The following is a 59,340-nucleotide window of genomic DNA, read 5'->3' as shown; positions in this document are numbered from 1 at the left end:
GGGGAAGGGGGGAAAACACGGTAGGGGTGTTGTGCACATGGCATATGGCATGCCTAGGAATGGCAGGGGAAAGCCATGCTCGCTTCTTCCCCCTCTGCAATTGTCCAAACTCAGTCAAATAAGAAAGGTTGTGATGCATTCATCTTGCCATATATGAGCAGCTCACAACTAAATTTAAACAATACAGAGAGCATCCATGGTAAAAACACTAGGTTAAATCTAAAGATCTGTGAGCATCATTCTACTCCAGGAAACCTCCCACTCATGAAATAGGAGGCAATTTTCACCAATTCCCCCTGAAGCCCATTGAGTCTTTCCAAAATCTTCACCAGAGGGTTGGAGAAACCTCTGGAGCAAAATGGGAGGGTGGAGCAAGAATCTCCAGTGGATCACAGGCCTTTTTGCGAACAGAAGAGGCCCTTCCATGAAATGGGAGAAATCCTTCTAAAAACGGAAGAAGAGTCATGCTGGATCAGATCACGGGACCATCCAGTCCAGCACTCGGTTCACGCAGTGGCCAACCAGCTGCCCACAGGAAACCCACAAGCAGGACATGAATGCAACAGCACTCTCCTGCCCATGTTCACCAACAACTGGTGTATATAGGCTTACAGCCTCTGAAACTGGAGGTAACACATAGCCATCAGGACTAGTAGCCACTGATAGCCTTCTCCTCCAGGAATTTGTCTAACCCCCCTTTAAAGCCATCCACATTGGTGGCCGTCTATTCACAGTGGGACTGTGTTGGATTCAACCCATTATCGATCAATTAATTATTCATTTTTTAATCTCTTTTAGAACTATTTTTAGCTTCCATTTTGCTCATGTCATGAAAAAACTCCAATAAAATCAAATGAAAATACAGTACAAGCATTACAGCATATCTGATATATAATGTTCTTTCAGTCTAAATATACAGCCCTAATAATTAAATCTGTTCATAGTAAGCATGCAGTTCCCTCAAGAATTCTTCATCAGAAATAACATTTAGCTGTAAAACATCTAATGGGTTCTTTTCAAATCTACCCAGTGATGCTCATTTCAATTGAAATACTACTTCCAAAGGTATGTTCTAACTAAACCATCTATTCTTATAGGTTATAAACCTAGCTTGGTAGTTTAGTTAATAAAGACATAGGACATCTAGTACTTGGTGAAAGTTGCACAGGTGTTGTTGAAGAATTTGAGGGTCTTCAGCACAGAATTTGGGTTTCTTTTTGGCACTGCATAAAAACTACACTGATCATCAAGGCCAATCTGCTAATGGGATACTTAGCTGAGTTAGCTCAATATAATCCAAGGAATACCTACTCCATGACGTGTTATGGCACTTTCAGCTGTTATACTACCAAGCTCTCCAGTAGGTATCCATGTTATGAGCTAAAAGTCTGCACTGCTCAACAGATTAGCATAGTAGAAAATGTTCTAAGCATTTTACTATAGACCAGTAAACAAAATAGATTTAATGTACATCTGTAATGAACCATTTTCATAGAGCCCAACATCTGTGAAGACCAGCCTTCTCCAATCTGATGCTCTCCAGATGCGTTGGGTGATAGAATTTATCGTCCAACACATCTGGAAGGTACCAGGTTGGGGAAGGTGGTGCAGACAATGCAGGTATGGAACGAAATGCAAATGTTCAACTCATCACAACACAAAGCTCTTCACAATGGCTGTGTTCACGTCTCCATAAGCCAGAAATGCTGGGAAATCTGGCTTACTGTGAAAGAGCGAGTATGCCAGTGATCACTGCTCAATTGTTCTCACTTAACTTCTCTTGCCAGGTGGAGCAGCTAAACGAACCAGGGAACTTCTATCCACTATCTCTTCTGTTTACCATTTTGTCCAAACTGGGATCATAAGCCAGGTGTTTGAGCTAACAGAAAGGTTACCAACATATAAGACTTCATGCTTTTGAATAATACAGTCTATGACCTTCTGGCTAAGTATTTACGCCACTGCATCTGTCTGAAATAATGCCATTCTTCTGAAAGCAAATCAATGCAGCATTTGCTCACTCAAAAGTCTGATTTATAAATACTGATTTATAAATTATGGTGCCAATTGTTATTATTTTGTTTAGATTATTGGTATATGCTATTAAGTGGAACAGCATTTGGTCATGTAAACCAGGTTTACTCATTGGGCTGCTCCACATAAAGCTGTTTCAGGAACTGGACACACTTATTCAGCATGGAGATCAGCCTCTGCAAGTGCCCACCCCTGCCCCCAGACTTCATTGCCAGGTCTTGATTTTATATATAATCTGGCTGAGTTCCTTACAAGGAAAGGAGACTCAAGAACTAGTTTGAGGTTCATGTATTTTGAACTCAGTGGACTTGATGGCATCCAAGGATGTTCCTTTAAAACTAGAACACCTGTGGCTTGCTATATATCCTTATCTTGGCTTGTATAGTTGTAAATAAACAGTTTTATTGCAAAGATATCAAACGTCTCGAGGGCTCTCTCCTTCAAAGGAAATTCATCCTACAACAACTACCCAGATTATTGTGCAGCTCAGGGAAGAGTGACCAAAACAGTACCTTGGATTCTTTGCTTTTGAAATGACAACACTCTATTTGAAAGCCTTTGTTTTTAGATAGTTTCTCTTGAACAATAATGCAGATGTTGAAAGAGAAGTTGCATACACATCAATATCTTTCTTCCTTTGCATTAAAAAATTGAAAGGCTGTAGCATTTAAAGGTGGTCCTCAAAAGGTATCCTGGTATCTATTCTGCAATTTCCACTCGTTGGGACCAACATATCAATAAGATTCTATATCAAACCAGAGTTCTATCTAGCGTTCAAAATAGTGCTAAGCTGCATATTTTACCAGGCACACTGTCAATGCCATGCAAGGGGGGCTGGGAGAGGTGCTATGGATACACAGAGTTCATTTCTCCTTCCCTATAGAATTGCATTGCTGGCAGGAGGCATGCACCTTTTAGCCTTTGAGCCCCTGTGGCTACTAGTATGAATACATACCAAGCCCAGCCAAAATATGCAGACTTTGTATTTCTGCAACATTACACAGCACAGAAGCAGTTAATGTAGACGAGCATGACATGGATGGCATTGTTATGTAAATGTGTTCCAAAATTTATGCACCGTGCAAACCCCTGTGGATAGGAGTTGCAAAGTTTTGTTTTCAAGTTTAAACCACTACCCAAACGGGAAGAATTAAATAATACTGATTATGTAGCAAATATTTTTGTACAAAATGTTTGTGGTGACCTGACATAAAATATAACAAAGAAAACAAACAAACAAACAAAAAAACCCAGCAACAACAGGTGCTAACCTTAACCAAAACCAAAATGTAGATAGCAAAGAAGTTAAGGAAATAGGTAGCTAACTTGTGTTTCAAAACTGAGGCAGTTTTCAAACACTGATGCACTTTATTCTTCAACCAGGTCAGCCCCCTTTTTTTTAAAAAAAACTGCTCTGAAGTACATAAAACCCTAACTGTTTGGCCCCTGAAGAAGACAAGCTGTCGAAACGTGTTTGGCCTATGCTTTTTGTGATGATTGAGCACGATTTTTATTGTGTTATTGACTTTGAATGTGTATAATAAGTGCTCTTGGAAACTTATATTGAGTGTTAATTTTTATAATTACACTTTGTATTAAATTTTATATATTTTTGTATTACCTATTTCCTTAACTTCTTTGCAATCTATAACAAGCCAGTGTGAGCTGAACCCCCCCCAAAAATAATGCTTTCCCAAGTCTAAACCTGACAATTATAGACAATTTGCATAACTATTTTTATCTTTTATTTTATTATTGATTTGAATTATTTTTATTTATTATTAATATTTCGCTACCATCTTATCTCCTAAAAAGCCATCAAGGTGTACAATGATTTAAAACGAAATAAAAAGAACAATACAAACAGTAAAAACATTAAACATTTATATATACATGCTGTTTCTCAGCCACAAAGGCTCCTAGAGTGGCTTATAGATAATGAATTAAACAACACAGGCTTACAATCTAAAAAGACATGACACACAACGAAAAAGGGATGGGAAGGGAAGAGGGAAATATATGCTTTCATCAAAGCTGGTGGAATGGCCCTGTTTCCCCCTCTCATCTCCCTGCTGGAACGGCTGGTAGTGGTGACAGCTGAGGGAGGAGGAACTTTCATGGAAGTGGTCTTCAGCAGGGCTGGGGAATAGCTCTGCTCTCCATCTGTACAGCCAGTTGGAATGTATTTTGTCAACCTAATGACCCAGTGTTAAAAATACTCTGACGGCTGGGTTCACACAACACGCTAACCCACCATGGATTATAGTGTTGTTTGAACCCTGCTTGTTTTCCACAGAGTGGGTTATTATGTTGTTTGAACGCAGCGCATTTTCTGCAGGGTGGCCTGTTAACTATGCAGTGTGGTTTATTTTACTTGAACAAGCCACCTTGAGAACCCATGCCTTGTTGTTTGGTTGTTCAGGGTAGTTAACAAGCCACACTGCACGGTTAACGAGCAACCCCATGGAAAATGTGTTGCGTACAAATAACGATAACCCACCCTGTTGAAAACATACTGCATTCAGACAATATGATAACCCACAGTTCAACAACAGCCCCCACTGGGTAGCTTAGCTTGTTGTGTGAACCCAGCAATTCAACATGTCACAGTCTATTGCTTTTTTTCAAAAGTTTCAGTTCATGGTAAATTGCAATCTGGTCACATGCCAGAGCCTTGGCAAGGCTTATTCACTACATTACACTGACCACAAGTCATCTTGGGGCTGTGTGAAAAGGCATGAAATTAACATACACCTGCCAAAATTGCAGCTGATCATCAGGTCTTCATCAAAATAAAAAGACACCAAGGCTAAGAATCTTGTGCTATTTGTGTTTCACCTCATAAGACTATGACATTTGTTGGGGCAGAAGCAAGCTACCTGCTTTGTTGTTTCTTCTTGGCTGATCTCCACAAAGGCAACAGCAAAGTGCTCTCACCATAACCCAAAGCAGCTAGCAATGGCTTCTTAGAGGGCTATGCTAGCCCTGAAAACCATTAAAGAAGGCAATGTGGATTTCTTGTCCACTACTCTTATCAGCGAGCCAGGTGGATAGAGAGAGAAACCGAAATTGTAGACTGATCAAGAGAAAGAAATTACAAGCTGCCTTTTATATACATGATACTGCTAGGGATGACACAATCATTCATTTTCATCTACTGTGGAATATTTTATCACCTCCCCAAAGTAGATAAAACCAAATATTCTTCTCTTGGGCATGAAGACTTTTTAACCTAAACTTTCACAATCTAGCCTAAATACCAAGGCTATTGGGTTGTCGTTATTTTCTTAAGTAAATTCTTCTAACCACTTCCCCAAAATGTTAGTTCACTTACAGAGTAGCAATTGTTATTGCTTTATAAGACTTCCTGTGTAAGAGTAGAGCATCTCCTTAAGTGAATATTAATACGAAAGAACTGCAGTGGTTAGGCACAATATTTTAGTTGAGAAATTCTACTGATTTTGTATGATAGAATGAGAACTTTTCACAATTTTTGTTCAAAAATTTGAGAGGAACTACTTTATCATCTCTATAAACAATTAATACAGCAAGATTGCTTCACTTCTTCAAACAGGTTTTCAAGATATTAATTAGACTTCTGAGGACTGAAAATAATCTTTTGCAGCTTTGCATTCCACAATAAAGTCCCGACAGCATTTTTTTTAAAAATTAAAAATTAAACACCTTCTTAAAACCCCACACACATTTCTACAAACTTACTGGTGGGGGGTGCGCCCCCATTTTTTTTTTTTTTTTTTAGAAAGTCTTCTCTCAGATCCATATTTACTGAAATACATGGCTATCCCAATGTGAGTTTTAGTGAAAAATCTGACAATATCATTCTGAAACTAGAAATGAAAATTTTCTCTTCTCAAAAATAAACACTTAAATGTCTGGGACGTTCTCCCCCCTCCTCGACTTCATTGCTACTTGCAGAACATCCATAAATACCCTGGGAGCTGCCTTGGTAGATTCTGGATTCATTTAGTGCCATAAAAAGCATTCTGTGGTTTGCTTGGGTTACAACTACCTTGCCTCACGCATGCACATATCCCTAAACTGTATTCACACATAAGCAAACACAGCTAGGTATTCCTTTATGGCTTGTTCATCAGGAAATAGCTTACTTCTATACTTCTATACTTTTGGCCACACCTGTTCTAAAAATGTTATATACTGCTCCAAGCAGCAGTTCATGGTCAGCAAAATGATGTAGAGATATCCCCGCATTCCTGGATTGTGCTTTTACAGCACAAGTAGTCAAATTATTTGGCTACACATATGACTTTAAGCAGAAATGTTTTGCATTCATAGTAGCACTAAGTAAAATATTAAAATTCTTATTGCACAGTGTGTTTCAGAATACAGAGTTCTCTTCCCCCGCCCCAAATTCTAGCAGGTTTTCCCATAGAGATGTAAATTTTCCAGAGATTTTGAAGCCATGGGGGGAAAACCCATTTTTTTCCCAGGGGGTTTCAGAAAAAAACAGAAATATTCAGAAAAATTGAAATAATGCAATATTAGCACTTTTTACAGATTGAAGGTCACTTTGTTACTTTAGAAACATAAAATGTAATTATGTCCAAGTTGGTTTGACATAAAATTATTACATTTTGTATATTAAAAGCAGTTTATTCAAAAAATTATTACAAATTGAATTTACTTTTTTAAATTTTTACTTTTTCTGGTAACAAATGGAGCAACAAGGTCCTGAACTGTAAGGAACGCCTGAACTGTAAGGAACCTCTTTAGTTTTCCAGTTTATGAGGAGCAGGCAAAAAACAATTAAAAACACACACAGAGAAGAAACCATCAACATTAGTAACAGACAATTATTTATGTCTCCGCTAGTCTTCCACAGTAGCAAGCAGACATAAAGCACCCATTCCCATAAAAAGAACTGAAAAAAAGGGGGAAGCAAGATTCAATGAATATGCATGAAATTTAATCAGACTCATTTTGGCCCTTTCTACATCTAAGGATTATCCCAGGAAGATGAAGGAATCCCCTGTGTGTCATTTGCATACACAGGGATGTTCCCGGGACGATCCCAGAATAAATAGCTGGTGTAGACATGCCCTTTCTGAGCTATAGCTATCACTGTTTCAGTCTCTGCTTTAATGGCAATGCCCCCTAGAGGCAGAAATACACCTTGCTCTTGCATTTGAGAGTTGTAGTCTCAATTTGCAACCTTGGACTTGCTTTTCCTTGGTGCACAGACATTGTAATAATTTGATACTCTACATAGTTTTTAGAAATCATTCAGAGAAGTAAATATATGAACACCTTGTCTGAAACATTTTATTCATCATGCTAAAATAAAACATTCCATAATCCACTTTTTCTTCATTTTCCCCCCAATTTTTTTTTTTTTGGGGGGGGGAAACAAAAAAAAAAACGCTTTGGGAAAAAAATCAGGAAAAAACAGTGTTTTTCCCTATTTTTCCCCCCGGGCCTTCACATCTCTAGTTTCTCAGTGAGATTTACACCAGTGTTTGAGGATTTAATAACTATCTTAAGTATGAATCAAGTATAATGTCAATTAACTGCAGAGTTATGCATGACATGCCCCCATTACCCTCAATTTTCCTCAATTCACTTTATGGCTTTCCAGCTAAAAAACGGTCAACCCTACCTCATGCTACAGCAGTCCTATGTACCAAATTTTGTTCCACTCGGTCAACATTTTCTTGAGTTATTGTGGCTACACCACCTACCCCTAAATAATGATTTTTAATTGCTGAAAAAATAGACCTACATACAGTAAGTGCCAAACCCATTTATGCTCTTCAGAATAACCATTGAGCAAAATATCAGTTGCTTAAGAGTTAACATTCCATGTGCATGGAATTACACAACAATCTCCATTATTTGGTTGAGGAACTTGCTTCACAGTTCTAAGGTTGACACTAGCTATCTGATGGTATATGGCAGCCTTCCCCAATCTGGTCCTCTCCCATCAATCCCAGCAGTATGACTATTGATCAGGAATACTGGGAGTTGTAGTCTAAAACATGAGAAGGATAATATGTTGTTAAAGGCTGGCGTATGGCATCAACCGTATGAAGGTCAAACACAATTCTAGACTTGTTTTTCTCAGCCCATCTTTCTGCATGTGTATTACAAGTATCAAAAATTGAGTCTTAGAAGTCCATAGACCAAACATAAAAATGGTGGAGCCTTTTTTCAGAAAACCTATCTAAGCTTGCCACAAAACAGACAGCATTCATGAAAGTAAACTTTAGTTCTCAAGAATTATGGCTACAAGTACTAGCTATTTGGATTTTGCAATAATAAGTATTAGCAAATTTCCACCATGACTGAGACATCTATATTGCAGTACAGCAGACAATACCAATGGCCATACGATGTCACAATGTCTCCATGTTCTTGAAAGGCACACTTAAATCTCTGGCTGCCTTTTTCACGAGGAGTTACTGCCAAGTTTGTTTCAAGGAATAGCCCTCTATTCCATTTTCTCCAAGAAATAATAAACAAGTTTTAAGAAATGTTTGCTATGCAGCATGATTACAATTAGATCTTTAAAATTCTTTCTATCTGCTTTAGCACATTTTTATGTCTTGAAAGTTACTAACCAAATTACATACAATCTGTGCCACAGAAAAGCTACAATTATTTAAAAGTAACAAATGTATGTTGTTAATGCATGGCATAGTTGCCAAAGTTTGATAAGCTACATTAAAGTGGTAGCCATCTTAAATCATAATTTTGAAGTATTCCCCTGAATTTTGTTCGGTTCCTTTTGCAGTGCAACTCCAAGTCCCCATTCTAGTTTTGTGTGGTTTATAAATATTTACTTTTTGCCTCTAAAGATCACGTTCAACCGGTAGCAACTCCTAAGACCCAAACGGGGGTCACAATTTAATTCAATAGAACTAGTTTGTTTGTTTTTTAAAGCCCCCCCCCCCCAATCCTATGTATCAAGATACAAAAAAGTCTTACAACTCCCGGGTGGGGAGTGCTGAGTTATGGGACTTTTTCTGTATAAAAATGCACAGGATTGCGCCCTAAATCTGTTGTGAACAGGCTACAATTACGCAGTAGGGGCTGGAAAATAACTCAGCACATGCTTAGAGATATAGTCTTTACTCTTAGTTCACAACTTCAAGCTTGCCACTTGTCCACAGGACCTGAAACAAGCTTGAGAAGACAGAGAGACCACGTCGGCCTTTTGTTTCCCAATTATTTATTGCCTTCCCCTCCTTCGCCTCAACGAACACGTCGTTTTATGAGAGGAACGGAGGGCGGGAAACCGTTCTCTCCCCCTCCCCCTCCTGAGTTACATAATGGCTCGCGCGGCCTCTCGCGAGGTTGCCTCCCCTCCCCACCCCCCTCTCTGTCTGTCTCTCTCTCTCTCAACCTCCCCCTCCCCCCCGGCTCAGCCCCACGTCACCGGGAGACCAGACGGGGACAACATGGCGGAGCGGAGGAGACACAGGAAGCGGATTCAGGTACCGCACTCGCTTCTCTCCTCCCTCCTTCTCCCAGCCGCCTCTCTCTTTCTCGCTTCCCTCTTTCTCTCCCCACCCCCCGCTTTGACGCCATCCCCCTCTACCCTTCAGTATTGCTCCTGCTAGTTTCCCCGTCCTCCTCCCCCGGCCCCCTTATTCGGTCTCTCCCCCCTCCCCCGCCCCACATCGCCCTTTCGCTATAGGGCCAGCCACGTCAATGCGCACCCTCTCTTCAGTGCTTCGCCTCCCCCACCCCTTGTCGCTCTCCTTCAGTAGGAGCTCTCTGGGTACCCCAATTCTGCCCTCTCCCTTCTCATAGCCCCTTGTTGAGCACATCTCTCCCTCAGACGATGGTGCACATCCCTGCCCCCTCCTTTCCCAAAGCCGCCCATACGTGATACATAGACAAGACCGCACAGCACCCCTTCCCGGCAAACACCAGGACGAACAGTGCCTCCTTTTTCAGGCAAAATCTCTCTTAAGCCCTCTATAATCACCAGCACATCGTATCCCTCTCTCACCACCTCGCTCTCGCTGCCATACACATTGATTGGGGTGCATTTTGTGCATCACCGCACTTGCATTCCCATCGCAATACAAAGGCATTTCCCATTCTTCTGTTCTGCTTTCCAGCTGCTTTCCCTTTGAGCTGGTCCTCCACACAGAAGCCTCCCTTTCCAATCACTTGCTGCAAAAAACGAAGCCCGGTTTCCCCCAAGTGCCAGCCCTTATGACAGCTTAGCCCCCAAACAATGTCTTTTCAACATCTGCCTCCCCGTATAACATCTGTTTACACCTTTATCTACTGCTTGTTTTTTTTCTTTCAGAGCTAGATATCTTATTGCACCATGCTGTGACATGGAACCCTCCCCCCAGAACGCTTTATTGCTAAATGTTTCCACAAAACCCAGAGGGAATTCCCCAATAAACTGTCTTCTTTACATCCCTAGCATAGAAGAATGTCTATTTCACACAACTGGCATGCATGCATGTCACACTTAACAGACATTTTGACCTGTGAGAATGTCCTATTTGGGGAGCACAGTACATCTGTTATTTATTCACCTCTATATCTTGTGGGCCTTGCTTGTTGCACTCTAATACGTGGCATCTTGTTGAGTTAAAATTAACAGTTTATCACCTATTCTCAATCCTGCTAATCGTAGCACCCCTTCCCACATATACTATCATATGCATTCACAGGTCCTGTGTTGTTCTTACATTCACATACACCCTCACAGGCACTTAAGAGAATTTTCTTCTTGGATGTTCCAGTTGTAGTGACAATACATGAATGAGTCACTTTTTCTGCAGTCAACTGCAGTAATTATTTTTGGTTTTTCCTTATAAGAGGGAGGAAACAGAAGTTTTTCTCAGTTCAAAGCCAGTGCTGAAAAACCTGCTGCCATATGCTGTACATGTTACATCCTATGTGCTGTATGAGTGCAAATGTGTATGTGAACAAATTTTGTATCCTCAAAAGGGTCTTGGCCAATGAAGCTGTACTATATTTGCTTTTACTAAAGACCACTAAGTGGTCAAATTAACATTCTTCAAAAACAGTTTTTTCCCCAATTAAGGTTCAAATGGGAGGTGGTCCATATATTAACAATATTAATTAAATAATAGAGGTAATGCCTTATTTTGCAAATATAATACACAACATGCGACAGTATACAAAGACTGTAAAAAGCACTAACTGTTCCCCCCCCCACTTAGCAGTTGGCAACAGCTGAAGCATGGTATTAGATTGCTAATATTGATAGTTATAATTTTATGGGTTTAGTCACTATATTATAGTGTCTGTGTGTCACATGTATACATAGTTGTAATAGTTATACCAACAAATACATCTGAAATATACATTGTCAACCAACTTGCCTGCTATCATCCTATCTGAATATGACTTAGGCCATAGCTAGACCTAAAGTTTATCCCTGGATTGTCCAGGGGTCAAACCTGTTCATCTAGGTGACACACAGGGGATCCAGTGCTCAGGTAGGGGCGAACCCTGGATGATCCCAGGATAAACCTTAGGTCTAGCTGTGGCCACAGTTCAAGTAATTCTCCAAACCACATCTTGGAGGATTTTGAATGAGCTGCATGCATCTCACACTGTGCTCTTCTCTTTACAACACGTCTTTTTTACTGGCCTGATTTTGGCCAGTAAAAAAGGCCAAATTTGCTAAATTCGCTGTAATTTGCTAAACTGCCTGAATTAGCAAATGCTGGTTGGTGCTTGTCCTCCAAAACTAGCATAAATGTTTGGGGGTGTTTTCAGAACTTAAAAATGTAAACTTTTAAGTTCGAAGAATTTAGGTGAACACTTTGGGTGCTGGCACAACAATAGACAGATTTGGCTGTGCTAAAAAAAAATGTTGTCATTACATAAAAACGTTGCCCACAGGTACAGAAGAAGTGGTACAACTGTGGAAATTTCTTCACCATGTTGTGTAAAGGAGCGCACGTCACACATGGGAAAGAAACAGCAATTGTTTATTTCTGTTTCTTATGGGTCTCTGCCAGCATGTCTTTCTGGAAGAACCAGTAGCAGCTGCTACTGCACCAGATCCACTCAAGCCAGGAAGTTCTGGCTTGTGGTAGTTTGCTTATCTGGTGGACCCATGATAATTCACAGTAGGCCGAGAAGAGGGAGGTAACTGCCCTTTATTACCTCCTTCCTTTGCTCATCCTCCTTCTCCAAATGCCTCTGTAAGTTCCCCTTGCAAACTTTTTATGCTGCTTGTATCAAAATCCAAGAGTTGTCACCAACTCTGCCAGTCCGTTTAGCCTAGGAACTACCTGGGCTGGACAGGCTGGCAAAGGCGGATGGGCACTTGCTTATTATTATTATTATTTATTTATTTATATAGCACCATCAATGTACATGGTGCTTTACAGAGTTTGAACTGGAAGGTAGCTTTTCAGCAGGCCACTAACTCCTAGCACAAACACAGTGGTGATTAGTAAATTGCTGAGTGCTGATGTTGATTTAAGGGGGATGGTCAGTTGGACCAGGAATTGGCTACTACCTCCCCAGCCAGCCCTTGGCTACTAGATCTTGGCTACTCTCCCAGGAGGTTCAGGTTCATAAATAATGTATGATAGCTACAGGATGTTTTGGGGTTGGAAAAAGGAAGAGCAGATTATCATCAAGTGCCCTGGTTTATTCACTCAATCCACAGAAAGCAGCCATCCATTATCAGTGTTAGGCTATTGTGTACTGTAGTTGTTCTTGTAGTTTCTTCAAAGAAAACTTCAAGCAACATTTTAGGTCAGTTTAACATAGTTATTGATGCAAGACATCAGCAAGCACAATCTGTTCTCAAGAGCTTTGTTGCATCTCTGAATTGTGAGATTGAAATTAAGTGCAATCCAGCAACTGGACTTGAATAACTTGAAATTTGAGTGAACTGTGTTTGTAAATCATGTATTTTGTTCTTTCAAGAGGGAAAGTGAAATTGCATATATCTGAACTCTAAATAAATTAACTTAACTGAATAAGTTTAATATATGTAATACATGTATTTTAACTGATTATTCTACTTTAGTGTCTCAGTGAATGGCAATGTGGCTATACATGTGTATGAAGGAAAACTGAATTCTCATTAACCAAGAAAACCAGAAATGTCTAGAGACACCAATTTTACTGCGACAAATCTTGGTGTTTTAATTCTATGATTGTGATAAATCTTTCACTCCTTCACCTTTTGGTGCTACTGCCCAACCAGAGCCACTGCGTATTAATAGTAGTATTCTTGCCTCCAAAGAAAGACTTCAATAAACATGTTTTCAAAAAACCCTTGAACAGAACAACATGACAATCAGGAACATTAAATTGACACAACAAAGAAAGTTTGGAGAAGAGAAGTAGGATATGGTAACTAAGAAAAATAGTGTAACTCTTGAAAAGAAAGAAATACTGTTATTATTTGAGAAAAAGCTTATCCAATCTAAAAGTTCTCACTCATTTTAAACCAGTCAACACTCACACAATATATTAGGCAAGGTATGACTGTGCAGACTAGAGGAAGAAGCCCTCAAAGTGCCTAAACACAAAAGCAGTGCAAGTTGGAAGATTGGGATGATATTTATTCTAAGCCCGACACGATTATGGTTATAAAAACTCTTTCTCAAGGGCACTCTTACAGACTCTACTGCACTCTTTTTCAAGGTAAAAAAAAAAGAGTTACAAAGTACACATCTGTCAGAGGATTGTGCTGCTTCCGCTGCCTCCTGAAATGTAACAACTCTTTCCCAGGAAGCGTTCCTCAACTGACCAGCCACAATTTTTTTAATTGGTATTCTGTTTTAAATTGAATAATTTTAATTTTCTGTTTTAATTTTTTACAAATTCCTATGTTCACTAATCTGGAATCTATTTTAGATATGGAGCAGTATAAAAATACTGTAATAAATAAATACATTTTCACCAAGAGTGTATAAGGACTGGAAGTAAAGTATTTTCATAAGAACATCTGGAAACTGGAAATTATTTCATGAAAGGTTGTGTTTACATATGGTCTTAAATACTGAAAATCTATTTCAAGTATATTCACAACAGGGTAGTTATGCACAAAGATATACTAGAGGCTTCTATTTAATACTAGGTAAACTTTGTACAGGATACCATGCTGGATGGTATTAATCTCACGGACTTTACTATACATTGGTGAATTTATATTCTCACCTCTCTGAGGTTTTTGGGGTTGCTAATTATGCTCTTTCAAGTAGTTTCTAGGTAAGGTTAATACATTAAAGTCACACCCATTACCACCTAGAAATTAATTCAGTCTTATGCTATATTACACTTTAAATCTTCAGTGTGGCTGGCAGGTGAATGCTGAAAGTTATAGGACTCTTTCTGTCTAAACATACTTAGGATTGCGCCCTCAATATATGTTTGTGGGATGGGGTTAGGGATATTTTGAAGAGAATAGAGGGGAGTGTAATCCCTTTAAAACACACAACACCACCACTCTTGCATGTATTTGACATTAACTCATTTTAATATTGCTTTCATACAAGTTGATTCTACAGAGCTGCACTAGTATTGAAATGCATTGGGAAATGCATTGGGAAGTCTGTGCATACTGGGATGCGTACAGATTTGTCTGTTTGTTAGATTAAGCATTTACTGCACATACAATGTCACGCAGATTACTCAAATTCTTCTAGAACTGATGGTGTAGGATTTCTTTTGAACACGCAGAGATGGTTGGAGTTCAACATCCACTGCATTTTTTTTTATCTCAGAAGTGATTGGCATTTTATTTATTTATTTATTACATTTTTATACCACCCAATAGCCGAAGCTCTCTGGGCGGTTCACAAAAATTAAAACCATAATAAAACAACCAACAGTCTAAAAACACAAATACAAAATACAGTATAAAAAGCACAACCAGGATAAAACCACGCAGCAGAAATTGTTATAAGATTAAAATACAGAATTAGAACAGTAAAATTTAAAATTAAGTTAAAATTAAGTGTTAAAATGCTGAGAGAATAAAAAGGTCTTCAGCTGGCGACGAAAGCAGTACAGTGTAGGCACCAGGCAGACCTCTCTGGGGAGCTCATTCCACAGCCAGGGTGCCACAGCAGAGAAAGCCCTCCTCCTAGTAGCCACCTGCCTCACTTCCTTTTATTAGTATACTGTAGTGTGTTGCTAAATAATTCTGGGATAACAGCCTCAATCAACAATTTTGGATTGTTTATTATGTATGAAAGACCTCTCAAAACATTCCTGCTTTGACTCTGACCACTTCTAGTCTATGTATATCAGGCTAGTTATCTGAAAGGAATATACACTCCCCAGGTGAACAGCTAACAATATTGGTGATTTATCATGTTAATGAAAACGATGTTTATTACTTGCACCTGGAATATGCTGAAATTCTATCTTTCCAATATGACCACCTGAGTGCAACAAGTTGTCCACCATGGACATACAAATAGTATATTCAATATGTTTCAAAGACCTGAAAGCAAGAGTATTCTGTTAAATTGCACTTTAAATCTTTAGTGTATGTTTGCACTAAAATCTATCCTTCAGTCTTGAAAGCTTCTAAGATTGCACATGACAGAAATAACTATTGGTTTATTATCTGCTCATGTTGCGCCATTTCTAAACAGCCCTCTAGCAAAAAAGGATGTTCACATACCAAGGTGGATGTGTAAGAATTTTAAGGTATGACAACACTGCTTCCTCATTTACATAACATTACTTCCTTACCAGTGCTGGATCTCACACTGAATGTATAGTCTTCCACTCATTTCTAATAGCTATTCCACAGCATTAAGAGCAAACTTGCCTTCATATGGTGTAGTAGTTAAGGTTTTAGTGGTAGTGCTTATTTTTGTCTGCTGGTTCATTTCTGCACCAACGCATAATGTGGGAATCTGAAGATGGGAGTCCAGAAGACATGCCCCCATTCTGTCCACTGCTTCCTCCTGATCTGTGTGGAAATGAGGTAGTTAGTAATTTGTGGTGGAATGGGAAAGGTTGGTTTCTTAGTTGGTGATGGTAGATAGATTCTTATGGATGTTTAATCTGGAGCATTTCCAAACAACGTTGTACATGGAATGCTGAATTGAAGCACTACTTACCTGCAGAACACATACTGAGAGTGCTAACTTGCGTGCCAATTATTACTGGTATCATTGTGAATAGCATTGCTGCTGCTGCATAAAAAGCATCAATGATATGTTTTGAATATGTATTTATTTATGATAAATATAAGCAATAGGAAATACCTGTTATAATACCTGGTTCAAGTGTTGCCAGTACTGGATGCACCTTTGGCACTTAATTTTATACCTAATATTGTGGTGGATCTTGAGCTCTTGCAATTCTGTAATATCACTACAGTTATATTCAAGTGAATCTTCCTGGCTTGGTTTTGGTTAATTGTATTCCTGTTTCTGTTAATCATTACAGTAGGAAATACTGTGGATGTTTTCTCTAAAGACACCTAAAATACGTTTCTAGATTTGAAAGGTTTTGTTCTAAATTTTGCTAATGGAGATCTAGTAAATGCATGACTCCGCTTCTTGATGCTTTGCTTTCCAGTGTAAAATTATTTTTCACTTGGGTTTCTCTTCTTTTGTTTTAACATAACTAATTCTAAGATAAATAGACTTTGTCCCTTCCTGAAACAGAGGCCTAGTTCTTACTGAGGTGGTAAAACTGTTTAAGACTGCATAGTGAAATGTTCTTATATAGAAAAAACAGTCCCATTGGGGTGGGGGGGGGAAGCATGTGGAAGAAGAACCTTAACTTAGTTTTCTAAATTGATGGGATGTTTTTGTATGGAAAAGCATTCAATGATGTGAACCGCCACTGAAATAGTACACCACAGACACAGCTTTATCACCTCAGGTGTAAATATGAGTGACTAAATGACAGCTTATCCTTCCCTTAGAACTCTCCACTCTTTCTTCCTTCCCTTCTGTTGCCTCCCTCTCAGTCAAAATTTAGATTATAAGCTATTTGGGGCAGACTCTCTTACTATAATTTTACATGTTCCTTAGCTTGTATATATATTTTTAAATCATATATTTTGTTCTTCCCATTCCTCCTTACTATGCCCTGTTTGTAAGTGAGATATTAAAAGTTAAAATTGATCTAATCCATTGTTTTAAAATTTGTTATTATTTAATGCTTTAACACATTTAGCTTCAAGCCTACTTCCTTTTTAAAAAATATGGTTTTTTATTTATTTTATATATAGACTGAATTACTGCCAAAAGATGCTACTCAAAGTGGTGAACAAAACCAGTTCATAATCAAATTAAAAGCAGTAGCAGTTAAACACTCCAGTTAGCTGATAGCAAAAGCATTTTGAAATAGCTGTGTTTTGAAATAGCTAGGTTAGCTGAGACTAAAAGACCAATAGTGTAGGGAACTAAATGAGTCACAGAGTGTACTATAGGACCTGTTCAGACAACACATTATACCATGGTTAGGCCTCTAACCCTTTTGAAGTAAATGGTTAGTGAGTATGTTTAAACCATGGTTGTGTATCCACCATGGTTAGGAATGTTTGACATGATACCCTAAGTCATGGCTCACACGACATGCTAAGCCCTAATGTTTATCTCAAAATACTTAACCAGTGTGGCTTAGCGTTTTGTCTGAACAGGGTCAGAGTGTGAGTTCCATGTGCTTTTAGCCTCCAAAAAGAAGAGGACATAGAACAAAGTTTCCCCGTGGATCTGGCTGTACAATGAGAGCAACTCCTTAAGATATGCATGAGCAGACAGTTTAGGGGCTTCATCAGACAGGGGGCAGCAAATCACGATTCCCTACTGTTGCTTCTTCACCCCCACTTGTGTCGCAGAATACTTCCTCTTTTCTCAGGAGATGAAAGAGTAAGTAAACAACGACCACATGGCCCATTCAGTGGGCGTTTTTATCACTCCGCTTCTCCTGCACACAGCAGGAGATTGCAGCAAGTTCCATTTCTAAAAATAAATCCTACTTACTGGAGTCTTTTTTTGTCATGAGAAGAAGTTCAGAAAGAGCAGGAGATGCATGAAAGGCAGACAGCACTGTGAATAGGACCCGCGAAAATGCATGAGTGCCCAGTAATGAGTGTGATGATCCCCTAGGGCTTTCAAGACATAAGAGGTTCTGTAATGAGAGTGGCCATTTTCACATAGCCAAAAAGAGGAAATGCATTGCCAAAAAAGGACAAAAGAGGGTATAGATGCAGGAAATTTGCATATGCCAATTGATATGTATAGATGCAAATTTGGAAATAATCACTTTGGGTTGGATCCAGGCTCTGCCTTCTGTAACAGAAGGGCTCCACTCAGTGAGGGTGCCTCTACTTGCGTTTTGGGTTATCTTCCCCCCTCCACAACTCACCCTCTTCAGCCGGATCTTTAGCCCTACGTGCAGCATTTTCAGAAGGCTAGAGAGGGGATGAGGAAGGCCATACCTAAATTTAGATCCAACCCAATAATTTAAATAGGAATACAGTACATCAAAGGAGAAGACTGTGATCAGATGACCTGTGTGGCTGCTCGGTCTGCTGTCCAGGTACTAATTGTTGAAGGGCAACTTCAAGGTTCCTCACTCTTCTTATGGCTCTTTATCTTTAAATGGAACTTGGACTGGAAAGCCCTTCAAATAGAGGACTGTCCTTGGTAAAGTTGGATGCACGGCCACCATATCAATAACTTGTGTTGCTGCATGTCCTCATTCATACAAATATGCAGCTTGTATGTATATGTGTGTAACAGCCAAAGGACTTCACTTCGTGGTTCACTGCAAATTTTAGGAAAAAAATCTGTTAGAAAATAGGGTAATGCTGATAAGACACTTAGGATGCAATCCTATGGATTGCCCCCGGACTACTCAGAGGACCCTGAACCTGGAGGCTTCTTGGGATTGCTATGCTGTGCTGGACTAAAGTCCACAATCTTTGCCTTCCCATCCTCCAATCTTTGAATTTTTGCTACACCCTGGAGTCACAACAATTTAGTTAACATTTAGATGGAGAGCCTTGTCCATAGAGCTTGTCCTTAGAATTCCCAATACAATTGAGAAATTGTGTATTCAGCTTGAGATTTTTTTGGTAGATGCTTCCCCATATTTGAGGCTCACTCCTTTACCTTCTCTTTTCGATTCCATGTTGATAACTCAGACTGAGGTGGTTGTTGTTGTTGTTGTTGTTACATTTATATACCACCCCATAGCCAAAGCTCTCTGGGCAGTTTACAAAGATTAAAACAGTTAACATTAAAAACAAATATACAAAATTTAAAAGCATAAAAAGCATAAAAACAGATAATATCCATATAAAACAACTATTCTGGGGTCTGTTAAAAAACTCCACATATGCTGTTAAATGCCTGGGAGAAGAGAAGTCTTGACCTGATGCCGAAAAGATAACAATGTTGGTGCCAGGTGAGCCTCATTGGGGAGATAATTGAGGGGCCACCACTGAAAAGGCCTTCTCCCTTGTTGCCATCCTCCGAGCTTCCCTTACAGAGTGCCCATGAAGCATCACAGCTCAAACTGTGTTCCCACATGTATGAAACCCGGCTTTAGGACCCAATGGGCACATTGCTGGGATTGGAAAAGCATTGTCTCTGGACAAACAAGAATTTCTGTGGGTTACCCCAGCAATAAGGTGGTTCAACTGGAAATCTCAGAGGAAAATTTACCACTGAAAATCTAGCTCTATAGTAGGAATAGAGAATTGTGCTAGGAAAGAATCACAAGGAATAGTATTAAAGGCAAAGACACCGGTTTATTTTCAGAGATGAGATAAACCAGAATGTGGGATGCCAAAGCAAATACAATGAGCATCGACTGTCCAAGCATAGAGCACATCACAATAGTCCTAACAAGGTTCTTGAAGAATAGATTCTGAGTCCAAATCTTTGTATGACAGGAGCAGCCTCATTGATTTATCAGTCTAAATTGATAAAAGATGCTCCTATAGTTGCTGCTGTTACTGGAGAATCCATCCAACAGTAGTGGGGAGTTCAAGAACGCTCCTCAGGCTATGAACCTTTTCCTCCAAGGACTGGCAAAAATGCAGTTCTCCTCACTTCCTCCAAAGCAGGAAATGGTCCTTGAGGTTACCCAATGAACCAGCTTAATTTAAACACTCTGCCATATACATGCTGTCAAAAACTAGCATGTACCAGGTAGGGTGACCATATGAAAAGGAGGACAGGACTCCTGTATCTCTAACAGTTGCATAGAAAAGGGAATTTCAGCAGGTGTCATTTGTATATGTGGAGAACCTGGTGAAATTCCCTCTTCATCACAACAGTTAAAGGTGCAGGAGCTATACTAGAGTGACCAGATTTAAAAGAGGGCAGGGCACCTGCAGCTTTAACTGTTGTGATGAAGAGGAAATTTCACCAGGTACCCCATATATACAAATGACACCTGCTGAAAGTTCCTTTTCAATACAACTGTTAAAGATACAGGAGCCCTGTCCTCCTTTTCATATGGTCACCCTAGTACCAGAGGTATTCAGATATTCTGTCAGCTCTCTTTGCCATTTTCTGGTTGCTGACATATACTGGCATGCTTGTCTGCTGACACAGGGCAGAAGCCCAAAAAAGTGTCCCACTAACAAGAATCCATGTGGGCACCCTATCTTCTAAGTTCCAAGGCAGTGTAATCTGACAGCGCAATGAGGTTGCTGCAAATTCGGAGTACCTGCCACAGCTTTCAAATTGCATGCTGTAATTCTGCTAAAATAACTAGAGATGTGAAGGCCTGAAAAAAAATAGGAAAAACCCGTTTTTTCCCGAAGCTTTTTTGGGTTTTTTTCCAAAAAATTGAAAAAAAAATGAAGAAAAAACGGATTACGGGATGTTTTATTTTAGCAGGATGAATAAAATGTTTAAGACAAGATGTTCAGATATTTACTTCTCCAAATGATTTCTAAAAACTGTACAGTATCAGATTATTACAATGTCTGTGCACCAAGGACAAGCAAGTCCTAGGTTGCAAACTGAGACTACAACTCTCAAATGCAAGAGGAAGATGCGTTTTTGCCTCTAGGGGGCACCACGGCCATTGAAGCAGAGAATGAAACTGATAGTGATAGCTATAGCTCAGAATATGAGTCTGATTAAATTTCATGCATATTCATTGAATCTTGGTCCCCCCGCCCATTTTTCTCAGTTCTTTTTATGGGAATGGGGGTTTTATGTCTTGACACTGGAAGACTAGTGGAGACATAAATAATTTTCTTTGTTACTAATGTTGGTGGTTTCTTCTGTTGTTGTTTTTTAAAATTGTTTTTTGCCTGCTCCTCATAAACTGGCAGAACCAAAGAGGTTCCTTACAGTTCAGGTGTTCCTAACAATTCAGGAGCTTGTAGCTCCATTTGTTACCAAAAAAAGGTTTAAAAAAGTAAATTAAATTTGTAATAATTATTTGAATACACTACTTTTAAAATACCAAATGTAATAATTTTATGTCAAACCAACTTGGATATAATTACATTTTATGTTCCTAAAGTAACAAAGTGACTTTCAATCTGTAAAAAGTGCTAATACTGCATTATTTCAATTTTTCTGAAAATTTCCGTTTTTTCTGAAAAAAACGGGGGGGGGAAAACGGTTTTTTTCCATGGCTTCAAAATTTCAGGAAATTTTACATCTCTAAAAATAACACATCAGAACTATGGAGGCTGTTGGGAAACAGGTAAACCCATACTATGTCAGACTCAGGAAAAGAACAACTGCCTGGAGCTGATACAATGACTACATAAGATCTTCTGACTTACAGGACATGACGTAATTAAAAAACTATAACACATCCTGTTTTAACATAGCAGAAAACTTGGTACAATCGAGGACCCTGATAAAGCAGGGTTCACAGTCGCATGGAGGTTTCTACTTGTGTTCAAGCGAATGTAGTTTGAAGTGAGATGAGGTGCTGTGAAAATTCTGCTCGTGGTGTTTGGTCTATGATGGCTTATTCACACATGTAAGTCATCACCTGATGAGTGCATGTGTGAACTGGCCTTGAGTGAGTTCTAGCCAATGGTGTCCATGTGGCAACAGAAAGGACACCAGCAGTGGAATGGATTCTGTCTTTCTTCTGCAGCTCCCTGCTCAAACTCCAGATCTGCTCTTGGAGGGTTGGTGGACCCTCCAGGGCATATTGGGCGGGGCAGGGCAGGGACAGAAAAAGGGAAAGCCACATTGTTCAAGCGGATCAGCATCCAACTCACTTGATGTTGGATGGACTCCAGTGTCTGTGTTTTGGAATAAATTATTTTGGTAATAAACTGTCATTTGTAACACAATTGTATTGTTTTAATTAAGCTTCTTTACCTCACTGTTTACAGCCTTCCCCTCTTGTCTCATTTATCCTATCATTAGAACATCAAACTTTGATCAGCCTGTAATGAAATATTTACTTCACAGCAGTGTAGTAAGTTGGCTCTTTGAGGCAGTGATATCTGTAAATCAGTACAATGCATCTCACATGTCTAACAACTATGAAAATTAGTCAGGGAGTTTCGTGAACTTTTAATCCAAGTGAAAATATTTTAGCTTTGAGCTTAAATCTGAATTTGTTCCACGTTTCTCTTACAGGAAGTGGGTGAGCCATTCAAGGAAGAAAAGGCTGTCGCTAAATACCTGCGTTTCAACTGTCCAACCAAGTCTACCAATATGATGGGTCACAGAGTTGATTATTTCATTGGTAAGGTGACATTTTATCCAAACAACAAGGCAACTATTAATTATAACATTTAGGTGTCACAAATTTATTCTAGGCATTAGCTGGGAGATAAGTGGGAAATGAGAATTTGATGAAAACCACAGTCACATTCCTATTTAGTAGGTAATCTATGTTTCATGAAGTATGCCAGCTTCTTGTAGGTACCGTATTTATTTTTATTCAGATTCGAAAGGTTTTGCAAATGACAATAATAGCACAAATATAAAAAACATAATACTCCTACGATAGTCACAATCACTGGAAAAATGGAGGCCCCCGTCCCTTTAGGTGCTCATGGTCAGTGTCTTCTTATGACAACAGCAGCGATGACAGATAGAGATGATTTTGACCCATCAACCCAAACTGATGTCTTCTCAGCATTAGCAGCTGTGATAATTTATATCTAATACCGGAATGTATCTGTCAGCTATACCTGTTCTGTGTAAAGCTGTAAAATCCCCAGACACTGGGTTGCTTGGATGCCTAAAGTTTAGTTCTGGTTACTGGCATTTAGATGCATTTTTAGCCCTCCACAGGATAGTACCTAATAGTTGATGCTGACTCCTAAAAAAGTACATAGGATGTATTTTTCATCCTGGAATATGTAAATATTATATATTATCCACACTTCTGAATGTAGTCTGTCTGGTAATCCAAATTAGATTCACAGCATACTGTTTCATGAAAGAATTCATGTCTTGTCTTCCACAGTAAACTCCATCAGCCATATTTCTTAGAAGTTGGCTTTAGCTTTCAAGAAATTTTAGTTATTGTCAGATTTCTTCTCTCAAACATTGCTGCCCCCTGCCTTCAAGTGTAGTGTAGGACATTGTCCTCTTGCCAGTGTGTTGAAACTAAATTAAATTGCCAGTCCAGTCAGCTTCTGTACATGGAATGTGTGTGAGCAGAGAAGGAGTTGGTGGTGGCCACACTGTCTTGTCTTAAACCTTGTCTTGTCTTGGGCTGGCTCTGATCGCACATGATCTGCAGGTCTAACTACTATGGATGTAGGCAGCCTGTAAAATTACTCAACCCTTCGTTGTCCTGCATCTCTCTCACTCTGTTACACACACTCACACATACCTCTTTCTCCATCCCTCTAGATCAAAACTTAGAAAGAAAAGAAACTGAACAGCATTAATGGCAGCAGAGAATGGCTGGCATGGAGGAGATATTCTGCCTTGTGCCAAAATGCTGTTTTCTCCCCATTTCCTTCATGCAGTTTCTCTTCATAATCAGCTACAGGAGACTGCAGCTTTAAAGTAACAGGCTTCTGTCATGCCTTCTCTTCAAGGAATGGAAAACAGATGACAAAAGGGTAGACAAGCCAAAATGTATAAAAATGCCCCCAGATAATAGATTTCTGTGGGTATGGTTCATTCAGGTTGCATCAAGGAAGTGCATTGCCACCTATGGGTTTTTTAAAGTAAAATCTTTATTTTGAACTAGTTTACATGAATTATTTTCTAAGACTCAACAGAAAATAATGGCTTGGATATTATTCTGGGTGGTTTCAGGCCACTATCAATCCATTATCAGCTCAAAATTTCCACTGGCTTTAGATTGTGTCCAAAATGGATCACATTTCTCCTGCTTAGCCCCCTTTTGAGAGTTATTGTTTTCCTTTCAGCCTCAAAAGCTGTGGACTGCCTTTTGGATTCTAAGTGGGCAAAGGCCAAGAAAGGAGAAGAAGCTCTGTTTACAACTCGAGAATCTATAGTTGATTATTGCAACAGGTAGGAGCTTGGCCTTTTATTTATTTATTTATTTATTTAGAGTATTTTTATCCCGCACCTCAGCCAAAAGGCTCTCGGAACGGCTTACAATGTATCAATAAAGAAGACAGTCCCTACCCTCAGGCTTACATTCTAAAAAAAGACATGACACACAAGGAAAAGTGTATGGGGAGGGAAGAGGGAGAAAATAAAAAGAAATTAAGGAGACTGCTTAGGCTGGTGGGAAGGCCCTGCTCCGTCCTCTCATCCCCCAATGGAGGGGCAAAACAACAGCTCCTTCTTCCCCACAAGGTGAAGATGTTAGCCCTGTAGGGGAGGGGTCCAACTGAAGCAGGCTCTGATGGTCCCTGCCTGCTCCAGTCTCCCTCGCATCTTCTTCCCCACAGGGTGAAGATGGCAGTTAGCCCTGTGGGGGGGGGGGGGGGTCCAACTGAAGCAGGCTCTGATGGTCCCTGCCTGCTCCAGTCTCCCTCGCACCTTCTTCCCCACAGGGTGAAGATGGCAGTTAGCCCGGGGGGGGGGGGGGGGGTCCAACTGAAGCAGGCTCTGATGGTCCCTGCCTGCTCCAGTCTCCCTCGCATCTTCTTCCCCACAGGGTGAAGATGGCAGTTAGCCCTGTGGGGGGGGGGTTCCAACTGAAGCAGGCTCTGATGGTCCCTGCCTGCTCCAGTCTCCCTCGCATCTTCTTCCCCACAGGGTGAAGATGGCAGTTAGCCCTGTGGGGGGGGGGGGGTCCAACTGAAGCAGGCTCTGATGGTCCCTGCCTGCTCCAGTCTCCCTCACATCTTCTTCCCCACAGGGTGAAGATGGCAGTTAGCCCTGTGGGGGGGGGAGGGGTCCAACTGAAGCAGGCTCTGATGGTGCCTGCCTGCTCCAGTCTTCCTCTATGATTCCTTCTAAATATATTGAGTGCAATCTAGACTTTCCTTGAATGGACATCCATTCATGGGATGCTCCACTGGAGGAAGGGACAGGGAAGTGTTTTTTGTTGATTCTTCCTTCTCCCCTGCAGCGCCCAGTACCAACTCTCACAGTATTCTGGAGGGTTTCCCAACTCTCCAAGAGCAGTTTTCAAGGGACCTCAGGGGGTAGTGGGGGATAAATGAAAATAGACTCCTTTCCACCCTTTCTCCAGTGGGAGTCTGCTGGATCCAATTCCATTCCAAGAATGGAAGGAGTCCTTTTCTGTGGAAGGATATGTCTAGAGCCAATCCCAGAGTGTAGCTGTATTCAGGTGTTATGCCTGAATAAGAGGCATGGGGCTGTGCACATTGGCTCTGCCGCCAATGTCTTGTGCACGAACACAGCCTTCGAAGTCCCAACCTCCCTGTGTTGCATGGGGAAGTCTTCAGGGGGCTTCTACTCACATTCACTTGAATACAAGTAGAAACCTCCATGTGAATGTGAAACCTGCTTTATCAGGGTCCTCGATTGTACTAAGTTTTCTGCTATGTTAAAACAGGATGTGTTAAAATGTTCTTTAGTTACATCATGTCCTGTAAGTCAGAAGATCTTATTACAATATAAGTAGTCATTGTGTCAGCTCCAGAGTATTTTCCTAAGGAAGCAAGTCTGACACAGTATGGGTTTACCTGTTTCCCAACAGCCTCCATAGTTCTGACGTGTTATTCTATCATAATTACAGCATATAATTTGAAAGCTGTGGCTGAAATTACTGGTGCTCCAAATTTGCAGCAACCTCATTGCTCTGTCAGATTACACTTTTATGCTTTGTTGGAATAAAAGAAAAAACTCATAAATGTTAAAGTTGAGAAGTGGGATTTTTATCATTAGTATTTGACGAAAAAATTCCTGGGGCTTAAGGGGGCTAGAGTACCTTGTCAAAGTGTTGTAAAATTGGTTTGATTTTCAGTATCATGGTATTGTAATTAATAACACCTGCATATATCTGTTGTGAAATGCTAACCAGTTGGGAAGGTGGATGTTTTATGTTAAATCTATGCTTGTGAGAAGCAGATTATTATATGAAAGTATTATAAGCATTTTTCTGCCACCTTTTAAATATATTCCCAAGGCAGTTTACAAGAAGAAAGCCAAGAAGGAACTAAGCTCAGGATCTGTTCAAACGTCTGTCTCTTAATTTTAATTTTTGTCGACAGATATTTTTTCACTATCTTTCAAGAGAATCTGCCAAAGATAATATAGAATAAAAAATAGCTACTTTGCTTTGTGAAAATTGTAGTTCTGAAGCTATCCATATAATTCCACTCTAGCAGTAAGCTCTCAAATTAAGTTTGAATTTAATTTTTCTTAAAGGCTTCTAAAGAAACAGTTTTTTCACCGAGCACTAAAAGTGATGAAAATGAAACCTGACAAGGACATAAAGAAAGAAAAGGAAAAAGAGAAAGGAAAGACTGAGAGTGGGAAAGAAGATGAGAAAAAGAGCAAAAAGGATAGTGGAAAAGAAGAAAAGGCTAAGAAGGAGAAGGAGAAAGAAAAGAAAAAGGATGGTGAAAAAGAAGAGGGCAAGAAGGTGAGTGTAAATCCCCAAGGCTATGATATAAAACCATGATATAAATGGTGGATTTAGTTGCAGTCCATTCATAAGCAAAACAAAGTGCAGTAAAACCAATCCTAAGGGTGCAGATAAGGATGCCTAGTTTGATTCTTTCCTCAGCCTACCACATCTTTTGTGGCGATATTTTGGGTCCTTGAATATAGTTCCAGAAAAGCAAAACCTGTAACTTTTGAGCAGAACACATTAATGGCCTGGAGTGGGAAGATTTTGCAAGAATTGAAAAAGCAATTAAAAATATAAAGAATGCAAAACCCAAGATCCATATTATTGTTGTGAGCCACTTTGGAAGAGAATAATTGTCTGGAAAGCAGGATAAAAATACAGTAAATAAATAAAAATAAATACTCAAGTATTTACAAAGCTTTTGCTGTCATATTTGTAATGTGGGATTGGTCACGGAGTCATGCTGGGAGGAGGAACCTTTCCTTCCATGGTCTTCCTTGAGTTAACTTATCTTAGGATCCAAGCCGTTGATTGTTTTAACTAAAATCTAGCAACTGACAGAAATTATGACACTCGCTAACTATTTTTGTGCCAGGGAAGTTAATTTATAGACAACTGATCTTTGTTTGTCTGGCACTGGAACAATGGATTGCATACAAATGTTACTTGAGCAGAAAACCATTTGAATGGCATGGTTGTTCTGTCCCCACTTCCTCACAGCAGCTCCTTGGGTCCCCAAAACACTTCTCCTGGAGGTCAGGAACTTTCAGGAAAGACGTAGGATGTTGTGTGAATGTTGGCAGATGGGGGAAATTGCCAAAAATTGGGCAAAAGCAGTTCCCCTCCTGCAAGCTGCCTCCACGTAATTTTTAGCAATGTCTTTCCTCCCAGCACCACAACCCAGGATTACAAGGGTTCTCTGACTCTTTTCTGGGGTACAGGGTATTGCATTGCAGAAGAGGGCATGGGAAAGCCGTGTTCTCTAAGCAGTCTTCCACTCATGTAACATTTATACACAACCCAATAAGTAAATTGATATTGTCTAACATTAAAAAATGTTTTTACCCTCACCTTCTAATAAAAAGCAACTTCCAATAAAAATGTTTAAAATATAACAATTGACAAATAATAAATTTAAAACACAAAAATATAATCTTACACAGAAAAAAATGCAATAAAAACTTGGCAGAATAAATACATGTTTAGTGTCCCTTGAAAGAACATGAGAGGCGCTCAAGTGGAGTTCTCATGGGCTACCACTGAAAAGATCCTGTCCCTGGTATTGCCAGTCTGATTGACCTTAGTAACAGCCCAAGAGCAGAGCATCTGGGGCTGATTTTAGGGCCCTGTTAGATTCATATAGCTGTAGGTGATCCTTCACCAAAACCTGGCCCCAAACAGGGCTCTAAAGGCTCGCACCAGTACTTTAAAGGGAAACTGCAATAAATGGCTAATCAATGCAGGACTGATGCAAAATTGATATAATATGAGCAAACTGCCTAAACCCCTCTCTTCAAGCATTCTGGCAGCTGAGTTTACATTGGCTAAAGTTTCCAGTTTCTCTTCAAAGGCATAGGGAGCATTATAGTAGTCCAGTCTTGATGTTTGCATTACTGAGGCCTGGTCCACTTTCTCCTGATAGGATCACAGCTAGTAAAAGTCACTTCCATTTCATGGATGTTACGTGCCCTTCTATAGATAACACTGGATTAAGGAGTACCAAAAAGTACATACCTGATTCTTCAGGAGAAATGTGACCCACAGGAAGAGCCCTGCTATACTGGACCAAAGGCCTGTCTAATGCAGCATTCTATTCCCACAGTGGCCAACCAGATGCCTATGGAAAGCCCACAAGCAGGACATGAAATTGGTTGCAAAAATCCATCTAGATCAGTGATCTGCCCAACTAACAGTACTACCTTATCTGGATATAGTTTCAGTTTGTTTGGCCTTATCTATCCTAACATTACCTCCAGACACCTCTTTCAGGTTTCCACTGCCTTCTAGATTAGTAGATGGACACAAGAGGTAGAGCTATATGTGTTCTGCATATTGACATGCATCAGCCCAAACCTCTAGATGACCCTTTCCAGTGGTTTTATGCATGGGTGTGGAACCTCAAAAGCCCTCAATCATGAGGTGAAACAGTCCTTTCCCAATACCACCTTCTCGATTTGCTTCTCCAAAAAGGACCAGAGCCCATGCCTCTAAGCCCCACTCCAGCAAGTTGGACCATCTTGCTCCAGAATGATGCCATGGTTTATGCTATGGTATTGAAAGCCACTGAGAGGTCCAGAAGAACCAACAGGGTTCTATTTGTCCAGAGTATCTCCTGGTAAATGACATCCAGCAGTACAATCAAGGCATTTTCAGTCCAATAGCTAGAAGACTGACCTTCTTGTTGCGTCCCTCTGCAATTATCAGTTGTACATTATTTTACGTTTAACAGCAAAATTAAACTTATGGCTGCATCCAGCTACATTTTAAGTCCCTTGGTTTTAATGGGACAGTTAGGAAGTGCTTAAATCTTTCCTATAGAAAACAGTGCTTATTAAAAGTGCTTAATTTTAGCTGGATCATGACTTAATGTTTAAGTAACGGTGGGTAAAGTATATCCTAGAGAGAAATACTTCACCCAAGTTTATGTCACCTGTATTTATCTGGCCCCAGTGATGGGATGGCTACATGACTAGGACATAGGAGGGGGGTTATGAGAGGGAGAGTAGGAGGTTGAGAAGGTTTCAGATTCATTTGAAATCAAATTTTATAAAGATGTATGACTTAAGATATCTTTGGGAATTCATCTAATAAAGACATTCAAATATAAATAGATTACCTTAGAACTTTGTGTTCTAAAGGAAAGAAGAGAAACTGAGCAGAACAATCAGTGGTTCTATCTTTCTTATTGAGTGATCAGTAAGGTCAGGTCAAATAATAAATATCAACTAATAGTTTAGCTTCTGGTTAAGGTTACATTTTTTCCATGTAGCTGGTATCAATGGGAGATCTTCTGTGGATTTAAGGACATGTCTAGTCCTAAGAGTATATATTCCAGCCCAAATACCATAAACTGAACTGGAACCTGAATCTTGATTATTGCTCTTTCAAATCAGTAATTGTTAGGAGAGAGCAGGGTAGGGAGGACTCCCCTATATCACAATTTCAGTGCTTTTGTCTCCCACGTATAAGGGGTATGCTCATGAACTTTGTTGTTAATAATTTGTTTCCAATATATGTCCTTAGGATGAGACTCCTGGTACACCTAAGAAGAAGGAGACAAAGAGAAAATTTAAACTTGAGCCTCATGAAGATCAAGTTTTTCTGGACGGAAATGAGGTAGTTATCTAATCATCTCTTGTTTCTGAAATGTCAACGTTTTCCTGTCAGTAATGTTTACTAGTGATAAAAAATGTTGGACAAATCTCTTAGTTTGACCAGATTCTTCTAGACCTCCTAGTATTAGAATGACAAGCAGTGGCTTTGTGTGTCAAGGAAGACCTCTGGATAAGGTAAATTTAATAGAAAGAAAAAGTTTGCCACAAAACTTTTTGCAGTGTGTAGAAATTCCAGGCCAAGGATAGATGGATCTTGATCTGATTCAATAGGGTAGTTCTTATGTGCTGGTACTATAGATTGGAGCTTTCCAGCAAGTGTATACCATAGTCTGCTAGATGGACTATATCATTAGTCTCACTCAAAATAAGGAATATGCACCTTCACCCTATAGCCAGGACTATAATTTCCTTTTATGGCTGGATGTTTTGCGGCAAGATGTATCTCTGGACCTGTCCCGTTAAATTGTGTGTGCCTCAGATCATAGGTTCTCCTACTTTGTAATACGACCAATTAAGCATTTGGTGGCAAAACCAGGCCGCTGCTACTCTCTGCAAAGGGGGAGGCAGGTTGCAGGGGAGATACAGCTGGTAGATGGCTGCTTAACCCTTTATCTGCCCATTTTTTCTATCCTGTACTGCTCCCCCAGCCCTTTTTGTTTCTAGACATGTGTTTGCCACATCAAGTGGTAGAAAGCTATGATAGATGGGGCTTACATAGGAAAAGTGACGGGCAAGGAAGAGTTAAGTGCTTTCCCCTTGCAAATGCACCCCAACCTACCACACAACTCAGAGGAGAACTGCTGATCGTGGTTCCCCAAACTCAGTTCATCAGTTCAAATACTTACGGCCAGTTCTCACTGAGGAAGTGAGCCTGTATTTGGGCGGTACCACTGCAGACTGCGCGTCTCATCTTTGAATAGTCTAGTATAGAAAAAAATCCCTACACTGAAAGAACCAGATGCCATGGCCTGTCCTTCTATCTGCCAGGAACGTTTTCTGTGGAGGAACGTTCAAGGATATGAGTCCCCATCTACTGTCTCAAGTTGTACAGTCCAGACACAGATTTACTATCTCATTGAGAACAAGACCTTAGCTCAGCCCATAATAAGCTACCTCAAGTCAAGGAGAAAACATTAGGGTTTACCCCACTGTGGTTAAAATGAAGCAAAGCCAGGTGGCTCAGCTGGCAGTCTTCTTTGTCAAGGGTGGAGATATTATTATTATTATTTATTTATTTATTTATATAGCGCCATCAATGTACATGGTGCTGTACAGAGTAAAACAATAAAATAGCAAGACCCTGCCGCATGAGAACCAGGTGGGCACAGTGCCTTCTTCCAGTTCCCAAAAGTGGGGTACTGGTGGAGGAGGTGGAGAAGTAGCCCTGTTGACTTTTACAATTTTGTTTGTGAAACTAAGGGGCCAGAGGGAATAGGCAAAACTGAGTATTTCTAGCTATATATTAGGAAACTTGTTCCTTTTACGGAATTGGTAAGCCTCTAAAATTGTAATTGTTACTTATATTCCCTACAGTTCAGGACTGGTGATACAGATTTCTTACAGATACCCCATGATATTACAAAACTAACCCAAGTGGTTCTTCAAATTAAATGCCTATTTGCATTATGGGTTATAAAATAAGTCTTTTGATCCATAGGTCAAAAATGCATAGCATGTGTAGGGGCAATATTAAAACAGTTTGTGCAGATCCAGCAAGTTCAATTCCAAATTCCTAAATTCAGGATTTCTAGATTCTTATCAAGTAGCTGGCTTAATGGACTTAATTCAACTGCCAATTATGTTAAATTAATATTTTAATAGGACAAACTGATATTAAAATCAGATCCATATATGATAGCAGCCAGTGTACAAGTCAAGTTCATTCTTCTGATGTAATGCAGTTTTCTAAATTTATTTATTTCAATGCTTGCATTTTACCTTTTAAGGCTAACCCTCCCAAGGTGGATCACATTATACTAAAACATTAAAATAATCCTATAAAATTCACCATAATCTAACATAACCAGACTAGAAAGCTATTAAAATAGAATTTTGCCTTTTGTGTGTGTTTTCACCGCAAAATAGAAAAATGTGCACAATAAGGACTTGCAGATCATAAAACTCCCTTGCTTACCCATCCTTTATTTCCCCTTTCCTCTATTGTTCCCCTGTGTCTATTTCAGATTGCAATCCCCTTCGTGTAGGGACCTGTCATATCTATACTTTGTAAAGCACCATGCACATGGATTATGCTATGATGATGAATCTTTCTAGGACTAAGGTTATTTGGCAGGAAATTGGTGCATATGAAGGATCCATTACAAGAACATCTCCAGTGGACAGTATTACCATCTTTTTTTCTAAGGTTCTGAGTCACATGGTATCAAAGGCATCAAAGTCATGCACATACATAGCTCAGCCCTTTGCTGGACATATGCTATTGGAGAGAACCATAAGCCGTTAGTTTTCTCATTTGTCATATGACAATAATGTCTATTAAATTATTTTGATGTCTATGAGTTTAACTAAACAGCTAGGAGGTGTATTATAGGTTACCAACATTCATCTTTGAAGAATTTCCCTTTGCTGTTTGAAGGTCTCTCTTTCTGGCTCAAATGGCATTCATTAACCAAACAGTAATGGTATATTGCAGAATCTGAGTCTTGTTGTGTTATTACATAGTCAAAAAGATGAATTATGAGTTCTTTCAGTGAGATGCAATAGAACAGTGTACTGTGTTGTGCAACTGTAAACTTGCACAAGAGACTGCTTGACCTCATATAGGATAAAATATCTTGTTCAGAAATTATTTTCAGTTAAGATATCGCTCCTTCCCTGTGTATATTTTTATTTGTTTTGTGCTCAGTAGTTTTCGCTGGTTTCCCTCTGACTTTTCTTATTTCTTACTCTGTGTGTGTGTGTGTGTGTGTGTGTGTGTGTGTGTGTGCATGTGTTGATGTTTCAAAATTGGCTAATTTTATTTTGATGATCTTTGACTGCCTTCATTTTGTTAAGTTGAAGTTGTAGTCCTGTGTTCATCAACTTCAGAGCTATAGACTTTGCTTTCCATAAATTCCAAGAAGCTGTAGGAGCTTCATTGAGAAAACTGTTGGAGAATGTCCAGACATTTAGATAAGCTATTCTCTTACCTGTGTACTTACCAGTTTTGAAGTTATTTTGGAGTGGGTGGGTGGGTGGGTAGCAGTTTGCCATTAATCAGGTTTGTTTTCATTTCCCCCTCACATTGGTTTGCTATTCATGGCAACCACTTTTTTGGGAACTGGTATTGAGAAGTATATTGAATCATAATGTTAGAATCCAGAGTCATCCAATGAAACTGACTGGTGGAAGATTCAGAACCAATAAAAGGAACTTCTTCACACAGCACCTATTGATGGCCACCAACGTGAACGGCAGATTAGACAAATTCATGAAGGATATGGCTATCAATGATTTCTAGTCATGAATGATGTATACTACCTCCAGTATTAAAGACACTGTGCCTTTCAGTTCCAGTTGGGGAATACGAGTGGAAGGATGCTGTTGCTCTCATGTGCTGCTTATGAGCTTCCCTTAGGAATCTGGTTGGCCTTTGTGCCAACAGACTGCTGGACTAGATAGGACTTTGGTCTGATCCGACATGGCTGCTCTTATGTTGTTATCAGCTCCCATTAGTTGTTATGATTAATAGCCATTCATTGGCGTATTTCCCATTAACTTGTCTAATCCCTATTTTAACCAGTAGCCATCACTACATGATGCACCAATGTCATATGTTAATTATGCCTTGGATAAAGAACATCTTTATTTTTGTCTGTCCTGAATCTACTGCTAGTTAGTTGACTAACTTTGGATTCTAATATCACGAAAGGAGGAAGATTTCTCTTGATCTTCTTTTACACACTATTCCTAATTTGAAAAGCCTTTATCATGTCCCTTCATAGTTATCTTTTTTTTTTCTCTAATCAAAAAGCCACAAACACTTTAGCCTTTCTTGATAGAGGAAGTGCTACAACAACTCTTTGCTTATTCCATTTTTTGCACCTTTTCCAGCCTTATGATATCCTTTTTGAGATTGTTACATGTTGAACAATCTACTCTGACACCAAGATCTCTTTACTGGAAAATCACAGTCAGTCCAGATCCCATCAGGATATGTGTGGGTTGCCCCACTGTACATCACCATATACATGTTTTGAACTTTGTTGCTTTGTTTCCTATCCACTCAGTTTGGAGATAACCCTTTTCAGCTTTTTACAGTCTGCTCGGGTTTTCGCTATCCTGAATAATTCATGAATTCTAAATGGCTCTAGAGTATCTTCTAGTGGGAAGCAGGACGCCTGAGTAAAATAGGTCTTTGGACTGATCCAGCAGGGCTCTTCTTTTGTTTTTCTGTGCCATTCTGTAGTGATGAAGAACTAATATAGGATAAATCAATCAACTCCAACAGCTTCCTCATAAATCTTTAACTTTCAGAATTTGGTTTAATTTTTGCATGATCATTCTCCTTCCAGGTATATGTGTGGATCTATGACCCAGTTCATTTTAAAACGTTTGCCATGGGACTCATACTTGGTAAGTAAGAACAAGCATTAATGAGTGAAACAGGCAACCCCACACCAAACAAGCTGCCTGCTTCTTAGCACATCTGAGGCTTTCCCAAGGGTCAAGTCTTTTCTTTTTTCCGTGTTTACTAGTTGTCTCCGATATGATCATGTTGTACCACCTGCTTCAAGGCCCCAGGTCTAGTGAAGAAGAAGAAGAAGAAAAACACAAAGTTATGGCCAGTCTTTTAGAGTCTTAAATAAATATTAGAACAGGGTCTATATTTTTGTGCATTTTTTAACCCTGAGTGGCAGATTTCAGTACAGTGGAGCTAGTAAGATATATACCTCAATTCCCTGAGTTTGAAAATTGTTACCTCCTTCCTGAAGTATCATGACAGGACTGTGGTGTGTGCTGTTGGGTGCACTAGAAATGTCCAGGGGAAAAGTATGGTCCCCAACCCACTCCTCCCAGCATGTACAGTTTCTAGTAATTCTGTTATGTAGTCTTACCTACTAAGCAGCATACAGAATATTTTGGAATATGTGTATAGAACAGATTATTATTATTATTATTATTATTATTATTATTATTATTATTATTATATTTATTTGTATCCCGCCTTTTGTCCAATGCTGGGCCTCAAGGCGGCCTTACAAAGTTTAAAATATACATGGGGGGGGAGGGAAACAAAACCATAAACAATTAAAAAATACGCAACAAAATTATAAGACATTAACATAGATAGAGGGCTGGATTATTCTCCAAAGGCCTGCTTTAAGAAAAAAGTTTTAGCCTGCTTCCGAAAGCCCATCAAGGAGGGAGCCAGCCTAGCTTCCCCAGGAAGAGAGTTCCAGAGCACCGGAGCAGCCACCGAGAAGGCCCTCTCCCATGTTCCCACCAAGCGTGCCTGTGAAGAAGGTGGGACTGAAAGAAGGGCTTCTCCAGAAGATCTCAAAGCACGGGCAGGCTCATAAGGGAGAATACGTTCTTTCAAATAACCTGGACCTGAACGTATTCCAGAACATCTTTACCATAACATGCAGAACTCTCTTAGTGAGCCTGGTTCAAGTATTGCTTAATGTGAGAGGAGAGGGTGAGGATTGTTCAATCCCAAGTACTATTTTTACACCCTGAAGCCACAAGGCTGATATAATGGTTCTGTGTTTGAAAGAGGGGAAAATGAAGCCCATGTGTTATATTTTAATTAGCTGCCTATAAGTTTCTCAAGAAGGTCTTGGGACAGCCTTCTTGACCTAAGGGGAGTTACTTATGGATAGTAAGACATGTTCATGATTTCAATCACACTATAGATGTGAAATATGGAAAATTGTTTCTAATGCTTCCCCAAAAAATCCTGATAGTGGTGGTGACCGATAAACTGACCCATTTTAGGAACCCTGTTCTGGTTGTAAAATAAAGGAATAAGATGTGGTAGAATTGAGAGGATATTTGAAGATAGTCGTTTAGAGGGTAGACGTATAATAACTGGGATCCATGAACTACAGAGAGTTGTGAAGGAGTTCCTTGCTGCTGGCCACTGGAAAGGTTCTGTCCAGTCCTCTAGGATTGTGCCAGTTCCATTGAAATGAATGGGAGCTTGTACAACTCTGACAGATTATAATGGAGAACATTGTGAAGGATTGAGCCCATGCCTTGTAGATGACTCGGCATTCATCTTTACAAGGCAATTGTGAGATCTCAAGATTTGCTTTTTTTAAAAATAAAAGCAAAGGTTGTGAGGGATGCACCAGACCCAACCAGTTGAAATGGTGCTGTTGCCACCATGTAGGGATCCTGTGTTCCTGAACATATTTGTTCAGATGGCCTATAAAGGGAGAGGTACCGTAACTCCCAGCAGTGTAGGCACAAACAAAAGGTTGCTCAGATTGAACACCAACCTATCAAGGTAGTCTGCCACCACCCCTTATATCCAACTCATGCTGAGCTAGGGAACTCTCAGACCTTACAGGACACCCTTAAGGCTTATGAAACAAAGGCCAAAGCCAGTGCCCTCTATTTCAAAGCCCTAAGCCTGAGACCTTAAACAGTAGTAATAACCAAGAGGAAAGTTCTGGACTTAGTACCAAGGCTTAATTGAACTGAAGCACACACGTTCAATCCGGATAGGTGGTAAGCTTATTTGGAAAAGGGGTAACCTACGAAAGAAACTATTAGTGGAAGCTTTACTTTAGCCTTGAAGCCCGGGGCAGTACAAAATGCCCCCCACCCCCGAGGATCTAAAAAGATGTGCAGGCCCAGCCTTATGGAATGGAACTGTACAACCTGCTAAAACACAGAAGAGAAATTGATTCCTTGACACTGCAGATGAGCTAGCAAGTTTTACCTCTCAAGCCATTAATTTCTCTTTAAATTTCCCAATATTTCTCATATGTATACTCTCTTTTTTTAAACAGTGACTGCTGTTATTGCTGCAACGCTCTTCCCACTCTGGCCTGCAGAGATGCGAGTAGGAGTTTATTATTTGAGTGTGGGTGCCGGCTGTTTTGTGGCTAGCATTCTCCTCTTGGCTGTTGGTAAGTATTGGGCAAAAGGCAGTATACTACTAATACTACTACTAATAATAATAATAAGAAGAAGAGGTGGTGGTGGTGGTAGTGGTGGTGTGTGGGTTTTCTTTTCTCCGCTTCCCTGTCCCATCTCTACAGTTTGGTTTAAAGCTCTCCATAGGCTTACACAGAGTGAATGTTTCCCAGGTGGCCACTATATATCACCATTGTGTCATTTGAAATATAGCTGACAGCAAATGAGCATCGTTTGTGGTTGATTTCAGGCTGTGCGAGGCAATCGTGATGTGCTGTGTTGCCATTTCTATCTCATGGGACAACCTAAGTGCACCAGTCCCTGTAGAGAAGTCTTGCTGTCTCTTTTCATGATTGCTTTTGCAGCAATGGCTTGTTTTAAGACTTAGCTTTACTGTTGTAGTAGAGAAATTGACTTTTTTTCCTATTGCTAAGGATTAGGTACACTTACACCCCTGGAAGGGTATTATGTGGGGCTTTGCTGTGGGGCTGGAGATAAGGCCTGCAAGGGGCAGGGGTAAAAGATAGAATGAAAAACTATTTACTGTCGAAGAGTGTACAATATGCAGATTAACAAAATTAGACACTGAGCATAGACAAAACATTAAAATGTCATTAAATAAAGTGCTTCTCTGTGATCAGTTTTGATTCCAGATACCAGATGCCCCCTGCATCTGCTCTAGGTCCCTACAGGCTCCCATATAAAATTCAAGGTGATGGCTTTGACCTATAAAGCTTTATAAATGGCTCAGTACCTGCCTGCCTTAGGAAACTGCTGTTTTCCTTATTTCTAATTGTGATTTCTATGAATATTCAGAATGTGCACTTGATTTTATTATCTGTGGACCAAGAGCCTTGTAGAGAGGGATTACGGGCTGCCTCAAAGCCATGTGTCTACCTTCTCCTAAAGACTTTGTAAATCCAAAATTCCTTTGGATGTGCTTATTGTAAGACCACATCATTATAGCCAAGTTCCAGTTCTGAGAGCCAAGCAAGGATAGGATTTTAAAACTTATTTTGCTTTGGTTTGGTACGTTGTAGACCTGGTTTGAACATAATGAGAAGCCACCATGGGTGTTTTTCCCTGTAGGGCTTCTCGTTGTGGCAACGGCCATCATTTTGCATATTCGTCCCACGGCAGAGGTGCACTGTAGCTTGATGTTCTCTGCGAACATGGCAAGAGTGGTTGGGTGGCTTGTTAACCACCCCAACAACCCACCCTCGCAGGATTTGCACGTAATAACAAGCTACGATGTGCCCCACCACGGCTTGAATATTCAAAGTGGCTTCCACTGTGGATTCTCGTTATGTGAGAACCAGGCCATAGTCTGATTCAAAGTTTCCTCTCTGTATTCTTTTAAGTTTTGTTACATCTACCCAGTGGGATTTAGTGGTCTACAAGTAAACAAAAAGCAACGTGCATCTTAAACATGCTGGTATTGCATACTGGTGGCATCAAAAGGGAATGCTTAACTTGCAGCTTGAACTATATTATCTGTCAAACAAAGTCAGTCATTGGCTCTGTTCAGACAACATGTTAGGGTACTCCCCACACAACGTGTTCTAACTCCACCGTTGTGTGACTGTGGGCTACCGTGGAGTTGAGTAAAATCCATCGCGATGACAGTTCCTCCGCCCTCTCTCCTCCCCCAGTCCTCCCAATGGTATCCCATCAATTATTGCTGCAAAAAAACAACCCTGGTGGCTCTCCTAGAGCAGCACTTGCTCCTTTCACTGCTCTTACCAGGGAACTCTGTAGCCAGTAGGAAACATCAACTCAGTGCAACAGAGAACTCCACGGAGCCCACAACACTCAACACAACAGTTGTGCAGGAACTCTCCTCTGCACAGCGTGAATATCCTGCGTGGAGTGTTTTCCAAAAAACTCCACCATTACGTGGAGTTTCCCCACCAGACAACACATTTCTCAACAGTAGTGTAAAAACTCCACTATGGAGTTCTAAAACCACTGTTGAGAAATGTGTTGTCTGCACTGAGCCAACATCTGTCTTCAGAGCATGATAGTACTTCCCCAAACATTTGTCTCCACAAATGGTGAAGCAGTTTGAGAATGTCATGAGCCTACTAAAAACTGATTAAATGAGCTTGTGTTTTAAAACCCTAGATCTGAATGCAATTAATAGATAAGGAAAACAAGGAGGGTGAGGAGATCCTGGCTTTTTAAATGCTTTATGCTGCCTTTAAGTGCTGGCCAGTGAGTGACCTTATTTCTCACCCAGGAATTTGCTTCCCTTTACCATTTTGAGTATTTGTCATTTTCTGTTACAAATGCAGCTCTGTGTTCTGTAAATATCTTGTTTAAAATATTGGAACATTTTCTTCCTGTAGCCCGCTGCATCCTCTTCCTTATCATCTGGCTGATAACCGGTGGAAGGCATCACTTCTGGTTCTTGCCAAACCTGACTGCTGATGTTGGCTTCATTGACTCCTTCAGGCCCCTGTACACACATGAGTACAAAGGACCAAAAGCTGACTCAAGGAAAGAGGAGAAGTCGGAGTCCAAAAAACAGCCAAAATCTGACAGTGAGGAGAAATCTGATAGTGAGAAAAAGGAAGATGAGGATAGCAAAGCAGAGCCACTGGGAAACTTGGGATCAGAAGGTTCTGGAGGAGAAAGGAATTCAGACACGGACAGTGACAGGCGGGAGGATGACCGTTCGCAGCACAGTAGTGGCAATGGAAATGATTTTGAAATGATCACAAAAGAGGAACTTGACCAGCAAACAGATGAAGAGGATTGCGAAGAAGATGAGGAGGAGGAGGAGGAGGAGGAAGAGGATCAAGATACTAGGCCTTTACACGAACAGTCATAATTCAGCAATTGTCTGGAACTGAATATTACACAGGCAGTTGGATTTTCTATGTTGGCTGGTACACCATCTTGACAGCATTTTTTCCTTATTTGCTGAAGTATACAGTTTAGCCAAACAGCTTTATAACATAGTTCCTAATTTGTCTTACAAACAGGAAAAAAAAACACTTAACTTGATACAGTTTTAAGTCATCTAAACACTATCCGTTTCACAACTTGTCAATCAGTAGATATATTTGATCTGCCTGGATCAGTCATTAAACATACTGAGGAACACTGAATAATATTTTGGGAGACTGCATGTTTTCAGTAAGTGAACACTTCCAGAATAGTAATTTAAAATGGTAATTGTTGAATGACCAAATCTCAGTTTATTTCTGGTAGGTTAATTGATTAATAAATACAACAAAGTATGTTTCAGTTCATCCTATTGATACTGTTATTAATCTTCGTAAAACTGTAAGACTTTCCTTAGGACTTTTTATTTAAGAACAGAACATTTTTTTCTTAAGGCATTCAAGTTAATGCTTACCTGGCTCTAGAGTTTTAAGCTTCTTTTTCTGTGTGTGACCAATTTAGGAAATCCAATCTGTTCTGTTCATCTGGTTCAGAGCAAAGAAGTCATCTCCAGCAGGTGGAAAAAGAACAGCATAATTTGGAGATCATAGCTGTTATCTTGACCTGCCCCATCATAATATGAGAAATGTATTCTGTACATAACATACAAATAAAGCAACCCCCTTATTTTACCTGTTACTTATTATTTGGAAGTTTTATCCAGTTTTCAGTTTGTATAATTAAAAGCCATTTCAGGATGTGTGTGTGTTAGGGAAATGCAAGTCCCAAGGACCTCACAGAATCAGTGAGATTGGCAGCTGTGTCCACGGCTTTAGTTCTGTGCCAACATTCCATGTATTCAAGTCCAAGTAAACTGATTCTAATTCAACATAAGCAGACAGCATAGCTGTGTATGCCTTAATGTTAATCTTTCATTTCTTTCTGTCTTCAGAAAGTGGAGTACTGTATTTGATGAGTAGACACTGCCATGAGAGAGTATTCACCACTTCAGAAGGATAGGCTTAAAGATTAAAGAAAAAGCTCATTGAAAAGATATCCAAGACCAAATAACTTCTTGAAATCTTGAAGGAGTTTGATTGTTCACTTTCTCTCTTGTGTATTCTGTATTTGACTGACTTGGGAGACCATTGTGTGTTTAGTTCTATAAACATTTTTAAAGTTAAGACTTTACATCATTCCTCTGAATCATTAAATTTCAGTCTGAAACTGAAATTATGAATACAGATTCAGCTCTTTCTTAGCAAAGTGACTGTGAGGAGATAATGCTACTTATTTGCCTGCATTTTCAATAGTTGACTTAACAGATCTCTCCTTTTTTTCTCCTTGAACTGCTTTTTCCATCACCAGTGTTTTGACTGAAGATGTTAATTTTTCTGACTGTGCAAATATATACATTTTATGTGTGCATTGATAAAAACCATTCACAAATGCGGTCTGATCTGCTTATTACCTATTCCTCTCATTTAGCAGCTGAGAAAGTAAAAAGAATGTGATTTTCATTTTTCTTGATAGGAATTTCAAGTCACTACTTAAGAGTTTTGCTATTTGAGTTAGGAACATTCAGTGATTTCTCTCTTAAAAGTCCTGTTACCACCACCCATTGCCTCAATACTTTTGCTCAGAACCCTTCTCTTCGTTAGTTAGGCAATTATTTCCAATAATTCATCATGTTCATTCAGAAGCTGATTTCTGCTGCTAGTCTACTCCTCTTTGTTGGTGGCACAGAAAATGGCACCAAGTTCAGCCAATAGGTAGTTTTTTGAGGAACTTACTTTGACTCCAAGAGAAGTCCTAAATAGCCAGTAGATAACATAAATAAAATTGAGGTGGAATAGAAATAAAGCGGAGCTGTAAATCTTGTTCATATTTTATGCTTAATCCAGCCTTTAAACTTTCACAGTAAGCAAGTTTGCAGGTGATTCACACCACTTTTTCATCCTTGGTTATAAGACGTCCCACCTTGAGAATACAGACAGGAGGTTCCTTAAGGAGTGGTCCATATTGCAATTGTTGTAGCTCAGCCTACGATTCCAATCAAACCTAGATTTGCAATTCTATAACACACAGCACCTTTTTGATAATGCTTTGCTAAAACTTTTTTTGCAGTAAGCCATCCAAGGGCAATGACCTGATTACAAGGCTGATTATGGAACTACAGTCTGGTGACAGATGGTGATTAAAGTCTTTTCGAACACTTTCAGCCTTCTGGTGTTCACACCTGAGTAACAAGTGCTTCTATGGGAGGATATGTCTAGATAAATAGTAGTTCTAAGAGACTTACGGTAAATTCCCGTGTTTCTCAATGGAGTAAATCTTTCCTTGCCAATTTACCTGGATGTAAATTGTGACCTATTCATATGAGCCTTTGAGTCCAGAGGAGATGCAGTTTCATCAACCGATGCTTGATGAAGCCACATACAGCCACATTGACATAAGTTGACCTAATTGATAATTTGTGTTCTGACGATACTGCTGTTGTGTTATGAACAGACAATGCCAGTCCCCTTGGAAGATGTTTGTTTAGTTGACTTGTGCTGCCAGCCAATCTCTAGGCAATCTTTTAAGACAGGGGTGCACAACCTGAAGGCTGTGTGTGATCACCACCCCACAGACCTTAGCAGCGGCCTCCCTGACCAACCTACCCTCCCTCCCTGCTACTCCACCTTTTTGTTTTTTAACTTCTCTGCAATGCTGCTGCTCTTTTTCTCCCTTATCTCCTTCCTTCTGGCTGGGGCAGCTGCTGATGTGTACTGTGAAGCGATGAGCTTGTTGATTCAAAGCTACAGCCATGCATGCACCATGTTAATTTCAAGCATTTCTCCCAGTCGAGAATGGCAGCAAGTTCAGCCAATAAGGCGCTTACTTTTTTGGGGGGGGGGGGGCGCCACCCATAAGGGTACTGCAACAGTGCGGTGGTGAGTTGAAGGGGCTCCGCCTGCTTCCTCGCTGCTCTAGTGCCTTAATGGGCCAGGTGACTTTAAAGGTAGCATCTGATTGGCAGCGAGCTCAATGCATCTAAATTGGGAGATGTGACGCTTCAAATTAAAATGCTGTGTCCCTGCAGCCCCAAGATAGCTGGTGCAGAATATGCCAGCATGCTGCTGCCGCTGCCGCCATCATTGGAGTGCAGTATCACTGGTGTGTGTGTATGCATACCTGTGGGCCCCTGATCCCATGCCAGCATCAGGCCCAAAAAGGTTGTGCACCCCTTCTTTAAGATAAGTAAAACTAGATTCTTCATTTGTGTCTACATTTTAGTTGCCATTTGCAACTGCAAAAGTCCTTTTTATTTTATTTATTTATTTATTTGGGAAGTCTATAATGTTACCATCACCATAATGTAATATTTGTGAACTCATCCAAGACTGTTAGGACAGTGCCAGGAATAAATTGGGGTGGTGGTGGGGAGTACAGCATTCGTCCAGTGACAGGCAGCAGTTAAACTGTTTAAATTATTTTTCATGTTACTGAATAGTAATTATTACTACTTGTTGAAAAGTAGTTGTGGGGAACAATCCTATGGCCTCTAGACGAAATGGGAGCAGGGGAGCATAGAATACTTCAGATTCCCAAATCCAGGCTCAGAGACAGCGCTCCAATCTTGGAGCTGGGAAACCGCGTTCCCCAGCACCTCCCACTTACAGCCAGTGCAGAAACAACCGCACCATCTGCCTCTCTAAGGTCACAAAAGAGGGGGCTCCAGTGGGCCCCCACATTCAGAAGCTTATGAGCAACAGGCATAGAGGTAATTGGGTTGTGCCCTAAATAACATAGTTAAAACTACTTTTTTGGTACTTTACATTTTCATCCATTAGAAAATGGATGAAAATGAGCCTGTTTCGTTGCCTGCAGTTCCCTGGAATACCAGAGAACCACGTGGGCTCCACAATTCCAGAGAGGGCACTTGGGAGCCACCGTGTCGATGGCCCAACGCGACGCATCTTGCTAGTCACAGCGAGATTAGCATCTAGACAGGTTTGCCAGTTCTGTCCACTGGGAAATCCACCAAAGCATTCAGGACTCCTTTGGATTCCCTAAGTCTCTTGGAGCAGACCATCAAAAATTCTCAGGGCAGACTCACCTCCATGGTGGGGAATGGAAGCTGTGAGTCCAAAGTCATAGAGAAAAAGAATTGTAAACTGTGGGGTTGTCCCTGCATTAGTGAGCTGATTAACACATGTAGGCACAAAGAGCTAGGTTTAACCTCTCGATTCACTATTGTTCAGCTGTTTCACATTGAGCTGAACAATTCATCAAGAAGATCAGCTCTATCTCCTGTGGTATGTATAGAGACAAAGGCCTTTTATCATATTGCATGCGTTAATATGGGCAATGTCGCATCAGTGAGCTGGTTATCACAACTGTTTTGTGAATGGCCACAGTTAGTTTCAATTACCTCTGACCTCACTGTTTACAGTCTCCCCAGGGGGTGTGTGTGTGTGTGTGTGTGTGTGTGTGTGTGTGTGTGTGTGTGTGTGTACACACGCACCAGAAACTTACAGGATGCATCTGATCAAATGTACCTTGTTCCACAAAAGCTTCTGCATAGCTATGGGTTTCATGCCTGTAAGAGTAAAAATAGAGTTCTCCCAACCACCATGGATGAAAAGCAAACCCATTTAATTTCAAGAATTCACACTCAGCAAGAACGGAAATAGTTTCCTGCTTTGATTTCCCGAGATGCCCCTATATCTACGGTAATTTTACTCTACATGGTAATACCACCGTACCAAATTTCACACTTGTTTCACAATGTGTATGATTTGACCAGAAATTGACGTTAAGCCGCTCTACTAAAATTGTTGCCAGCAGTTGGGGTCTAAGAAGGAAAGGAAAGAGTAAGAGAAAAGGGAGGCACCTCTGACTGCAGAGCACTGGAGTTCAAATTTTGATCTCAAATAAATCTTTTTGTTGCCCAAGGGGCAAGGGGGTTCGTTCCCCTGGAGGACCGTGCTCAATTTGTCCTTCAGAGTAGAATCGGACTCATAGACCTTCGGCGGATACAACTCAGCTTTATTTCTCGAGAAAGGCAAGAAACCAGCAAGCTAACGCCCTGCAGGATCTGGCCCCGAACAATCTAAAGGTATTTCCTTATGTTAGCATACAAACAAAGGAGATGAGTCAAAATCATGTGAGGTTACTTCAGAGTCACGAATTTAAGTGCCACGTCGCTGTTGCTGGGCAGAGTTTGCACTTGGCACTCAAAGTTTGCGCCCTGCCCGCTGTTTTTGCACTCCTTACTTTGGAGCGGACAGTCCTTATATGGCCATTCTTTGCACTCAGAACTCGAAGCTAAGCTCCCGGCCTACTACCTTATGACATGTATACAGGGTCTTGTGATTAGCTGATTCAAGCAGGCATTTTGCAATTGATTCAATATTTTGACTGTAGGCCTCTGCTGGTCATGGCGGGCACCATTTGACGGGGGCAGGGGGGAAGCATCCCGTTGATTGGCAAATGCCATGGCGATATGAAAAGTCATATCCTCACACAGCACAACTGCAACTATGAGGGAAGAGGTGAGGATTATGCACAATAAAGGAATCATGAAGACAGAAACATATTGTGTTCCCAGGTAGAAGAACTTACTGTACAGGAATGACCCAAAATGTTTTTGAGAAGCTATTTAGGAGGCAGAACCTGTTCTTTAGCATCTTGTCATACTAGTTAAACAGGTAACATATAATTCAAGCTTTCCTTTCTACTTCCCCTGTCTGATTTCATGCAAAAGCACCTTTGGTTTGTCTCAAGTCAGAGTAGTTTCCTCTTGTTTATGCCTTCTTTATGCCTAAAGAGCAATAATTTAAATAGCATTCGCCTGAATCAGAGGGTGGCAATTTGTGGGCGTCCACGTATTGTTGGACTGTGTAGCTCCAATCATTTGCTCAGCTCTCAAATGATTACTTGGTCTACCAGCCAAACAACATGGGTGTATGCCCAGAATCACCACATTTTGCAGTAATACACATTACCATCTGAAAGGCAGCGGTGGGGTGGGAAAGCCTGTAAACACCATTAAGTCCAGAGGCTAAAATTATCTAATAGCATCACTGATCCAGCATTGAAGAGAATACATCTTCTAAAATTCTGTAAGGAAGCTTGCATGTGGGTTACTCTTGCAGCTGCTTGTGGCAGAAAAATGTCTCAAAATGGCCCGAATTGTGCAAAGCACAATCTCCAGTTTTGTATATCAGGAAGGACCAAGTAAGAAGGGCGCTTTGGGGGCAGGTGAGAAAACTCCCTTTTAAGAAGATCCAAACAAGACCTAACTTCCACACATAGAGACAGGCCCAGGAATATTTTCTACGGGGTGACTCGGTGGATGGCGTTGAGATTTGACTGATTTATCAGATCTGGAGTAGTGTTTTACTATGTCCAGCACACTAAAATAAAACCACTTTCAGAGCAATTAGCTAAATTCACAGGCAAGTTCTTTTTAAGTGCATCTCAAAGACTTTCCTTATTTCAGTTTTATTGAGATTTTCATCACCTGTTCTCTCCCATTATATTGAAGAGGCTTCTTGCTCAGCTGGCATATGAACTCCCTAACAACAAGACTGCCACAACATCGTACAGCATTAGTATAGAGATTTTAAGCATGATTTTTTTCAGAAGTAGATTAGATTCAAGACTCACGGATATTTTACATGACACCATCCAAGTGAAATGACCCAAAGTTATTCCCTTATTGGGTAGCTGTAAAAGATGCAGGGGCATCAAGATCCAGTTTTATTTTTAAAAATAACAACCCTACACTGTGACTTTCTAGAAGGAAATCCATCTAGAAACACTGTAAATAAAAAAATAACTAAAACTGCTTCCAAGGCTGAAGGCAGCATAAGAAGCAAAGGGGTTGCTCCAATCCCAGACCACCTCCTTCCAATGTGAGCTGCTCTGTGTCTCAGCTCACATGCAGAGGGGACTGAGTGGAGTATTCGCATGTCCTCCTGACCCGGGCCTCATTCCGCCCCTGGAACACCCCCAGCGTGAAGTGAAGTCACCAACACTGCGGGAAGAAGGTGGTGACCTCGCAGCAAAAGGAAAAGCTGCAGTAAGCTGGCTACTTTTTTTTACCAGGCAGTTTCACCTGAAAAGCCCATGGTGGCTGCAGCGTATAAGTAGGGTGACCATATGAAAAGGAGGACAGGGCTCCTGTATCTTTAACAGTTGTATTAAAAAGGGAATTTCAGCAGGTGTCATTTGTATGCATGCCGCACCTGGTGAAATTTCCTCTTCATCGCAACAGTTAAAGCTGCAGGTGCCCTGCCCTCTTTTAAATCTGGTCACCCTACTCCTGCAGCTTTAACTGTTGTGATGAAGAGGAAATTTCACCAGATGTGACATGCATACAAACGACATCTGCTGAGATTCCCTTTTCTATGCAACTGTCAAAGATACAGGAGCCCTGTCCTCCTTTTCATATGGTCACCCTAGTATAAGCGACTCAGCACAACTGTGCAGCCGCCATGAGTTTACAGAGTGTATAGACAGCCCCTAGCATGTTGTAGCTGAAAGCGCTTCCTGCCCATAACTAAGCCTCAGAAGAGGCATTTCAAGCTTTTCCAACAGGAAAATCTGTGCCTGTTTGCATTCTCTTCCCCTCCTTATTGCTTTACTATGATTTTATTAGAATGTAAGCCTATGCGGCAGGGTCTTGCTATTTACTGTTTTACTCTGTACAGCACCATGTACACTGATGGTGCTATATAAAGAAGAAGAAGAAGAAGAAGAAGAAGAAGAAGTTGGGAAGCCACCAATTGGAGGTGGGGGAGGAGGCATGGCCAGCAAAATGGGGTGTGGCCATTTGGAGATCCCTAGAGGGCCAAATTTGGCCTTTGAGCCTGACATAGAGCCAAATGAGACATCTCTATCATGCCTTTCCTAAGGAACCCTGAAGTAAAGTTTGCTGCTTCTAGTGTTTTTGAATCTGCCCCATGGCTAGAAACAGAACTTTGTAGAGCTGTGCCCCTATTTGTGCTGTGTGCTTCTCACTCATCAAAGCTTTGCAAACAAAGCCAAAGATTCAAGCACAGAAGCTCCAGGGCCAGGATGTCAGTTGCCTTTGGCTCACAGCCTACAGACAGGGCCACTTTTTCTGTATGTAAACTGCAGGCCGTGACAAAGGGAGGTCAAGCAAGAAGCAAATTAAGCCTCTCTTAGAAATGAATATGCTTGTGTCTCCTATGTAACAGGGTGTATCAACTCAGAGAATGATTGTTGCTTAGCACAGACCATGTGGAAGGCAGAGAAAGGTGAGAAGAAAGATAAACAAACTTTTAATGTTTCACAGCTACACAAATCTAATGTAAGTATTTGTTCTTGGAGGCAGCAATGAAGATAGTTAGCAAAGATCACCAGCAGATAGGTTCTGGTTGAGTCACATTTTATATATACCAGTCAGAAAGTGCTTTTGAGCCTCTTGCTCTTCATTGATGTGCACGCATGAAAAATGCAGCTTGAAATGAACTTGTATTCTGTATTTTGATTTGATTAGTTGACATAGTCTTGCAGGAAGGTGGATTTACAATTGCAACCTTCACATTTCAACCACCCTGTCGGTGTTGTAACCTGTGAACATTGTGTTCTATACGAAACATGTTTTTTAGTCTCCTGCTCACCATTCCTGCACCCCCATAAGTAGTATATATGTGGGAATGGCCTTTTTCACAGCTTAACCTCTAATCTATTTCCTATCTGGTGGAATTGTCTCTCTGGTCACCATTAGCAAGAAAAAACAAAGGTGAGCTGTGTTGACCATAAGAAATATTCAAAAATACTTATTAGTGTAATCACATGTATTAGGCCAACTGAAAGATCACAACCCCCATTACCCAATTCCTTCTTCTTTCCTTGACTATGGCCATTTGCTCCAGGGCTATTTCCTTCACAAGGTGATGGGAAAGCCCAGTAATTTCAGTGATATGTTTCTTCTTTCTTGCAAAGGGCCTATATATGCCCACCAGCCTTGGTGCACCTACTAACAATTTCATCATCATCATCATCATCATCATCATCATCATCATCATCATCGTTTTCCCAAGCTATGTCAATTTCAGCAGTCATCAATTAGGTGATGGTGGGATTACATCTGAAGTCCCAATCCTATGCAAGTTTAGACAGAAAAAAGCCCCACAACTCCCAGCATGCCCCACTTAGTCTACTTGTAGGGCAATCTGGGATAGCATCCAAAGTTGGTAAGTCTGAGAGAGTTGAAAGATCTGAACAGCAGCAGAGCACCTTCATATGATTTCAACCGAAGGCTGTTGACTGAGAGACAATTAATATTACCTTACTCTTCCAGTAAAGGGTCAGGGTGACATTCAAGGCAGCTTCAGGGCAGCCATTTCTTCCCCTGCATTTCAGATCCTGTGATTATTATTTTGTTCAGAGTTCTTACATTTCTGACCACTATCATTATAAAGAATTAAATGGACCCGTGATGAGTTTGATATGCATGCCAAACCCTAAAGGCATCAGACTTATGCATCTGGAAGGAGAGATGATATTCCCTATTGGTGGACCCTCTTTTTTTCTTTTTCTTTTTTTGCAAGGGTTGCACAAAAGAATGATTGACCGGATGCCATCACAGGATGATAGTCTCCTGTCTACTCTACGCTGTCAAGCTATTTGTGGAGATTCTGTGACCTGTTGCCAAAGTCCCCTCCCTTCAATCCAACTCTAGAGGGTGAAAAAAGATGTTTAAAGGAAAGCACTTTGGACTCCCTTGCCCAAAGCCCGGGGGGGGGGGAAGAACTCAAGCAAACCTTGTGAAATAAAGACAGGTTGCTTACCTGTAACTGTAGTTCTTCGAGTGGTCATCTGTGCAGTCACACATATGGGCTCTGCGCCTGCGCGGAGCCAGCTTCAGAAACTTCACTAGCTGAAAACCTTTTAGGCGGGAACCTCCCCCCCACCATCCACTGAGCATGCTCAGGGGTTCCCGCCTAACTCCTCAGTTCCTGAAACCGCCTAAACAGTCTCACTGAGGAGAGCCACCAGGTGATCAAAATTTTTATGACACCATAGTGGGGATGGTGGGAGGGTTGTGTGACTGCACAGATGACCATTCAAAGAACTACAGTTACAGGTAAGCAACCTGTCTTTCTTCTTCGTGGTCTCTGTGCATCACACATATGGGCGATTAACAAGCTGACTTACCAGAGGAGGGTGGTATCAGATGATGTATGAATTTCACAGAATTGCCGATAAGACGGCATGCCCAAAAGCGCAGTCTCTACGCGCTCTGATGTCCAGACGGTAGTGGCTGGCAAAAGTCAGAGGTGTCGACCAGGTAGCCGCTTTGCAGAGGTCTGGTAGAGCGATCCCCTTTTCAAAAGCTGTGGAAGTGGCCACTCCTCTGGTGGAGTGAGAACGCACACTACCCTCCAACGGGAGGCCTGCGAGTTCATAGGCTAATTTGATAGTCTGAACAACCCAAGCAGATATTCTCTGTGGAGATGCCTGAAGTCCCTTTTGCTTGCCCCCATAACAAACAAAAAGTCTTTGGGATCTCCGGAGGGTAGCAGTTCTGGACTGGTAGAAGGCGAGAGCCCGTCTAACGTCCAGGTATGTAGAGCAGACTCAATAGGAGATGTCGGCGAAGGGAAAAAACTTGGCAGGGTGATATCCTGTCCAAGGTGAAAAGAAGAAACAACCTTTGGAAGAAAGGCTGGGTCCGGTCTAAGGACCACCTTGTCATCATGAAACACCGTGTAAGGTGAGTCTATGCGGAGAGCTGCTAGCTCGGATGCACGCCTAGCAGATGTAACTGCAACAAGGAATGCCACCTTAAAAGTCAGTAGACGCAAGTCCGTCTTTGCTAATGGCTCAAAGGGCTTGGCAGACAGTGCCTTGAGCACCACAGATAGGCTCCATTGAGGAACAAAAGAGCGAACTGGTGGGATGCCTGAAATATCGTGTCGACTACAGACCTCTTCATCTGCCACTCGTGGGTGTCTACGAAGGTGCAGCTGAGGTCGTCTGCCAGAATATTGTCCTGGCCTGCGATATGAATGGCCGATAAAGTCATATCGTGAGCAATTGCCCAGTGCCAAATGTCTAAAGTTAGAGAGATCAGGTCCATAGACTGTGTCCCACCTTGCTTGTTTATATGCCAGACAGCAGCCATGTTGTCTGTGTGTATTTGGATCACATGTCCTGACAAGGTCTGCTGAAAGGCATGTAGTGCTTTTTGGATGGCCATCAACTCCAAAACATTGATGTGTCTTTTCCTGTCGAGAGGACCCCAGCGCTCCTGTATGGTTAGGTTTCCGCAGTGGGCTCCCCAGCCCAGTAGGGATGCGTCTGTCATTAGATGTTGAGATGGCAGTGGGGGTTTGAAGTCCAGGCCCTGCATAATATTGGATAGGTCCGTCCACCAAAGGAGTGTGTCCCTTACTTTGGTAGGGAGCGACAATTTCACTCGATGAACGTCCAATCTATTGTCGTACTCCCGTAAGAGCCACAATTGTAGGGGCCTCATGTGAAGGCGCGCCCAAGGGATGACGCTGACTGTAGCTGCCATAAAACCCAGTAACCTTTGTACCTGGAAAGCAGATGTAATTTTAGACTTGAAGAGCTTAAGAGCAAGTTCAATTAACGTTGTAGCTCTATCCTCCGGAAGGAAAGCCCTGGAGCGGGTTGAGTCCAGAATTGCTCCAAGGAATTTAATTTTTTGAGTTGGTTGAAAATTTGATTTTTCTTTGTTGATGCAAAGGCCTAATTCATTGAGGAGATTGATGGTGAGTTGGGTGTTACGGGTGGCTTCCTGTTCCGTACTAGCCACTATCAGCCAATCGTCCAAGTAGGGGTAAATCTCTACCCCTCGAGTTCTCAGAAAGGCGCAAACTGGTGCCATACACTTCGTGAAAACTTGGGGAGCAGTAGAAAGACCAAAAGGAAGCACCTTAAATTGGAAGATGTCTTCCCCTACTATGAACCGTAGAAATTGGCAATGGTCAGGGTAAAGCGAGACATGGAAATAAGCATCCTTAAGGTCAATGGATGTGAACCAGTCCACTTGGGAGAGGAAAGGTAGGATGCTTGCTAAAGAGTTCATCCGGAATTTTTTAGGGTTGATGAACTTGTTTAGCTCTCTAAGGTCCAAAATAGGCCTTAGCCCCCCATCCCGTTTCGGAACCGTAAAGTAGCGAGAGTAGAAACCACCTCCTAGTGTGCATGTTGGTAATCGCTCTATGGCGCCCTTCTTCAGGAGAGACTTGGTCTCTTGCAACAGAGCATCTGTAGGAGGTGAGAACCTTGAGGTTCCGAGGGGGGTGGGGTGGAAAACTCTATTTTGTAGCCCCGAGAAATGATGTTAATGACCCATGTATCTGTAGTAATAGTGGTCCAGTTGTGGAAAAAAGGGGGCAAGGATGTCACCAAACTTAGGTGTTGAGCTGTTTGGTGTGTGACAGTCAAAGACGCCGTCTTTGATTTGGATCAGGCTTGTTCTTATTTTGCTTGAAGCGTGCTGAATATTGTTGTCTCTTGTACTGACCTTGAGGTTGGTACAGAGTGGCACGATCCTGCAATTGTAGTTGTTGATGTCTTGGCTGGAACTGTTGTTGCGTTCTCGGCCAACACCTCTGGCGGAATGGTCTCTGCAGTTGTTGTTGCTGACCAATCCCCATTTTCTTAGCCGTGTTCTTGGCTTTTTGGATACTCTCCATGGACTCATCCATGGAGGAGTGGAAAAGACCTTCCGGTCAAAGGGGAGGTCCTCTATCCGGGTGCGTGCTTCTTGGGATAGTCATGCGGACCTAAGCCACGCATGCCGTCTTAATGCAATGGAGGCTACCATTGCTTTTGAAGCACAGTCAGTGGCGTGTCTCGCTGTATTCAGCTGTTGGCGAGATAGCCTCATAGCTTCCGTATAAAACACGTTTGCAAGTTCCCTTTGGTCATCAGGGAGATATCCAGAAATGGATGCCATTTTTTCCCAAAGGAAAAGTTGATATTTAGCCAAAGTGGCTTGGTAGTTATGCACCCGAAGGGACAATGCAGACGAGGAATAAATCCTTCTTCCCAAGCCGTCCAGTCTACGGCCTTCTTTGTCTACTGGCGCATTGTGTTTCCTTTGAGTGCGTCCTTGTGATGCCTCCACAATGATTGAGTTGGGCTTGGGATGGGTGAAGAGGAATGGGGCTGTTTTCTCCTGAATCTTGTAGATGTTATCTAGTCTTCTCGACGTTGGTGGCATAGAGGAGGGCAGCTTTCAGGATTGTTGTGCTGTGCATAGTAGCACAGGTAGATATGGAATGGCCGCTGGGGTTGATGATTCACAGTATACGTCGTCGTAAATTGGGTCATTCAGTTTTTCAATTGGCTGCGACATTTCAATTCCCAGGGACCTCACCATCCTTTGCACTTGGTCGGCAAAGTGTGCCAAATCCTCCGAGGGGGAGACCACATCCGACGATACCACCAGGTCATCCGGCGAAGGGATGGATGGTGCTGGCGATGCTTCCTGAGACGAGTCAGACCGATAGTCCTCGTCAGAGGGTTCATCCAATGTATTTTCCCTCATCCTTGCCGCGGGCAATGTCTGTAATGACTGTGACGGTACCGAAGCAGTCTGTACTGTAGTCTGCACCAGTTGCGGTGGAGGCGGGGGCCTCGGTACCGAAGGTTGAGGCGGTGGTGGCATAGACGCAACAACTTCCGCGGGCGGGCGGGAGATTGTTTCTGAAGGGGGTTGGCGAAATCGTGGGTAGGGAGCAAACTGTTCCTGGTAATAGTAATAGTCTTGCTCACGCCTGTGCGTCCAATCCCCATAATAGTATGGAGGGTATTGTGGAGGTTGCCAATCCTGGTCATGTCTCCTGTTCGGTGTGCGGGGATGTTCCCCGTAGTCGTAATGCCGTTGGCTTGAATAGACTGAAGCCGGTGAGCGATCACGATAATAGCCATAGGGAGACATTGAACGGTACCGACGGCCGTCGGTATCGGGTGCTGGGTATGGATCCCGCGGCATATCTCGGTACCGATGAGGTTCGGTTTCGATTGCCGAATGCGGGTCATGCTGTCAATATCGAAGTCCATCGGTATTGAGCGGCAGTCGTTGATGTTGACGGTATCGAGGGGAAATAGGGCCCCCTTCTGGCAAAGTAATGTCCTGCGAAGAGCCTCTAATCTCTCCTTCTGAGACTGATGTTCGCACGCTTGTTTCCTCCTCCGGTATCGTGATGATGTTCAAGGGGGACGGTACTGAAGGATCGGTCGGCTGCTATGTTTGCGGTAACGCTAGGACCAGAGGCGAAACCAGAGTTGCCCGTCTCAGTATCGAGAATGCTCTCGGTACCAACAGTGTCGGTATCGGGCTCGTTAGTATTGGAGACATTGTTTGTAAAGAAAGCCTCGATATCGGGCTTCTTGGTACCACTGAGCGCTTCGGCATTGAAGTTGTCAGTACTGGGCTCTTCGGTACCGGGCTCTTTGGTACCGATGGATTTGACTTAGTCGATTTTTTCTTTCCATTTTTTGACTTCAGTTTGCTCTTTTTCTTTTGGGGCTCTTCGGGCCCAACATGCTCTCTCGCTCTCTTAGATATCTTTTTAGCCGCTTTAGACGAGGTGGAATGAGAGGAGGAGGGGGGAACCACTGAGGCTTCACTCCATTCTGGAGGAGGTTGGGGCATAGTCTCCATTTTGTGAGGAGATGTAGAAGCACGAGATTGCCTCAGTTTATCTACTGCCTCCAAAGCCTTTTCCCAAAGAATCGCTCACAGGTGATCAGCGCGTTTTTTTCTTGCTTGTCTTGAAAATTTCAAGCAGAAAACACAAGACTCTACCACATGAGTCTCCCCCAAGCACAGCAAACACAGAGAGTGTCCATCCATTTGCGATATCTTTTGACTGCAGTTGGTACACTTTTTAAAAAGTCCTTGGTGTGCCATAAGCACAAGCACTAAGACTAACTAGCAAGATATATATATATACATATATATATATATATATATATATATATATATATATTAATAAACTAACTATATAGCAAAGAGAGAAAACGGAGAGGTAAGAAAAAGATTGAAAATGATAGATTTTCCAGCTGAGGTACAACAATACCAAGCGAAGTCTCCAACAAGCTGTTGACCCACAGGTGGTTGAAGAGAACTGAGGAGTTAGGCGGGAATCCCTGAGCATGCTCAGTGGACGGTGGGGGAGGGGTTCCCGCCTAAAAAGATTTTCAGCTAGTGAAGTTTCCGAAGCTGGCCCCGCGCAGGCGCAGAGCCCATATGTGTGATGCACAGAGACCACGAAGAAGAACCTATGAAGACAAGGGGTAGTTAGCAACTGTGTACTCTTGCTCATAGAGACATGTGGGAAATACCCTTTTTATAACAATGTGGCAAATATATCAAGCAAGTTTATTTGGAAAGGAAAAGGAAACAAGGGAAGGCAATAATCCGACATAAAGCTTTATATATATCCCCAGTCCCAGTCAGTCTCTGCTGGTATTGCAACCTTGGACTGTAGCTGTTGACAGACTTTTACTGTTTCTTCTACCCTTGAAATGGGTATAAAATTGCTTTTATTGTTATATGGCTGAGAGGCGGGTTTCTGTTTTGCTTCCATATGCATAGGTGATAAATAATGATTTTGATATATTTAGAAAGCAATCCCATGGCCTCTAGACAGGGTCTGGGAAGACATAGGATAGTTTGGATTCCTAGATTCGAGGTCAAAAACAGCCCTCAGACCCAGGAATCTGTGTTCCCCGCCCCTTTCAGCCCAGCCCTCTGAGCCAGCACAGAAACAACTGACCCAGCTGCTTCTCTGTGGTCACAAAGGCAACCTTGGAGACGAGGGAAAGGGGGTGTGCGGGGAAGAGAGGGGATGGCTTACCTCATATCTCCAGGCCTTCCCAGTCTCCTCCCCTCCTTGTCCCTGTCAGCTTGGCTAGATGGTTGAAAAAGCCCATCTAGCTTAAATGCAGAGTGGGAGGCATGGCGGAGGTGACAGTCACCTCTGCTGTGCCTCCCACTCTGCACTAGATACTCAGAAACCTCCGAGTTTGGAGGCTTACAAGGATCACAGGTGGATCCCATGGGTTTGTGCCCTTAAACAGCTGAAGAAGATCAATTTCTGGCTGAAACATGTTTGGTGTTATATAGGAGCATTTTCGTGTTCATTTACTTCAGAGATGCATTGTTGCTTTTCATGCTTGAGGTTCTAAAAGGCATTTCAATGTATCTGTAAAGAGTTCATTGAATGTATTGATTTAATATGATATATATCCCAGCTTGATTGTTGATCTTTGGTGCCTTGGTTGTTGGGATCAACTTCCTTTTGATTTTAATGCCTGGCTAAAGCAGGCAACAAATGGGCCAGACACACCTCTCTTGGGAAGTAGTTCCACATTCTGGATGCCACCAAGAAAGGTCCCATCTTGTCCCGTGGCTGCACATCTGTGAGCCCAGGACACAGAGAGGGCCTTCAAAGTGAAATGAAGCATGTTCATTCAGAAGGAGGAGGGACCGTACATACAGGGTCAGCCTTACCATTAGGCAGAGTGAAATGGTTGTGTCAGGCAGCAGATGATTATTGGTGTGGAGAAGGGAGCAGTGGCAAAACAAACCCCAATCATTCCCTTCTGTTGGAGACAGGGCTGTCTGTTCCTTTTGACCTTGTAACTAGACTGCTGTCCCCAAGTGAGATTCAGGATGCTGTCCTATCATTAGAGCGTGATTCAACAGCCAATCCAGTAGGCCCCTGTAAATGGAATGGGAGTGGAGGATGCGATCTTGTCCTTTCCCCCAGGCAGCAAAATGTCTTCGGCCAGCCCTGTCTACATACATACAGGCACGGGCAGCTGTTCAAGTGGACAGAATAAGCATTAGTAAATATACAAGAGATCCAAGACTGTATTGAGGACCGCAGCACTAGACCTGATCAACCAGCTCGGTTCAAGTGAGGCCTGTTACTTGTACAAAATATCAGAATGCTGTAGGATAGCGAGGAAAAAACCCTCAAGATATAATAATAATAATAATAATAATAATAATAATAATAATAATAATAATTTTATTTGTTACCCGCCTTGCCCTCTGGATCAAGGTGGGGTACAACACAAATAAAACACCATAAAATACATAAAACTAATTCAAACGTTTAAAACCTGAGAATCTCTCAAGCAAGACGGTACTAGTTGTCCCCATGTTCCAGAACTGTAAATTGCTACTTGCCCCAAATTGACAAGAAAATCACTGAGCAATGAGGCAGGAAAGCTTTGTAAACAGAAAAGAATAGATTTTAAAAAAATATGTATTTTTCTACATTTTTTACTCTTCCTCCAAGGAGTAAAACGAGCTGGAAGGAGTAAAACAAGCTGGAAAACCCACGGGGTTTCTATCACATGACATGGGAACCACTGAGGACACTTCACAACAATCTTGCAGAAGATGGTTAGTGGGTGTGGGTGCTCAACTCAGTGCGAGGAGGGAAATCTCCTGCCACATGACACACTCGCCCACTATGATCGTGTTTTTGAGCGATTCACAGTGGGGTAACATGTCATTGGAACAGCCTCTTAGTCTATCTAGCCTAGTATTGTTGACATTGACTGGCAGCATCTCCCCAGGCTTTCAGGCAGGATCCCCCACCCACCCACCCCTTCCTGGAGATGCCAAGGATTGAACTTGGGACTTTATGCATACAACACATGTGTTCTACCACTGAGCCATGGCCCTTCCCCTTATTGCATGCTTGGGGCAATAGGGCTGAGGCTAGAAGTTTGACCACCTGTCTTTGCTGTCTCATTGGCTGCTTGGGTCACTGCATCTGGTCACAAAGGAAACCCACCACTGCTGTCAAGGAGCACCATTGGCTGGCTGTGCTGTTGCAGGTAGCACAATACTCAATGGAGCAGGCAGGTGTCAAGCAAGCTGCCATCACTGCAACAGCCCTGTTGGTGATGTCCATTACCTGAAATTGGCCAGTGAAAGGATCAGGCTTACCAACTCCTCCAATCTTTTCTGAACGTGGGAATACTCCTCTGAACATGGGACCTCCCTTCTCCATAATACACATGCATACGCAACACATATAAGAAGAACCCCGAAGGAACAGACTACCAAAATAAATATATAAACAAACTGGGGGAAACTGCAGTAGAATAAAAAGACTGGCCTTTGCCCTAAATATATAAAGATCTGGCAACCTGCTCCAAACTTGAAGAACTAGCCAAACTGGTTAAAAAACAGTTGGTAAGTTTCCCCATTTCTCTAAGCCATAAGAAATCAAGGGCTACAGGGTACATAGCCTAACCCCATGAACCCTAAACAGTGTCTGGGGGACATAAAATTTGTTGGTTTCTGGGATGCAAGAACAGAACGAAGGCTCCAGCCTTGGAGCCCAGAAACGGGACGTACTAAACCGAAGGACACCGAATGGCCATTGAAATGCATTGTGTCATTCCGAATGGCCATAGGAAATCATTGAAGGAGTTTAGGGATCATCTACAAATTAAAATACCTAAAGGAGTTAAACATTTAGTTTTCATAGAAAACCACACAGAATCAAAATACAAACTAACAAAGTGGTTTTGGGGAACAGTTCCTATGACCCCCAACACAGTGGTTTCTAGGGATCATCTCCAAACGTAAAAAGAAAACAGAATACAATAAAGAGAAGGTGACTGCCGTTTCATACAATGCTTCATAGGCACCAGTTTTAAAAGACCAAAATAAGTGGAGAAGGGGTTGCCAAAAACTGTCACAGATTATTTCCATCTTTACAAATGCCCCCCCACACACCCTCTCCTCACAACAGGCTTACATTTCAAAGTGGTCATAGAAATACATGGGAATGATACCATAAGCCCCTTAAGAATCAGATGAATCTGAAAATGCTTATGGAGGTTGAAATTAGAAACCCAAGCATCCTAAGACTCTGTGCTTGATACATGTTGCATTGGACTTGCCCCCAACTTGCGCATAGCCATAATATGGGGTGTCATTCAGAATGGCCATAGGAAAGCATTAAGCTGTCACAAGCAGGCACACAGAAAAGAGGGGGAGCCCCAAAACGCTCATGGAGATTTGTACTAAACCCAAAAAATCCTAAGAGTTTCT

General features: G+C 41.4%; 1 protein-coding gene across 1 annotated transcript; it reads left to right on the top strand.

Annotated features, from left to right (window-relative positions):
- Positions 1-9,420: 9,420 nt before the first annotated feature.
- SEC62 (SEC62 homolog, preprotein translocation factor) lies at positions 9,421-41,696 on the top strand. The gene is made up of 8 exons (XM_063131991.1): positions 9,421-9,506; positions 22,590-22,698; positions 24,347-24,452; positions 26,730-26,946; positions 30,178-30,270; positions 34,784-34,844; positions 37,232-37,351; positions 39,707-41,696. Exons 1-8 carry the CDS (start codon positions 9,471-9,473, stop codon positions 40,189-40,191), a joined length of 1,227 nt encoding a protein of 408 aa, XP_062988061.1. The 5' UTR covers positions 9,421-9,470; the 3' UTR covers positions 40,192-41,696.
- Positions 41,697-59,340: the final 17,644 nt, after the last annotated feature.

Source organism: Elgaria multicarinata, chromosome 8, assembly GCF_023053635.1.
Source record: "Elgaria multicarinata webbii isolate HBS135686 ecotype San Diego chromosome 8, rElgMul1.1.pri, whole genome shotgun sequence".
NCBI classification, from domain to species: Eukaryota; Metazoa; Chordata; class Lepidosauria; order Squamata; family Anguidae; genus Elgaria; species Elgaria multicarinata.
The sequence above is the reverse complement of the archived record's forward strand: the minus strand, read 5'-3'. Positions and strand labels throughout refer to the sequence as shown.

Excerpts from the sequence above, each read along its gene's own strand:
- SEC62 (XM_063131991.1), top strand. The coding sequence starts at position 9,471 with ATGGCGGAGCGGAGGAGACACAGGAAGCGGATTCAG. Across the intron at positions 26,947-30,177 it reads AAAAAGAAGAGGGCAAGAAG|GATGAGACTCCTGGTACACC; the intron begins GTGAGTGTAAAT and ends ATATGTCCTTAG. Across the intron at positions 37,352-39,706 it reads CATTCTCCTCTTGGCTGTTG|CCCGCTGCATCCTCTTCCTT; the intron begins GTAAGTATTGGG and ends TTCTTCCTGTAG.